Consider the following 72,089-nt stretch of genomic DNA (forward strand, 5'->3'; position numbering starts at 1 on the left):
GAGACCAAGGGTACTGCAGTGCCACCCGCCCCAAAGCTGGGGGGAAGGCAGGAATGAATGTCTATATGCATCCAGGTTCGGTTCACAAAAGCCTGGCCCTGCGAAAAAATGAACCACTCACCTCAAGCATGGTCCTAGCGCGAGGATATGCATCGAAATGAGGTGATGCACAGCGGGGTATAGACCTCTACATTCTCTCATGCCGTGGCCTACAAAGTAGGCCCACTCCCAGGTATCTAACAACATCATACCTTGGAGGGACCCTTAGATCCACCGCCTTTAATAAAGAAAAAAGGGAGAGATGTCGGGAGCCGAGCCAGAGGACCTGCCTAAGCAGATGAGGCCTGTAGGAAAGAGCGAAGCCTTCAGTAGATTACCCCTCCCATCGAATGATGCCAAGATGGCGCCCGTTTCCTACTTCCGTATTCTTACCCTCAGCTTCTGCCTAGTTACAGCTGATGTCCCCCAATCAGACTTTGCCACGCCTTGTTACCCTATAGGACAGGACTATAGATATAAGGACAGAGCAGGAGGTAGAGAGGAAGAGAAGACACGCAGACCATAGAGAGTGGAGGACTACGCGGGGTTACTCAACAGAGAGAGCCCCACTGGAGAGTCCGATCAGGGAGGAACGTTCCGGGGACGACCTGTGTGGAGAGTCAATAAACGCGACCTCTGTCTCTGCATTCTGGTGTGTCGTGTGAGTCAGTTCCCCTGCCGGTCGGGGGTTCAGAGGCCGCGCGGCGCAGATTAGTGTGACTTACTGGGAAAATGGACAATGATACAAATGTTACTTTTCATACTCTGGTAGATTTAAAAAGATGTATGTACGACTTGAGGGTATGCTGTCGTGTTCCATAAGCAGAGATTCACGGTTAGCTGAGGACAATGAGCACTCCCCTCTCTTCCTCCTGTCATATTTACAGACCATAAACCCACAAGTGAGGAAAGTAAGCACACAGAAGCTAGTCTCCCCCAGAGCCTCATCAGGATGCAAACACTGGCACCAAGTCCATCTGGATCCTGACTACCACCTGGAGTGCTGGCAGAGTATATGCATTGCTTCAGGTTTTTCCCAATAATAATTCCTCAGAATGATGGAGCAGTAACTGAGCACTCATTCCTGAATTACTCTAGCTGAACTCTTCTTGCCTCCTGGCCTCCACCTTCTTGATCGCTGTCGTCTTGTTCCTGCAGACACTCCGACTCCTGAAATGGAAGATGTTTCAGTGCCAAGATTATTCATGTGGTAGCAGCCTTTGGTCTTGGGAAATGGACCATAGAACTGCGCCTTCTGTATTGTTTCAGTTCACTAACCAAGCGCATGTCTCATTACTTTCAAATATAAAAAGAGTTCCTGTCCTGAGAAAGAAATCCTGTACAGCTGTTCTGAAAAAATCACCCCTCAGAGATGGCCCCACGCAGGATGATGTTTTACTTTGTCTTCACTTTGTTCTTCATTTTGGCTCAACTGCCATCTGGTAAGCAACATTAAATGGATTTATATGGGATGAAACAGAAAGCTTCATGATTTTTCCCATGTGACACCTGAAGGTTCAGATTAAAAGTTAGATAGTCACAGCATTTCTCAGAAATTACTTGGATCTCTCATGACATATTTGCAGAGGCAAATGTGTGTATTGCCACTGGTTCTCCTTTTCCTCCCGCTTCTGTTTTTCTCATGTGTCTTGGTCTTGAGGGTTACTATGATGTTGTCCTGAAGAAACACAGTAAAACTGCTTCTCTGTCACCAGTAGTTCTGATGTCACATGTCACATGTGAGAACCATTTTACAAGGTCATTTCCTCCATTGACATTTGTTTTTTTTTTTTTTGACATTCATTTCTAAAGAGTAATTTTTTTATATTTAGGGTGCCAGGGAGGACTTGATTATGCTCCATTATTTCCAGCAGGTAAGTTAAACATCTCCTTGGTCACTTTTTCTTTTCTCTTTGGGACTCTGGCCTTGTTAGTTATCCCTGATTTGGTCCAATATGGGACACAGCAAGGAAAGAAGAATTGCTTGAATTTCACTCTAACTCCATCTCGTGGTGTAAGGAGGCCCAGCTCCTAGAGTGAGGATGGCTGTGTGCAAACTCTTGGTCACTTCAAAGGAGCTCTTCAGGAAGTACACTGCAGAGATGTTCTTGTAGGGTCACATCATACAGGCCTGCGCATTTTTAACACATGTGGCTGAGGCTGATCCGTAAGTTTTTATAGCATTTAAGCTGAGCACACTGTAAAGAGAATTTGAACCAATATTTCTGGATAACTGTGGACAAAATTGAATGGATCCAGATGCTTTTCATGGTAATAAGTACTAAGGCTGTGCCTAATTGACTGCTGACTCTATCAGGCACCTAACAGCTGCCCACGGGCTGGACTATGTGGTCTTCAGGACATCCCTGTGAGATGGGTAGCATTATAAGTCAAATCTTCTTATATGTAATCATTCAAAAGACATCTAAGTCTACTTAAAACATAATCATTGTTTCTAGAATGTCCACAGGGCACAGGAACATCCTGTGATAAGTAGGTTATTAAACATGCATGACCATCCTAGCTCAAGACAGGACTGAAGCCTAAAATTCTTCACCCAGTCTTCAAGAATCTATCCAGCAATACAAATACCCCTTTTACTTACATTTAGGAAAGTAAGTAGTTAGGGCAGCCGTCTTTGCAGTTCTAGGACACACTCAGTGTTTCACCTGCTTGGGTTTGCTTTTATCCAGTCTGAGACTGGATGTTTGGGGAGCAGGCACTGTGGGGACCCCTGGCTAATATCTTCCCCCGACTGCATACTACACAGGGTGTGATTTCCTTGCAAAGCTGGGTTATCCTTGAAACTCCTGTTTCTGATCATGCGTGCAAATCTTCTTTTCTTTGGTGGCCTTTGACCTGCTCCCCGTTTCTGCAGAGCACCAGGGAGGCTGCCTCAGTGGCTGTTTCTCCCACAGGTGAGGGCAGCGTCTGTGATACCTGCAGGTTGGGTCGAGGCAAGTGCAGGAAGATTTGCCTGGAGAATGAGAAGGTGGAAGGAAACTGCATGATGGACCTTTTCTGTTGCCGGGAGAGGCACTGAGACACCAGCATGGTTTCTCTCCTGGGCCTGTGGAGCAGAGGAGGACATTCAAGGATAGTCAAGAGAGGCCATGTGGCTGGCCTACATCACTTGATAAGAGATGTTTGCATGTACTTTCTTTCTCCTTTCTAGGTTGTTTATTGTTAGTTTTTAGGGTCTTTGAAAATCATCAGCACATGAGCAAAGAGGAAATGACTGCTTAATCAAAACTACTAGTCATACGGGACATTATGAATTATGAATTATGTTTTCATATCTTCTTGGATTACTCGAGATGCATTTATGGTTAATAATGAAGTATGTTTTGTTACATGTATTTGGAAAAAAATGAAGCCCAGCCAGGTGGTCCTTTCCTCAGAGCTTAGGCTATGATCCAGTGTGCACCCAACTGTCATGTACCATGTATCTACCTGAATCTGTTTATGTTCCTAGATTTAACTGAGAAACACAAAAAGTGTCACACACATCTATGCTAACCAGTTATAATTCTACACAATAAACCTATTTGCTCATTTGATTTTCATACATACTATATTAATGTTTGTTGATTCTAGATCTTATGATGGATTTTTAAAATAACTTCTATATACTTAAAGCCTATCCTATAAATTTTGCATTTCTCTTCTTGCCTGTGAAAGAAATGATTAGAGTATAACTTAAAATGTTGAGCACAGAATTTACTGTAAAGCTGTTTCTGTGTTCAATGCAGTCTGTAGATTCACAAATATATGTCAAACTTGTCACACAACCAAACCAGACTTTGCATTTTTAACGTGTGACACTGGACAATATTTTCCGTAAAATTAGGGCCCAATGTAATTTCTTTTATAGAAGGATTCATTCTCACATCTCATGCTCCTTCAGAGCAGGCCAGTGGCTGTGTCCTGATGACACTTTTCCAGGATCTGTGGGTATGCTGGGTCAGAAGTGCCTCTCCTGGTGTCCCCCTGGTCGCCACTTCTCTCCTCTCTCCCTTCTTATGCACTTGGGCCATGCACTGGTGTTTTCCATGGAATGTCCCTCCTTTCCTGTGATGCCCAGTCCTTCCTACAGGAGAAAGCCTTGAACTAATTGGAGTTCACATTGAAATTCAGCTCTTTGTTACCTCAGCTACGTGGACAGCAGCTGATTCCTCAGGTGAACTTTGGTTGATTCCTTGAGAACTCAGGGTGCTTCCAGGCTCAGTTCCTGCAAGCCTTGTGAAAGGAAGACTCTGCTGAATGCTGGGTGTGTAAGAAGGCAGAAGGCTAGGAAGTAGAGTCCTGCAGCATTGGGACGCAAATGCTCCAGGACAACTCTGGTACCCAGGAAAGTCAGTACTCAACTGGAAATCACAGCGATAGTTTCCAGGTCACCCAGAAAAACTTGAAATTTCTCATGTCCTGTATGGATTTCTTGTTCATTTTTATGATCCTTGTTTGTATGTGAATCATTTTGACCTCTGAGACGAAAAAAAATTATTACGGAGAACTAACTTTTCGATGTGCAACTGAACTCAATGTGCTACTATTTTCTTGCTATGACAGAAAATTGTGATCTTGTGGTCCTAAAGGTAAGCTGTTGCTCTGTGTTCAGGAACAGAGCTCACAACAAGGTCTTAGGGGTCTCTTAGGACATGGAGGGTCACAGGTGAAATTAAATGATGCTTTAATAAGATCCTGTCATTTCTGTCTCCTTTTATCATTTTCCCAGGCTTTGTCAGATTAATAGACTGGAAATTTGTAAGAGATTAACTTGGACTTGTTTTGGTTGGTTAATACTTGATACCAAGAGAGAAAGCATTTTGGAGTCTCATATATTGCCATATAATGACCAGATTTCACCTTACTTTAGTGTTGTGTGTTTCCAACGCAAAGGTGATGTGATGACATCACTGATATTCTTGTGTATATAGAGATATTTGCTATGTATAGTCTCCTTCAAAAATCCACACACCTCTTAAATGTGCTTGATTATTCGTAGAGATTGGAAAAAAAGTTTGAAGTATTTTTAGCATTTTCTATTCATTAGCATACTTGTAAAATTACTTGCTATTATTTCTCACTCTGTATGATAAGCTTTTATAATAGACATGAAGTCTTAAATAATATAAGCATGTTACTGTGGACAACAGTGTTTAACTTCTCACATGGAGCAGCCACATTTAACAGATTTCTTTGCATTAAAATGTGTAAAAATCTGTCCCAAGAACTTGCATTTATTCGATTGTAAGTTATGCTTCTTTAAATACTTGTGGTCAGTGAAATATGTTTTATTATGATTTGTATATATTTTGTACATTTTTTCTAAGTATGTTACCTTTAAATGCTTTTCATTTGCATGTGTTTTGCCCTTGTTAAATCTGGTTCGATATACATTGATTTAACTTCCATATTTCTAAAATTATTTTACAAAGATTTAAAAATATTCGAGGTGCCCATTTTTTCCAAATATGTGTATATACTCTTTGTACAATATTTGAAATCATATCCTATCTGAATATAAAGATTGCATCTTACATACATTTAGACCATTGAAAAGTGTGTGCTTTGCACAGAAGGGGAGGCTCCCAACCCAGATGCATCTTCTCACTTTCATATTTCTGGCTAGGTGTCCTTTCATGTGGAAGAAAGTTTTTGAGTTAATAATATTCTACATTAGATTATACTTAATATTACTTTCATTTTGATTATTTCAGACATGATTGTTATGGCATACGACAGTATTTTTCACAAAAAGCTTCATTATAACCTGATAACTTATGATGTTACTTCTCATATGATAAAAATGTAATATATTTTTCTTTTTCTAACTTCAAGAATGTTTTCAGTTGAATTTTACTTTCAAATTTAAGAAATCATTTTAACTTTGATATACATCTCAAAGATAATTTTAAGCATAAAATCTCTAATTGGCTAGCTACACAAGAAGTCAACCTAAGTTTACAGATACTCTGTGCTTGGCCTTTAAAACTTTAATAAAATCTATTGTGTATTTTCCCTCAGAAATGGGGACATATAAACTATATTAATACAGTATCAATGTTTTTTTATTAATTATACCCTGCAATGCATCTTCTAAACACTATCAATTTCATTTTTGTAAATTCTGGGAATCAAACTCAGAACCTCAAGTGTGATTGGCAAGTTCTCTTCCAGTGAACCACTCTCTGCAGCGGTTAAACAGGATTATTAATATAATGAGCTTGAGGCCAACTAGAAGATTAGTAGAGGGCACTTGTACATATGCCTTGGAGAGTGACAGGTCTGTGACCTTACATAGTTTCACTGGTCTCTTGTCCACTCTTTTCCAGTTCTGTTCAGAGTTCCCTTCCAAGCTGGCATGAATTGGGTAGCTTTGGGACTGTGTGCCCTTTCACAATGATGTTTAAGCCTTAAAGCAGAGATCCCTGTACTAAACTATATGAAACCATTAACCAAGGTTCACCACTCCTCTTTTAAAATGTGAATGCTGATTGTTTTATCACAGTGACAAGAAAGCATCCCTGTACACTAAATTGTCATGAGAAAAGTAAGGTTGCTTCTTAGACTGTACAAGACAATGTGATTCAGAAGCCTCTGGGACTGGGTAGTTGAAGGTTTGGAAGATTTGGAAAAGTTGTGTAGAGAAAAATCATAATGGGGTCATCAGAGCCTTATGGGCTATTCTTGGGCAAGCTAAGAAAATCAAAATGTTTCCAGGAATTTTAGGAGTAAGGCAAACCCCCCTGTTAAGTCTCCCCATCTGAGAGACAGCACAATCATCATGGCAATAGTTCAAAGCTGTGCCCTGCCAATGCATGCATCCTTTTCCCCAGAAGCTCCTATGGGTTCTCCCTCCATAAAGTCTGCCAAAGCTCAGGCATGTAAGGGTTTACCCAATCCCCTGCACTCTCACAAAATAAATCAGCTCACGTCAGTCCCCAAAGGCCTTCCCCCATCATAGCCTATATCAGACAGAGCCTGTCTTTTGTCTGCAGGAGAGCTGCCACAGCCTTCTCTGTGGTGACTCCCTCCATGGCCTCTCCCATTAAACTCTTTAATTATCTACCTGCCTCCTCTCTTTTAATATTATGTGCTGCCCTAGATCAAGTAAAAATCATTCATAAGTTGGTGCCAGTGACTCCAGCAGTTGGAGGCTGTGTGGCTCCTGGGGGGGTCTATCCCCCATTCTGAGCCCCCCTCCCCCTGGCCTATGGACCTCTTTCCTCTCTGCTTCTCCTTCTTTCTCTCTCTCTCTCTGGAACTAAAGACTCCCCCCATCCCTTGCTGTGTCTAGCCCACATCCAACACTGGCCTTCATCCTGTCAGGGCCAAGATGAGCCTCCTCTCTACTCTACTTTGGTGCCTGTTCTAAATCATGTAAATCAGGGCCATGTCAGGACATCCTCCCGTACTACTCTACATCCTTCTGGGACTTCTGTGTCCTTCAGGACTCCCCCTTGTCTTTTATGGTGACGACTGGAGAATTCATGTTGGGACTACTCTACTCCCTTAAGGGACTCCTGGCTGTCCCTCACTGGAGGGTGATGACTCTCTGCTGACTCACAACCCTTCTAACCCCTGCCTCACTTCTCTAATTCAAACACATGGGTAATAATCAATCATTACCCTACAAAACCACTCCTCTGGGCTACACTTAGATACACTTGGGCTAAAACAAACTCTCAGCCCAAAGAGGCTCAAATTAAGAAATTACATAACTTTTACTACTGAACAGGCAAGTGGGGGTAAATACTTTATGTCCAGCTGTGGGCACTCCCTGAACTGTTCCCAACCTGCAAGGCCTCCCACATCATTTTGACTCACTACACAGGTCCTCCTCCTTTATCAGCTCGCCACTATGACTCTCTCTTTTCTTGTTTCTCAGACCCAATAGATTAAATACCTCCACCACCCATCACCATAACTCAAGTAGAGGCCCCCACCTTTCTCTCTCCCCACCTTCTTCTTCCTCCTCCTCATCTCAAAGTTACTCTCAGAGGACTACACCACTGTGAGCTCCTCCTGTTTACTCAGCTATGCCCCCTTTTGTCTCTCCCCCTGTCCATCATCCTTGATCTTGTGGTCCTCCTAAATAAATTCCCATTTTATTTCCCAAGCAGCCCTAAACATTCAGACTAAATTCAAAACATCAGACCTTGGTCCTCAATCCCTTTAAGGAGGCCTCTTACATATGACTTTCCATGTTTTCAACAATAGACAAAAACAACAAAAATAGGATGACCTTAGAAAGGTTACATTCCAAGAGGGTCATAAAAAAGGGTGCATTCCAAGCTAAACCTCTAAGGCCAATTTATGACCACAGCAGCTACAGTTACAGTGAGTGGCACCCAGGGCTCGAGATAAAACACAGGCTGAAGAAAAAAACATCTAAAAACCCAAGCCCCGCTATCATGTCTCAAGTACAGCAGAAGAACAACACTGGACTTAAGCCTGCCCTGACCTGCGGCCATGACTGGGAACTGGTCCCACTTGCAACCAAGAGGGCCAATGGAAATATGAGTGCCCTGTCCACCAGACAGTGGGTAAGTCATCACCTTCCCTGCCCTCTCAGGATAAGACACTGCAGCCTGGACTGGCTGATATGCTGGGCATTGCTGCTGAAGAGGATTGATGGGGCTGGGGGCCCATGGCCTCACCAAGGTATCTCTCTCAGAGCCCTGAGTCTCACTGGATATCTCAGGTAAAACTTTCTCTTTCCTTGTTGACATGTAAGTCACCAATAATGTTCTTCCTGAGTTTTAAGGCTGATATTCCTGGTCTTCAGTCTCCGTTGTGGGAGTTGACCGCCAAGGTACACGAACTCCACAGACAAAACCTACTCCCTGCAGATTCCAAATGCTTTCTTTACACATCTGCCTTGTTATCCCAACCTGTCTTGTACCTCTTTGTGATAAAAATTCTACTCCAAAAACTCAGTTTCTCTTATATGCTCTCACTCTCCCCATGCCTCTCATATTCCAGTCCCAACCACAATATGCCATGACTCAGCCTCTCTCCTTCCTTCATCGACCTTTGTGTCTGAGACACCTCTAGTTCCACTCATGCCATCCACATTACTCCACTGGTAATTTAGTTCAAACACCCTTCAGTCTTCTCTTCTGTTCCTTAGTACCCAATGGCCCCAAACACCAACAGAGACCCAAACCTATTATCTGCTACTTGTTAACTAATGGGTTTTTAAAAGTCATTCACTTGCCTATAACACCCCTATTCTCCCTGTCTTCAAATCCAACAGCTCCTAATAGCTAATCCAAGATCCCATAGCTGTCATCAGTACAATAATGCCAATCCACCAGTGGTGCCAAACCCTCACACTATGCTGTCTCATATTCTTTCATGTACCTCTCATTTTCCTGTATTAGACTTAATTTCTCTATTCCCTTAAACCCACAATGCCAAGACCTTTTTATTACATGAATGGATTCAAATACTTTTCAGTCCACCCAACTAACATAGACAGTATGACCCCAGGAATTCAGAGGCAGCCCTCACTTCTTTAGCCAAACCCTAGCCAATAATCTTGCAACTATAAATCTATAACCTAGTATACTCATTCAATACACAGATGACCTTTACTCTGCTCCCCCTCCTATACCACAACAACACAATACACAGCTGCCTTACTCAACTTTCTCTGTTGAGAAGATACAAAGTTTTGCTCCAAAGCTCAAATCACCTCACCAAAGGTCAAATACTTAGGCCTCAAGCTTACACTCACCACAGTCCATAACCTCTGACCATAAGACTCCTTTGTGACTTACAGACACAAATCATAAAACAACGAATATTATCCTTCTTAGACCTATCAAAATTTTTTAACCACTAGACCCCCAACTTTGCTTCCTTAGCTCTGCCACTATACCAAGCCTCTAAAGGACCTTTCTCAAAACTCCTACACTCCACTATGCCAATTGACACTCCCTTCATGAAGCTTAAAGAGGCCCTCCTGAGAGCCCCTGCACTTACACTTCCTAATCATTCTATACCCTTTATTCTATACACTACAATAGATAAAGATAATGTTGTGAGAGTATTGGAACACAGTAAATGTAGGCCATAGCCTACCTCTCAAAACAGCTAGACACTACAGTTAGAGGATGGCCTCCCTGTCTTCAGATGATAGCAGTGACAGCCCATCCTGACACAAAAAGCTAAAAAGTTCACATTAGGACAGACAATCAAACTCTACTCACCATATCATCTAGTCAATCTAATTTATCACAAGACACTCTCAGGTCTAATGACCCTGTTACAGCTACAAGTCTATTTAACACTAATACAAGACCCCATTTTCACAGTGTCAACCTGTAACACTCTCAATCCAGCCACTCTATTGCCCATTCCCACAACAGGCCAGAGATAAGTACTCTACGTGACTGCACAGATGTTCTCCAATTAACACATACTTTCTTCCCACATATACATGATTCTCCTCTCTCCTACCTGTAGCCCCTAGAAAACTCTGAGCTCTTCCCAGGTCACCTATTCAGTAAAGCCCTTTTGAGCTTATGTACAGTAGACCATTTGTCTTATAAAACTTGCCTTCACCTTCTAATCTTCCTCCCTTAGCTGACTACATCCTGGTTCTCTCGTTTGTCTGACACCTTCTTCAACAATACGCAGACCGTTGCCTCCCTCAACCCTCTGAAGGACACACACCAGATCCCATATATCTCCAGAAGACTTAATCTATATTAAAATTCTTAAGTCCACAGGTTCAACTTCAACTCCTCACCTAAGAAAAATGGACTTCACCTGGTATACCTTGTGACTCCAACTTCAGTAAAGGTAAAGACCCTCGTCTAGATGCACCATGTACATAATTGGTTCTCCATAAGAACAAGAACAAGAATCAAAACCTTAAAAAGGGATGAAGCATGACACATAAGCCAATATCTGCCCAATAGCATTTCTTCCACTATGTGTGATCATCAAGGCAGGGATAGGTTTCACCTCAGAGATCCAAAGCATCTGGCTCCTACTTGAATTGGGAACAGAGCAAGGGATTTTCCATAGGATTCTGGCTTTACCATTCCCCAAAAATGCCAAAGTTGTTGAATGATTTTTTCAAAACCTTTCTGAGACAAGCCAAAGTGCTTATTAGAACTGGTTTAGAATGCATTTGAAGGTGATGTGGAAATCAAAGATGCAAGGAGGGTGGAATGATCCATAAGCATGGTGGAAGCAGGTATGAGATTCAGCCCTCAGCCAATGAGAGCTGCATCTGGCAAAGCCATAGTGAGGAGGCCAACAAAGACTATTGTACTAATTTAGTATGATATGACCCAGATGCTGGATACAGAGATATAATAATGATTTAAAGCAGGATGAGCAACTCCCACTGGTCAATAGTTTACCATGTTTTCTGGAAATGTTAATGATCACCAGGTGATATTAAAAAATATGAACTTACTATTATAATTTGTATTAGTGTGTATATGTATTCAAAATAATTACCATCATGGTGGGAAGTTAGTCCACGTACACAACTTATTGTTGAATTTTCAGTTGTTTAGAAAGAAGATTTGCCTCGAGTCTCAGAGAAGACATTGGACTTGTTTAATTCACTAAATGAACATTTGATACTGTGAAGGAGGAATGGTTCTATATCATTTTAGAAGAAGGAATGAATGAGTGATTTTTTGTAGTCTAAGTGTGGTTTAGAATTTAGGCAGGTGAGGTTGGATGTCAGTTGACAAGAGTTGAAATGTGACAGCTAAGTAGAAAGGTGAAATTGGGTGGCCAGATATCTGCTGAGAGACTCAGGAAAGCACACTTCTCATGGTAGCTGAGTAGGTGATAGAGGAACGGCCTTGTATACTGCATGTGTACAGGGTTATGCCTCACTCATGTGATTCCTTTCTTTTGTTTCCCTACTGAAGGAAATGAAAAGATTGGTTCACCTTGCACATGCAGTACGAAATTTCTTCCTTAAAGCCAGCTAATCTTTTTATTTCAGATGACCTTGCAATGAATTGCCTGAAAAAGAAAACAAATTAAATTTCTCTTTTATGTTGTTGGTGTATTGTATTTGTTGCACCAACAGGAAAGTTGACTGATTTATTCTCATACATGCTTGAAATGCTTTTGTTTTTGATATATTTTGCTAACTGATTGTCCCTCCAAAGTTGTAAATTGTGTCCATTCACAGATGGCTTGAAAACCATCTTTCATACTCAAGTGTGCATTTCTACTAAAAATGCAAGAAAACAAGTATTCTTAGCATCTAGGAGGCTTCCACTGCATTTGATGAAATCTTCCACTGTAACTGCCAGTGCTTGCTGTCAGAATGCATACAGAAACCCAATAAAAATGAAGCTTCATAAAACTGAAGTGTCATTTATTGAGGGGCTCATTTCCAGTCCTGCTTAAGACTTTATGCTAGATATTAGTCTCAAAATGACTTGATCATAAAGATCCCCATCCAGAAGTGAAACTATGCCTTGCGTGAAGTAAGCACCACCATGGTGATTGGAAAGAGCCTCAGACATAAGAGAAACTATGCCTTCCCATAAGCCAGCAGATGCATGGGCTGAAAAAGCAGTAAGCACCCCATTTTTCTCCCCATTGATTCAGAGGACTTAGGGTGAGGTGATAGCAACTGAGAGGAAGGGAATAGCTCAATACTTATACTGTTTGGTTGACTCTGCAGACCTTGGGCTGGTGGTCTGGGCATCTACCTGAAGGATAGCAGTGTGCACTGTGTCAACTATGGATAATTTCCTCCAGGCTTGTTTTTGAAATCCAATGTTTTGTTTCATTTTACTGTTTTGTTTTATTCCTGTGTCTGGCAACCTGACAACTATTTTGAAGATAACAATGTACAGTATTGTTCTCAGTGTTTTGTTTTGTTCTGTTCTGATTTGATTCAATGTTATGTTTTGATTAGTTTTGTTTTGTTATGTATGATGGTAAGGACAAGTATTGTGAAGATAGCAAGATATATTATGATAGTGAATGCTGGCCTATTGTCTTGTTTTAAAGTTCTGTATGATTTGCACTGGTGTGTGTTTGATTGGCTTTATTCTATTTCATTGGGTTTTGTTCTCTTTTTCCCATTTATTTTTTATACTTTTATTTTAAAGAGAGTAAAATTAAACATAACAAAACAGATCATAAGAAAACAATGTAAGAGACACATTTCAAAGCAAGAAAACAGGAGATCTTCACTGTGTATCATATTGTCTCTTGTTTTCTTTCAAGTAGTTGTCCATATCTTCCCATACAATGAATTGATACAAAATAAAATAGCATTAAACTGATCATAATTGGATGATGAAGGCATTTTAGGTCTTCAAAACCAGACAATAGGGAAGTGAATAATGGCTGCTATAATGTATCTTGTTCTCTTCAAACTAGCTGTCCATACCTTTACATATATTGAAATTAAACAATATAAAATAGACTAAAATCACTATGAACAAAAATAATAGTATTTCTGGATTTCACATCATGATGCTATGGAATCAGCACTGGGTAGCTTAGTGTCTCTTTTCTTCAAAGTAGCTGTTCATTTCATCATGCATTATATGATCAATTCTCATAAACTGTTTAGGAGAAGTGCTACGCGTGCATGAATCTCTACATGTATACCTATCCTTTCTGTATTAGAGGGAAAAACAAAACAAGACAAAACAAACAAATTCCTAGAAAAACACAAAATGAAAAAAAAAAACAAATAAACAATAGCAAAGAGCCCAGAACACAGACAATAAAGGCCTTCAATACAACGTGGTATGAGCATAACTAGGATTGTTATTTTACATAATTTCAAGATTTTCTCATAACATCATATAATAATATACACAATTGTTCCAATCCTATAAATGTTAACTATTTTGTTCCAAGAATTTATAGAATTTGTAGCATAATCATCTTAGCTGTGCTAAATGTGTTTATACAATTTCAGGTACTTTTTTCTTTTCCCTCCCTTTTTCTTTTTCCTCTTTTCACTGAGACATAATTTTTCCCCTTTAAGTAATTCTTGTCCTTTAACTGTATTTATTGAGTCTTTTGTATGTTAGGTACTCTTACCATTTCTTACACTAGGGAGACAATATGATATTTACACATGTGAGTTTGATTTATTTCACTTTTGATTATGGTCTCAAGTTGCATCCATTTACTTATAAATATCTCAATATGATCATTGTTTATAGCTGAGTAGTACTCCATTGTATAAAAATACCACATTTTTAAATCCATTCCTCAATTGATTGGCACTTTAGATTGTTTCCAAGATCTGGCAAATTGTGCTGCTTATAAACATGGGTGCACATATATCACTGTGGTATGATTTTTTCAGTTCTTCTGGGAATATACACAGAAGTAGAATAGTTGGGTCAAATGGGACTTCCAATCTCAGCTTTTTGTGGAATCTCCAGACTAACCTCCACAGTGGTTACACCAGTCTATACTCGCACCAACAGTGCAGGAGAGTTTGTTTTTCCCCTGCAGCCTCTCCAGCATTTGTTGTTGGTAGTGTTCTTGATCCTGGCCATTCTTTATGGAGTGAGATCGAACCTTAGTGTTGCTTTAATTTGCATTTTTCTAAAGACAATGGTGAACATTTTTTCATGTATTTGCCATTTGTATTTCTTCATCTGAGAACTGTGTATTCATCTCAGATGCCCATTTTTAGAATGGATCTGTGAATTTGGGGGATCTGACTTTTTAAAATTCTGTATATGTTCTAGACATAAGTCCTTTGTCTGAGGGACAAGATTTTTTCCCAATTTGTGGGTTTTCTTTTCGCTATGTTGGAGATTTCTTTCAACATGCAAAAACTCTTTAATAGCACATAGTCCCTATTACTGATTCTGCAAAGCATTTTGCGTGTGGTTTGATTCTTGTTTATGAATTCTCTACCTACCCCTATGTCTTCAAGATTTCTACCTACTTTGTCTTCCAACTGATTTAGTGCTTCTGTTTTGATATTTAGACCTTTGATCCATTAGAATTTAGTTTAGTACATGGTAATAGTCATGGGTCTAGTTTTAGTTTTTGGCATAGAGAGAGCCAATTTTTCCAGCACCATTTAATGAAGAGACTAGCTTTTTTCTCACGGATGTGTTTGACCCCTTTACCAAAGATAAGGTGGCTGAGTGTTTGTATTTGAAGTTTTATCTTCTAATCTATTCCACTGATCTTCAGGCCTGTTTTTATTCTATTACCATGCTGATTTTATTACAATAGTTTTGTAGTATAACTTCAAGTCAGGGATTGCTATGCCTCCTCCCTTGCCTTTGTTGCTCAGAATTACCCTTGCTATTCTAGGCCCCTTCTGGTTCCAGATGAATTTTAGGAGTGATTTCTCTACATCTGTGAGGTATGCTAGTGGATTGCATTAAATATGTATAACAATTTTGGGAGAATAGCCATTTTCAAAATGTTTTTTCTTCCTATCCATGAAAAAGGAGGTCTTTCCATTTTCTGAGGTCCTCTTTGATTTTTTCAGGGTATTATAATTTTCTCTGAATAGATCTTTTACCTCTTTTGTTACATTAATTCCTAAGTATTTCATTTTTTGGGTGCTATTGTGAAGGGTGTGCTTCTCTTATTTCTGTCTCAGTAGTATTGCTGTTTAGTGTATAGGAATGCTATTGATTTTTGAGTGTTGACTTTGTATTCAGCTACATTACTAAATTTATTATACCTCTGAGCCTTTCAATGGAGTTTTTGGGGGTCTTCTATGTAGAGTATCATGTCATCTGCAAATAATGACAATTTAACTTCTTCTTTTCTGATCCTTAGTCCTTTTATTTCTCTCTCTTATCTAGTTGCCCTGGCTAGCATTTCCAACACTATATTGAATTGGAGTGGTGATAATGGACATCCTTGTCTTGTTCCTGATTTTAGGGTAAAAGTTTTCAGTTTTAGGTCATTTAATATGATGCTGGCTATAGTTTGTCATAGATGGCTCTAATCATATTGAGGTAAAGACCACCTAATCCAATTTTCTGTAAGGTTTTTATCATGAATAAGTGTTGGGCCTTATCAAGAGCTTTTTCTGCATCTATAGAATTGATCACATGATTCCTATTTTTGGTTCTATTGATATGGTGGATTACATTTATTGATTTGCATATGTTGAACCATTCCTGCATTCCCGAGCTGAATCCCACTTGGTGATGGTTTATAATCTTGTTCATGTGCTGCATTCTGTTTGCCAAAATTTTATTGAGATTTTTTGCATCTATGCTCATTAGGGAGATTGGCCAATAGTTCTCCTTTATGGTTATGTCTTTCTCAGGTTTTGTTATTAGAGTAATGTTTGCTTCCAGTAATGAGTTAGGGAGAATGCTTCCCTTTTGATTTCACTGAAGAGGTTGAGGAGTGTTGCCATTAAGTCCTTTTTGAATTTCTTGTAGAATTTCACAGTGAATCCATCTGAACCTGGGCTTTTCTTTGTTGGTAGAGATTTAATTACATTTTCAATTTCATTGATTGACATCAGGTTATTCAGCAGTTTTACATATTCTTTACCCAGTTTTGGTAGTTCCTATGTTTATTCCTAGAAACAGGTGCTATGAGAGTTTAAGTTTCTGAAATAGGTATTGATGATCTTCTGTATTTCTACAGGGTCTATAGTTATTTCACCCTTTTTATTCCTTATTGCATGAATTTGATTTTTTTCTTTCCTTTTTAAAATAAAGTTGGCTAAAGGCCTGTCAACTTTATTTTATTCTTTCAAAGAACAAACTTTTTGATTCATGGATTCTCTGGTATTGTTTTCTTAGTCTCTATTGCATTGATTGCTGCTCTGACCTTTGTAATTTCCTCCCTTCTTTTGGCTTTGGGCTTGACTTGCTCTTCTTTTTCTAGATGTTTGAGATATAGCATCAGGTTTTTTATTTGTGTTGATTCTGCTTTCCTGATGTGGGAGTTCACTGCAATAAATTTTCCTCTGCTGACTGCTTTCATTGCATCCCAGAGGTTTCAGAAGGATGTATTTGTATTTTTGTTTGCCTGAACATATTGCGTAATTTCTCTTTAATTTGCTCTGTGACCCACTGATTGCTCAGGAGTGTATTTTTCAGTTTCCACATGTGGGAACTGTGGGGTTTTTGCAGATTCTTTTATCATTAATTTCTTGCTTCATTGTGCTATGATCTGACAACATGCATGGGATAATTTCAATTCTTTTGCATTGACTTAAATATGTTTGGTGGTCTAGTATATGGTCTATTTTAGAGAATGTCCCATGTACTGCAGAGAAGAATGTATATTCTGATGTTGGATGGAACACTCTGTATACATCTATCAAATCCATTTGTTCACAGGTGTGATTCAGTTCTGTTATTTCTTTGCTGATCTTCTGTCTGACTGATCTGTCCCGTTGTGTCAATGGCATGTTAAGGTCTCCTGTTGTGTTATTGTTTATTTGATTTTTCATTTCTGTTCATATTTGTTTTGTATAGCTCTGTGCTCTGGAATTCAGTGCATAGATATTTAAGATTGTTACCTCTTCCTTGTGAATTTTCCCCCTAACTAGTATGTAATGACCTTCTTTATCCCTTTGTATCATTCTTGGTTTGAAGTTCACATTGTCTGCAAACAGAATATCTACCCTGTTTTTTGGGATACCATGTTGCAGAAAGTATTGTTTTCCATCCTTTGACTTTCAGTATATGAGTTTTTTTGGGTTAGATGTGTTTCCTGTATACAGCATATGGTTGGCTGTTGTTTCTTGATTCATTCTGTTTATTTCTTTTAATTGGTGAATTGAGGCCATTTACATTAATGGTTATTATATATATGTATATATATATATATATATATATATATATATATATATATATATGTTTACTTTTGACATATTATATTTCCGATGTTGATTCTTTACTTTTCCATTCTGTTTAATTGTTTGCCTTGCATAGTGTTTTTTTTCCTATGTATATATAAACTGTCTTTCAGTGTTCTTTGCAGGCTTGGTTTGGTGATCATGAAGTTTTTCAGCTGTTCTTTGTCATGAAAGTATCATTTCTTCATTCATTTTGAAGGAAAGTTTTTCGGGATAAATCAGTCTGGGTTGGAATTTGTTTCCCTTTAGGGTCTGAAATTCTTCACTCCATGCTCTTCTTGACTTCATTGCTTGTATTGATAAATCTGCTGTGATTCTGATAGGCTTTCCTTTATTGGTGATCTGTCTCTTCTCTATAGCAGCTTTTAATTTTTTTGTTTTTTGGTACTAGGGATAGAACTCATGATTGCACACTTTCAAAGCAGGTGCTTATGCCACTGAGCTAAATCCTCAGTCCCTCTAGCAGCTTTTAGTATTCTGATCTTATGTTGGATTTTTGGGATGTTCTGGAATGTATGTAGTTTTATTTTGGTTATGGTTATTTGGAGTTCTATTTGCCTCACTGATGTATGTGTCAGTTTCCGTTCTCATATTTGAGAAATTTTCAGCTGGTACTTCTGTAAATGGCCTCTGGGTATTATTTTGTTACCTTCTTTTTCACTGACACCTATCAATCTTATGTTGTTTTTCTTTATGCCATCTTGCAGTTGTTGAATTGTTATTACCTGATTCCTTGTCATTTTTAAAAGACCTTTCCTCTTCCTACGTGAAATCTTGTCCTTGAGGTGTGAAATTCTATCTTTATGTTCATTGAGGTGGTTTTGCCAACTTTTGATGGAATTTTTGATTTCTGTATATCTCTTTGAATCTACTTCATGCATTCTGTTTGTTTCTTATATTGTTCTTTCAGGGTTTCTCCATCTTTTTGCATTGTTACTCTAATTTAAATTTACTAACTATTGTGAGTTTTGGGGAGACAATACAATTTAGGAGGCTTCCTCACATATATGGAGAGTTGTGCAAGTAAATGTAAACTGGGGTGAATTACAGAACTGATAATTAAAACAGAAGATGATTGCAAGGACTATAGCTACCACTCAGGTAAAATATTACATCAAGAAATGAGTTTAATGCATAGTCCCCAGTAATTTACATGTGTCCTTTTTCAGATCAACACTATCTTAAATTGTTGTGGCAATATACGACACAGGTAGTTCTGTCACTTTCTGAAGCAGTGATTTTAAGGATGAAATTGGCAGGATGGGTATCACTGACTGACCTCTTCAAATGAATGAATTATTTGTGTTGATTCATCTTCTTATCAAACATCTTACCATGACTGATAGCCATTCCTGGACCAACTGTCTTGGTTTCAAACAGCAGTGAGGCATGGTGGAAGGTGATGGGGGATGCCGAACTTTACTAGCAAATGATGCAAATCTAATGAAAGTTGAAAATTATACCATGCGTATCTAAAGAAGAAAATTAAATCCTACATATTGGGTGGCTCATTGGTCATAGGAGCCTGCTTTTGTACTAGTGTACCTGAATTTTTCCTGATACTTCCTGGAAACTGAGCTAGGAGGTACAATTATGAATAAAAGAGAAAAATTCTAAGCAAAGGGGACCAGAGACCTCCCATCTCAAGGGGACAAGAACATTAGGAGTCTAGAAATCCCCTTTTCATTAGTAAAATAAGATAATGTAGAAACTGTGCAACCTAAGGTTCAAGAATGTAAATGATTCACCAGGAACATAACAACATTATATCCAGGTATGTAATTTTTTTTGTTTAGCCCTGGGTTGATGTCTTACCCTGGGAGTTGCCAGGTCAGCTTTCCTGCACGTGAACAATGGAAAGCCAGCTTTATGCCCACTCTCTGATCCCCAAGAAAGATCAACAGCCTTGAGTACCTATGGCTGATCACTAGCCCAGTCTCCTACAATTGGTATCTTTAGTTTTTTTAATGAACTAAGGAATATAGATCTGAACTGAAAGGCTAACGTAGCTAATGAACTCATGATTGAGTGATTTCTATGCTCCTATCTATAAAATGATGGCATTGCCAATATAGTTATTAATAACCATAATCATACACTTGTAGTTTTACCTTAGAAAATTTGAAAGCCTTGTGCCTGCTTTTGTACTAGTGTACCTGAATTTTTCCTGATACTTAGAGGTAGGTTCACACTTCCATGAATGTCTAGAACATTCAGAAGATGAGTTTATAACTTGGGCACAGACTGAAGTCATATGAGTCCTTCTCCATCCACAGATTTAATGCTTAGTTCTTAGCCTAGGAGTTAATCCATACTGAAAGATAACTGAAAACTGTGTGATGGGTCATCCACATGTGAGTTGGAACGGATTTTTCTAATGTAATTACAATAGTCCTAGTGCAAGTGGGAGGTATCAAGAAATCTAAATTTAGGCAAGCTTTTCTTGATATTGAAGTAATTATCATAAGACATAAGTTTATTCATATCTAGTTACTATTTATATATATGTGGATAAATCTGTATACATGTGTCAGTATATTTGTATGTGTGTGAGTCTTTGACTTTGTATTTACAGAAGACATAGAAGATATGTTCTTCCTCATTCAGTCTCCAGCCTTTTGGAGAAATGCCACACAACCTGTTGCATTTGCTGTAGTAATGTCCACGCTGTGCTGAATGCTAAACATAGATCTCTGTGAGAAGTAGAATATGGCAGCCAAAGGCAATGCTGGGTGTCATTCACTAAGAAACTGCAGTCAACCATGAGATGAAGATTATGCAGTTCAGTCTGTGTGCTGCTGAAGAATAATGAAAGGATAGGAAGCGTTAGATTCACAAATCTCTTTGACCAATTTAAAACTTCATAAATTAGAAACAAGATATTGAGTCTTTTAAAATAACGCTTCAGAAAATGTCCCTAAAGTAACCATTGTTGACCAAGGTCATACTGCTTCCTTAGTAGCAATGGACAAATTTTCATATTTGATGCTGTGTGCTGTTCTTACATACTATTACTAGGGCAACTGAGGCTCTGTATTTAAGAGTAGGGTAGGAGATTCACTAGAAGGAAAACTGAAGACCTTGGACCGTCTTTGAAGAACTGTGTGTGCAACACCTTGTAGAGAGCTTTTTTTACATAAGAACACGGGGGTAGCAGCCACAGATGAGACCTTCAAGAATGATGTTCACAGTTTTCAGAGTACAGGGAGAATACTCACAGCTCAGTAATGTTCAGAGTGGACAAACTATACTTCACCAGCCAGAGAGGCTATTTCCTGTGCTGCTGAGCTTCTGTCCTGAGCCTCACTCTGCAAGGTCAAGTCTTTTCTCATGCAGACAGACTTCAGTCACAGATTACAGCAGTCATGGTGCTTATTCCTTCTAGGTTCTGTGGACTTTTTATGAATAATATAAAACATACATATTACATGTTTGAGATAGGAAGAAAATCTTTGGGTAATTCCCCATTCACATCAGAATAGTAAATGACCTAATACTTGAAGAATATGAAGTACAGGTACATGGGAAAAATTAACCATGCTCATTTTAAACAATGACAAAGCAAAATGATGATCATAGTTTACCTTGTGATGTGTATGTAAAGTTCCTTAAAATAATGGGAAAGATATTTTTGCTCAAAATTGTGGTATACAATTTAGTAACCTGTTTCAGAAATCATAACTACTACTTATGAGAAATTTTGTAAGTTTTTCTATACCATGCATTATGTAATGTTCTTAATTATAATTTATGAATTCAGTGGGTGTTTCTAAAGCAGTTGCTGAAATTGACATCCCAGTATTGTGCTAAAAGTGAAAAGGTGTTGCTGTAAATACTTTAATCTCTCTACATGTCTTGTTCTCCTCTGCCTCAGTGCTACAATGAATTTTTCAAAAAATGAACTTTGTCATTATTTTTCTGTCTAAGCTACAATGTCCATAATCTTCTAGAAATTGATGACCATTGAAGATGTAATCATAGAATTCACCCAGATGAATGGGCTCTACTGGACACATCCCAGAGAAAGCTGTATATAGATGCAATGTCAGAAAATATTCATCATCTCATTCCCTTGGTGAGTCTCCCTATCAATGTATCTGCCATCAATCATTTGAATAGTCAAGCACCAATTTCATAAAATATCTGCCATATATCCTTCCCAGTCTCAGTTTTTATTTGTAGACCTTAAATCTATGCAAAAGAGAAATTTTAGTTACTTTTATTTACAGGTTTTTTAAAATCTCAAACATAGTCTCGATTACTAGCTCATACCATTATTGTAAGCAAATCATTATAAGCCAGAGCAATTTTAGAAATTTAATTAATATTTTTGCTTTGTAAATGCAAAATATGTTATAAAAACAATGATTTTATGTTCAGTGTGATGAGGCTAGAGCCAAATGTGGAAATTAAAAAGAACTGATTATTTGTGAAGAATTTATATTGAATTTTATTCAAATTGTATTCACTGAACAATATCAGGATATTATTATTCTTATTTTTTGAAATATTAATAATTCTATATTTTCTTTATAAAGTAAGAATACCTAAAGCATCCTGACAGACCATACTCTTTGTCATCATTCTACATTTCCTCTGCATATTCAAATGCAGGCTGTCATGGAAGAAAGGCCTGGCGACGGTAAACTACTCACATGATTGGAGGTGGAACCCAAAGACAGGAAGAAAGTTTCAGCTAGGAGAAGATGGGTTTCCAAGTCCTGTCTGCATGATTACACACTTCCTACCAGAATCTATGTTTAGCTGTGAACTTGTCAGTGGGTTAATCCCACAATGAATACTGTGATACAGTTATTCCTTCCACTTTTCAAAATCACCCCTTTTTCCACGTAAGAATTTTATGTGATAGTTTTTATCTAATTCATAATAGAGTTCTTTCCATCTTCTAGTGTATTTTTCAGCATTCTGTAAGTTTAACTGCAGAAATATTTCACCATTTCTATCAAATGTAATTTGGTATTTTGGAAGGTACTACAAATAAAATTATTTTCTGAATTATTCTCAGTCAATTTTTGTGTTTAGAAAATCTGATTACTGTATTTTGAGTTTTATATCCTGTCATTTGGCTAAATTTGTTTGTCTAAAAGTTTTCTGATGTTGATTTTAAAATCTTATATGAAAAGGATCATATTATGTGCAAATATAAATAATTTGATTTATTTTTCTGTTTTCTATTGGATATCTTCCATTATTTCTATTCCTTTCATTTTTGCCATTTCCAATTTTCCTGGATAAAATTCCCAGTAGAAGATGAAACAGCTGTTGGGGAAAACCTATTTGTCTTGTTACATTACAATGTAACATAAATCATGTGTTTTTCCCCCATACAGTATGACTTTGATTGTGAGTTTCTTGCAATTTACTGTTATTAATATTGATATTTCATCTTCTTTATGAAGTTTATGCATGTTTTTATCATTAAAGATTTTATTATTGAATCTGTGTATGTGATGTGCTACATATTTTGACTTGTATTGTTTTGCATCATTCTTGCATTCCAGTAATGAGTCAAAGTGTATGATGTATCTGTGTTCTTAAATTCTGATTCTAAGAATCTTATTGTTAATTTTTGCACCCATTTTTATCCAAATATTGTCCTAAGGTCTTATCTTTTTAAAAATTTTTATCTATTTTCATTGTTAAGTTTTTATTCATTTTTGTTGTTACTGTTTTGTTGATACTGACTCCACATAATGAAGGGCATTCTATTCTATTTTGTGCAACACTTTTAGAAATATTCTCATCAATAATTTCTTTGCAGTCTGATAACATTCAGCAGGAAAACCTTTGGAAGTAAAACTCTTTTGGGGGAAGAAGATTTCAGTATGTTTCAGTTTCATTGCTTTTAATTAATCTGTTTATGTTTTCCATATACCACATATCCAGTTTGAGTAAATTATGTACATTAAGATGCATATCCCCTTTGTTTTTCTTTTTAGAGCTTCCAATACATTGGAATGTCAGTTTTTAAATTTGTCATTATGAGCCTATATATTTGACAGATATCTGTTCTCATAACTACTCTCTGATCTAAATTTGAACTAACCAAAATGGCCTAACCATTTTGTCTTAGTTTGAGTATTTCACAGTCTTTGTCTTTTCTAAGAAAATACTTGTCATCAAACAATCTCAATTCTACATTTGAAGGCATAAATATACCATCAGATCAGCAACAATGAATTGTCTTACTCATATGAACTCTAGTTGTGGTGTCTTCCATAAGGCTATGGGGATTATGGGGGACTCTGACTAATGAACAAGAGCTGGTTAAAGTTACCAGGTGGCCACTTTCTTATTCATCAACTGAAATCCTGTCCAATGTCTCTGTCCAAGGGATTTTGTCTAACCAATTCTAGCATCATTTTGACCAGCTAGCAACCTAGATGGAAGCATTTTTTTATCTATAACCCAAATAAACCTTGATTAAATGATCTGAAAATGTAAAAGAGGAGGATAAAAGATTGTTGAGCTTAAAAAGGAACAGATGTTTACAGAGCAGGCGAATGGACAAACATGGACAGATGATCTGTATAGTATGAACAGACAACAGATATATAGACTGACAAACATGTTATAAATTCACAGTGCTTTCAAATATATTTGGCCAATTCGAGCTATAATAAATAAACTAGTGTGAACCTTTTTGTAGATTAAATAATAGAGATCTCTTGAAATAAGAATAGCACAAAAGGAACCTAATTTGAGTTTCAACTGTCTTCCACACAAGTTGCAGCAGGCTGCTGAGAACCCTGTGGCTTGCTGGAATGCTGGATCACATGAGACTACATATGGTGGGCCAATGGAGAAAATGGAGATGCAGGGAAAGAGGAGAGATATATCATCTAAGGGGTCTGGTGGAACAGAGTGAGCCCCAAGTATTTGGGCCATCATATAAGACACAGTGAGAGAAGGACACATCCTTAAAGTGAAAAAGGCCTAAAAATGAAGGATTTCTGCCAACTTGCCACCATTATGACAAAAGCATAAATAAAAGATCAGAATTTTTGTTTTCATAGCCTGCTAGAGGCCAAAAACATCAAGGGTATGAAACAGGCACCCCAGAGGTGTGTTTTTCAGGGGTCAGGAAATAGTATTCCTCATGACCAAATTAAAAGTGAGCCAAAAGAACAATTTTGCCTCAGGGTGTAAGAACTTTAGCTCACCCCTCAAAGAATGTGAAAATTGTCCCAGATCACACTTAACAAAAGAGAGATCATCACCTATTTTGAAAGTGTGACATGGAAAGTCCCAACACCTGTTCTCCTGGGCCATCACCATCACCAAAGAGTGTGGGGTGGGATCCCAGGGAACAAAAATAACAGTTTTGCTTCAGGCTGTATGGCCTAAGGCAAAGTGCTATGTCTATCCAGGGATAGCAAGGGTAGGTTTTCTGATGCAAGCTTGCAAATTTTAAGAACAGAAACACAAAACCCCACTGGCAGCTCACCTGTTATGAGTGAGGAAGGTCACTGTTGTGTGAAGATTAGCAGCAGCAAGTAAACAGTTCTGGAGGAAAAAACAGGTGGGTCATAGGCGGGGTAGCTCAAACTGGGAGGGATTCCCAGGAGCTAATGCACCCTGCCATCTGAGTCATAGCATCATTATGAAAGAGTTTTTGGCACAATAAAAGAGCAAAATATAAAGTAAAAAATAGCCTTTATTTCAAAGATGTGGAGAGGAATCTGTGACTATAGGCAGTCTAGGTTTCTCTGACCAGAATGTGGGGTATGGGATACACATATAACTGGGGATGGTGCTTAGGGCGGGCATTGATGATGCACAAGGAGCTGATTGGGACTTTTTTCATGTGCACTGGAAAGGGAAAATGGAAGTTGTAATAGAGGAAGGAGGAAGTGACCTCAAGGTAAACATCCCTTGATTCCACTTCCCACTGCCAATCCTGTAACTTATTCTAGGGCAAAACTCTTTCTCTTATCATCTAAATTAAAGGATTTTTAAAATTGCAATATATTTATACTTGAACTCAATCACCTGACTATAAATAGGATAAGATTGCTATAAGAGAATGAAACTCCCAACTTACTATATCCAGTATGAGTTCATGTTATCTAAAATCCAAGAGTGAATTTTAGGTACAATGGAGGTTAAGGGTAGAATGTATTTATTGAGAGAAAGAAAGCTTCTGTCTGAAGAGAGACAGAAAAAGTCCCGAGCGGGTGCCAAGGACTCTGTCTTTTCCAAGGACTTTTATAGAGTAAAATCAAGGGGTGAGATAGGTTCAACGTGGGGAAAACTGGGAACTTACAAGGCAGATGGGCATAAGGTGGGACAAAACTATGGTTAGCCAATAAGATTAATAGTTCTGGTAAAACTGATTACAACAGGGATGAATTGGGAAGCCAGTCACATAGAAAAAGGACATTCTTAGAGATCAGTGAGTCTTACCTAGGAGGTTGGGATGGTGACTCCTGGCTTCCTCAGGGTGAGCTATTTAGAATATCAGTCCTTAGGATATGGCTGTATTTGTTTGATCTTTTGTCTTGAGGCTTGGTCCACAGCAGGAGATGTCTGTCTCCCCCACAGTTTCAAGATATCTAGGCTTATGCACTGAATCCATCAAGGGCCTAGCCCTGTCTCACTGTCTATATTTCTAACTAACTCAGCTGCCTACAACAAGGTAAAGTATTCTGTGTAGTAAAGTTCTGAGTTTTGTATTTTGCCTTTACTTGAAATTTACATGACGTTAGAATTGTGAAGCATGAACTAAGTTAAAAATACAAATATTTTTCCTAGACATCTATGATATTTTCTTCTTCATTCAGTCTCCAGTATTTTAGGGAAACACTTTTTTCACAGCCTGTTGTATTCTCTGTAGTGTTGTCAATGCCATGCTGAATGCTAAACATAGATCCCGGTGAGAAGTAGAACACGACAGCCAAAGGCAATGCTGGGGCTCATTCACTAAGAAATTGGAATCAACCGTGAGATGAAGATTATGCAGTTCAGTCTGTGGCTGAAGAATAATAGAAGAAGGTTAGGAAGAGTTAGATTCACAAATCACTTTGACCAATTTAAAACTTCATAAATTAGAAAAAAAATAGTTTCAGAAACTGTACCATAGTAACGCCTTCTGAATTCACAAATTACAGTTTAAGTGTTGTACACTAGCAAAAAGAGCTTCATTATGTTTATATGACCAAGGTACATGTAAGGCTGCCATACTGTTCTGTATGTGTTCCCCCACCCTTGGGTGACCTAATTGATATGTTAACCAATGCTCCCCTCTATAAAGAATTACAAATCCCTAAAAACCTAACCTAATTGATATGTTAACCATTGTTGCCCTCTACAAATAACAGATGTGGTACTAAAATAAGTTGACAAAAGATTGTTAATTACTGCTAGACTTCTGTCCTCTGCCCTAATCCATACCCATAACCCCATACTTTGTAAACTGGGATATGTACATAAAGGCTGCAAGCTTTGAGAAAGACACACGGCTTTTGCAAACTCCAACTGTACTGTGTCCCTGGGCCCAGGATAAAATAAATCAGCACTGCTTTTTTAAAATATGTTTTTGCCTCATTTTTTGAACTCGAGTTTGGGGGCTCATTTTTGGATTACAAGATTAAAAAGAACATTACATAACAATAAATCTTAAAAAATATTTCAGCCTTAAAAAAAACTTTAAAAAATTGAATCTTAAAAAAAAATTTCAGAAAATATCCCTAACATAACCATTACTGAACAAAGTCATACTTCTTTCCTGGTAAGAATTCACAATTTTTCATATTTGATGCTGTGTGCTGTTCCTACATACTATTACTAGGGTAACTGAGACTCTGTATTTAAGAGTAGGGTAAGAGATTCACTAGAAGGAAAACTGAAGACCTTGGACCGTCTTTGAAGAACTGTGTGTGCAACACCTGGTAAAGAACTTCTTTTACATAAGAACACGGGGGTAGCAGCCACAGATGAGACCTTCAAGAATGATGTTCACAGTTTTCAGAGTACAGGGAGAATATTCATAGCTCAGTAAAGGTCAGAGTGGACAAACTATAGTTCACCAGCCAGAGAGGCTATTTCCTGTGCTGCTGAGCTTCTGTCCTGAGCCTCTCTCTGCAAGGTCAAGTCATTTCTCATACAGACAGACTTCAGTCACAGATTACAGCAGTCATGGTGCTTATTCCTTCTAGGTTCTGTGGACTTTTTATGAATAATATAAAACATACATATTACATGTTTGAGATAGGAAGAAAATCTTTGGGTAATTCCCCATTCACATTCAGAAGAGTAAATGATCTAATATATGAGGAATATGAAGTACATGTAAGTGGAAAAAAATAACCATAGTCATTTTAAACAATGACAAAGCAAAATGATGATCATAGTTTACCTTGTGTTTTGTATGCAAACTTCCTTAAAATAATGGGAAAGATATTTTTACTCAAAATTGTAAATGCACATTTTAATAACCTGTTTCAGAAACCATAACTACTACTTACTGGAAATTTTGTAAGTTTTTCTACACCATGAACTATGTAATGTTCTTCTTAACTATAAATTTATGAATTCAGAGGGTGTTTCTAGGGCACAATTTCTGAAATTGACATCTCAGTATAGTGCTAAGAGTGAAAAGGTATTGCTATAAATACTTTAATTTCTTTACATGTCTAGATTCTCCTCTGCCTCAGTGCTACAATGAATATTTCATAAATATGAACTTTGTCATTACTTCTCTGTCTAAACTACAATGTCCATCTTCTTCTAGGGGTTAGTGATCATTGAAGATGTGATCATAGAGTTCACCCTACACGCCTGGGCTTTACTAGAAATATTCCCAGACAAGCTGTATAAGGATGTGATGCAGGAAAATATTAATCATCTAGTATCCCTTGGTGAGTCTCCCTATCAATTTATCTGCCATGAATGATTTGAATATTCAAGCACCAATTTCATAAAATATCTGGCATATATCCTGCCCAGTTTCACTTGATTTATATGTATTCTTCATTTATAAATAATAGTATTTCATGAATAAAAGAATTTTTTGTATTATTTTATGTATTTGAATAAAATATAAATTTATGTTAAATGAGACAATGTTAACAAATATATAGACATATGCTTTTATCAATTTAATCTTTAAAATAACTCTAATCTTTCTGGAGACTTACCCAATTCATCTAGTGACAAACACAACTGGATCATATGTTAATCTTATAAAGTTTCACAACTTAAAAATAACATCATTACATGTTCTGCATGGATCTTTGTTCAAGTTTTATAAAACTGATAAATGACAAATAACTTGTGTCTTCTGGTTTTTACTTTATCAAGAAACTACTAACCACACTAAGTTCTCTACAGTTTGATAATTAGCAGGATATTCTTCTCACTTTCCAAACCTGAAACCCCAATTTTACTTCCAATTTTAATACCTATCAGACAATGCTCACTAGAGAAATAGACTTAATGCAAGATGTACAAATACAAAAGGATTTAAAGATTGGCTTACAATGGCATTCCACAGAGTCAGGTGGAAGAGCAAAAGGGCTTCTGAGCACTGGAGATCCCTAGAAATACCCAAACATATTCTCCAAAATCTCCATATAGTCCAGTCTAATACTCCTTAGCTGTACCAGATCCTATTATCTCACAACACTCACATGAATTCACCTTCAAATGATCTTATGGCTTTTAAAAGAACTCAACTAAATGAAAACAAAGAAAAATAAGTATTAAGAGATAAAATTCAAAAGATAGGATTGAAAAACTGATAGAAGACTAATGAAAATGTCACTTCTCTGAATCATATTTTTAAAATCCCATATACATATTTTTGAATGAATTACTAAATTATTAAATAGAATATAAAATGCTTGTAAAATGTAAATCAGTTTAAAACTGATTTTCAATTTTCAAATCAATTTCAGTTTCAATTTCAATTTTCAAAAGAAAATTGAAAACAGTTTGGCAGATCTAAATCTATTTGTTCAGAAGTTCTAAAACATCTATAAAACAAAGAGAAAAATGATGCCATTTTACCAGATAAAAGACAGTAAAATAGATAATGGAAAAAATTCCTTAAAATATGTGAGTGACAAACTTGAAAATGGGCAAAAGTAAAAATGCTTAAGTGAAATTTTAATCTCAAAGGATTAGTGATGTATTGAAAGCTATAGTAGAAACTACAAAATCAGTATAAAAATGCATAATGTGGAATCATTTGAGAACATCTCAGAAAAGGAAATAAAGTGTTTCGCACAACAAAATATCTGTACAAGGAGGCTTTTTATGAAACAAGGATTCACCAATTATAATTTACTTATGAGGCAGATACTGCACTGATCAGCTTGTCACTGGAGCAAGAGTTGTTACATATTTTCTAGTGACTTCAAGGTAGGAGACTGAACAGAATGACGGTTCTCATAGTAGAGAATGCTTATGGAGACATCATGCAGGGACCATCTTGCATCTTGATGTATTTTATGATCATTCCTCATTACTAAGGGGCCATTTCTTATTTTCCTGTCCTCTCTAGGGTATTTAGACAAGAATACTTTAAGTTTTTAATATAGTGATGGGACTTTTGGTTCCCAACACCTCAATCATGTTTTCCACTGGACAGGTTGTAAAAATATCTGATCAATATATTCACTACTCTGCTCTTTCTCATATTTTAAACCTAGAAATAGAGTCTAAGAAATATATTTTGTCAAATTGTCTGTCTAGATGTTTGAGATTGGAGTTTGCTTTTTTGTTTGGTCATTTTCTTCTTTCAGGCTTATATTTTGTCTTTCAATTCCACTAGTCTTACTTATTGGTAGTGTGTATCTTAGAGTCCTACTGTGTGGTTGATGTTTGTCCAACTTCTGGATGTCACAATGAAGAGGTGAACCAGACACCTGAATTCCTCCTGCCAGGCCTGTTGGGTAAGTCCTATATTTTTCCTAGGATGGCAAACCTAGTCCATCTGGAGCAAGTAAGGGAGACATTGAAATTGAGGACTTTAAAAGTCACACAGCAGAAATCTCTGAAAAGATAGCAAGTGAAATAAAAAGACAAATCCATGAGCCCATAGAGGAAATCAAACTAGAAGTAACCCTTCATGTAAAGACAGAAACAATAACCTTAGTAATGGAGTTGCTAAGCACAGCTAGAGAAGAAATAGATTTTTAAAAGTACAAGAGCATGGAAATCTGATTGAAAGCTTGAATTAACAATATAGGAAACAAGCAGAATCCATGAAACAAACTCAAAGAGATATCCAAGAAACAAAAAATTCTATTCAAAGCTTGAAAAACCATTTAAATGAAACTGAGGATCAAATTTCAGACCTTGAGGACCAGATCACAATTAGCAATCATGAAATGATGGAACGTTTAAAAATAACAAAAGCAGCACCTCTCCCACCTGGGGCCCATACTACCACCACTGGGGACCAGAAGGTGCGCATCCAGCTGAGCGGAGGCCTGCCCTACTGCCCCTTCTCCCGCCCAGGGCTGAACTACCACCTCTGGGGACCGGAAGGTGCGCATCCAGCTGAGTGGAGGCGAGTCTGGTCTGGCCCTGAAACTGTGCAAATTGAGGAAGCTTTAGGTCTACCTGAGAGGAGCCTGGCAAGCCTCTTGTAATCCAGAGGCTCTGCTGCCCAATGAGGGAGCTACTACAAGAGGAGTCCCCAGAGCCCAGGACATAAGAGTCAATTTACAACACAACCAGGGGAAACTCTGAAACAACACTTGAAACACAGTAATATAGGAAAATGACAAAACGAAAGACCAAAATGCAATCTCAAACACCCAACCCATCCCCCCAAGAAAGCCTAGGAGCCATGTACATAGAAGAAAATACATGCCATATACCTGAAATACCTGAAACAATAGTAACAGAAATAAAGAAGCAGCTACGGGAAGCTTTGAATGAATTCAAACTAGAAATAATATACCAGGTAAAAGAAGAAATAATAAAAGAAATGAAGGAGATGCTGAACATATCTAAAGAAGACACAGCTAAAAAATTGGAGGAACTAAACAAAAGGATAGAATCTCTGGATGAACAATATAAGAAACAAACAGAATATATAAAACAGATGCAAAGAGATATACAGGAAATCAAAAGCAACATTGAAAGTTGTAAAAACCGCCTGAATGAATGTGAAGATAGAATTTCAGACCTCAAAGACAGGATTGCAGCCAGTGAACTGGAAAGGAAAGATCTTTTAAAAATAAGAAATCGAGAAATAACAATACAACACCTGCAAGATGACGCAAAGAAAAACAACATCAGGTTGATAGGGATAAATGAAAAAGAAGGAGACAATACAAAGGATGTCAAGAGGATATTTAGAGAAGTAACTGCTGAAAACTTCCGAAACATGAAATTGGAAACTGATATCAGGATCAAAGAGGCATATAGAACTTCAAATAGCCATAACCAAAATAAAACTACACTCATACATATAATAATCACCATTCCAGAAATCAAACAAAAGAATAGAATATTAAAATCTGTCAGAGAGAAAAGACAGATCACCTATAAAGGAAAACCTATCAGAATCACAGCAGACTTCTCAACACACAAACAATAAAGGCAAGAAGAGCATGGAGTGAAGTATTTCAGACCCTAAAGGAAAATGATTTCCAACCTAGACTGATGTGCCCTGAAAAACTGTCCTTCAAAATTGATGGAGAAATAAGATACTTCCATGACAAAGAACAGCTGAAGAAATTCATGATCACCAAGCCAATCCTGCAAAGAATACTGAAAGACAGTCTAGATACTCTTAAGAAAAAAACCACTTAACAAAGCAGACAATTAAATAGAACAGAAAGATAAAGATGCAACAGCAGAAATATAACATGTCACTAATAAACCAATTTATAACACTTATAACCATTAACATAAATGGTCACAATGCACTAATTAAAAGAAATAGAATGGCAGAATGGATCAAGAAACAAAATCCAACCATATGCTGCCTACAAGAAACCCATCTAACCCAAAAGGATACTCACAGACTGAAAGTCAAAAGATGGAAAAAAAATACTTCATGCAACAGGACCCCCCCCAAAAAAGCAGGGGCAGCTATTCTGTTTTCAGACTATGTGAACTGCAAACCAATAATGATCAGAAGAGAAAAAGTAGGTCACTACATACTAGTTACGGGAAAACTTCAAGAGGAAGGGATAACCATCTTAAATATATATGCACCAAATTCCAAAGCACCCAGTTATATAAAACAAGTAATATCAGAAATGAAAAACCAAATTAACAGTAACACAATTATAACAGGAGACTTTAACACACTATGGACACCAATGGACAGGTCAACAGGACAGAAAATCAGCAAAGAGATAAAAGAACTGCATCACACCTGTGAACAAATGGAATTGATAGACATATACAGAGTATTCTGCCCAACAACTGAATACACATTTTTCTCAGCAGTACATGGGTCATTCTCTAAAATAGACCATATATTAACTCATAGAACATATTTAAAGAAATGCAAAAGAGTTGAAATCATCCTTTGCATGTTATCAGATCATAGTGCTATGAAATTAGTAATTATATGATACAAGATACTGCAAAAATCCCACAAACACATGGAAACTGAATAACACACTCTTGAGTAATCAGTGGGTCACAGAGGAAATAAAAGAGGAAATTAAACAATACCTACAAACAAATGAAAACACAAATACAACTTACTGGAATCTGTGGGATGCAATGAAAGCTGTCCTTAGAGGGAAATTTATTGCACTGAGTTCCCACATAAGGAAAACAGAACAAATACAAATAAATAACTTGATGCTACACCTCAAACAGCTAGAAAAAGAAGAGTTAGTCAAGCCCAAAGCCAAAAGAAGAAACGAAATTATAAAAATCAGAGCAGAAATCAATGCAATAGAGACTAAGAAAACAATACAAAGAATCAATGAATCAAAGAGTTGGTTCTTTGAAAGAATAAATAAAATTGATAAGCCACTAGCCAACCTTATTTTTAAAAAGGGAAGAAAAAGCTCAAATTCATGCAATAAGGAATGAAAAAGGTGAAATCACTACAGAACCAATAGAAAGACAGGAGATCATCAACACCTATATCAAAAACCTCTACTCTCCAAGGTTAGATAACACAGAAGAAATAGACAGATTTCTAGAAGCATATGAAGTACCAAAGCTAGGTCAAGAAGAAGTAAAACTGCTGAATAACCGAAATTCTATTCATGAAATCGAAAATGTAATTAAGTCATTACCTACAAAGAAGAGCCCAGGCCCAGATGGATTCACTGCAGAATTCTACAAGAAATACAAAGAGGACCTAATGCCGACACTCCTCAAACTCTTCAATGAAATTGAAAGGGAAGCAATCTTTCCTAAGTCATTCCTGGAAGCAAATATTACTCTAGTACCAAAACCTGAGAAAGACCCAACTGAAAAAGAGAACTATAGACCAATCTCCCTAATGAACACAGATGCAAAGATCCTCAATAAAATATTGGGAAATAGGATGCAACAAGTCATCAAGAAGATTATACACCATGACCAAGTGGGATTCGTTCCAGGTATGCAGGGATGGTTCAATATACGTACATCAATAAATGTAATCCACCATATCAATAGAGTCAAAAGTAAGAATCACATGATCATTTCTATAGATGCAGAAAAAGCTTTTGATAAGGTACAACATTCATAAGAACTTTACAGAAAATTGGAATAGATGGTCTTTACCTCAACATAATAAAGGCCATCTATGACAAAACAACAGCCAGTATCATACTAAATGGCCAAAAATTGAAGGCCTTTACTTTAAAATCAGGCACAAGACAAGGATGTCCCCTGTCACCGCTCCTATTTAATATAGTACTGGAAATACTAGCCAGAGCAATTAGACATGAAAGAAAAATAAAAGGCGTAAAGATAGGAAAAGAAAAAGTTAAATTATCACTATTTCCAGATGATATGATACTTTAGATAGAAGACCCCCAAAACTCCATTGAAAGACTCCTAGATATAATATAATAAATAAATTCAGCAATGTGGCTGGATACAAAATCAATACTCAAAAATCAATAGCATTCTTATATACTAACAACAAAATCACATAGAGAGAAATAAGAGAAGTCACACCCTTCACACTAGCAACCAAGAAAATGAAATATTTAGGAATTACTCTCATGAAAGAAGTGAAAGACCTATACAGGGATAATTATAATACATTGAAAAATGAAATTGAAGATGATCTCAGGAAATGGAAAGACATCCCTTGCTCATGGGGAGGAAGAATAAATATTGTGAAAATGGCCATTCTCCCAAAACTGTGATACAGATTCAATGTAATCCCAATAAAAATACCATCAACATACCTCATAGATCTCGAGAAATCAATCCTAAAATTCATCTGGAACCAGAAGAGACATAGAATAGCAAGGACAGTTCTAAGCAGCAAAGGCAAGGCAGGAGGCATCACAATCCCTGACTTGAAGTTATACTACAAAGCAACTGTAGTAAAATCAACATGGTACTGGAATCAAAACAGAGCCGAAGACCAATGGAATAGAGTAGAAGATACAACCACAAGCACAAACACACTCAACCACCTCATCTCTGATAAAGGGGCCAAACAGGTTCACTGGAAGAATGACAGTCTCTTTAATAAATGGTGTGGGAAAAACTGGCTCTCCATATGCTGAAAACTAAAACTAGACCCATGCCTGTCACCATATAATAAAATAAAATCTAAGTGGATCAAAGATCTAAATATTAAAACAGAAACACTAAATCTATTGGAAGACAAATTGGGTAAAAACCTTGAAGACATAGGGGTAGGTAGAGAATTCATGAACAAGACTCACACCACATGGGAAATACTTCCCAGAGTCAATAACTGGGATCACATCTTATTACAAAGTTTCTGTACATCAAAAGAAATCTCTAACATAGTGAAAAGAAAACCCACAAACTGGGAAAAAATTCTAGTGAACTGTCCCTCAGACAAAGGACTTCTGTCTAAAACATACAAAGAATTAAAAAAAAATCAGACCCCCAAAATTTAAAGACCCCATCCAAAAATGGGCATCGGAGATGAATAAACAATTTTCAGATGAAGAAATACAAACGGCAAATAAATACATGAAAAAATGTTCAGCATCACTAGTAATTAGAGAAATGCAAATTAAAACCACACTGAGATTTCATCTCACTCCTGAAACAATGGCCAAGATCAAGAAAAGCACCAATAACAAATGCTGGAGAGGCTGTGGGGAAAAAGAACTCTCCTGCACTGTTGGTGGGAGTGTAGACTGATGCAACCATTGTGGAGGTCAGTCTGGAGGTTTCTTAGAAAGCTGGGACTGGAAGCACCATTTGACCCATCCATTCCACTCTTAGGCATATTCCCAGAAGAACTGAAAGCATCATACCACAGTGATATATGTGCACCCATGTTTATAGCAGCACAATTTGTAATAGCCAGATCTTGGAAACATCCTAAGTGTCCATCAACTGAGGAATGGATAAAAAAGTTGCAGTATTTTTATACAATGGAGTACTACTCAGCTATAAAGAATGATCACATTGAGACATTTATAAATAAATGGACGCAGCTCGAGACCATACTTATAAGTGAAATATATCAAACTCACCTGTATAAATACCGAGTAGTTTCCCTAGTGTAAGAAACGATAAGAATACATGAAAGTATGTGGTAATCATGATTCCTAGTCACACTGGTTTGAAGCCATATGTTTTCACTCATTACTTGGAATGGTTTTAATTTGGGGGTTTTTATTTTATTGCCTGTGATATTACAAATGACTATTTTGAAGAGAATAAGAGCATAATAGCTAGCGCTGATTTAATATCATCCTGTTTTGAAGCCCCATCAAGTTTTTGTTCATTTGTTTCCATTGGTTCTAACATGTGGTACCTTATTATATCTTAATGTATGCGATAGTATAAGCAAGTTTTTTTATAGACAAAGAGATAATATAGAAATTGATGTTTGGTTTCTGTTAGCTGGTTCTAAATTCCCTGCAACAATTTCATTCTCTTGAATGGTCTCACACTGTCTTGATAAATTTGATGCTATAGTATACGAAGTTAGACTCAAATATTTCAAAGAAAGAGTCACTATGGTAACTACTATTAATGTCAAGCTATCTGGGGGTGAAACACAATGATGGTTAAAGTTTTCGATTCTGACTGGTGTTGTTATATTGATACGTTCTTTTTTTATCTCAGTCTCCCCCCCCCCTTTTCTTTCCTTTTTTTAAAAAAAATTAATTTATTTCTTAATATCTTTTAACTAAGGGAAAATTAAATTAAAAATAGTGCGATAGATTATAGTAATTTTTTTTGTTTCCCTATTAACCTGATTTGAACCCCTGTAGTGTTCTCCATATCTTGTTCTGACTGATTTTATTATATTCTGTTTCGCTTAATAGTATCAAGTTTGAGGGCATAGGCAACCATTTGGAAGGCAACCAGATATTCTATGATGCCTGTTATTATTTGACAATTATCTTCTTTGGAATCCTGTAAGCTCTCCAATGTGGTTTTATTGGTCTTATGTACAGTTTTGTTCAATTCTTTTATACTAGCTGATATAGGCTACTCTTTTTAGGATAACAAGAGGCATAATGGTAACCATTGTTAATCACCTAGTAATCGCCCCCTTTATTATTTTTTATTTTTATTTTATTTTTTTTTCATTTTATGCTATGTCCATCCTCCTGATCTAAATGACTCTGTTTTGCTTTGTCACATTGGGTTTTTCTTTGGTCCGTCTTGCTTTGTTTTTTGTTTTTTGGCCTTTTTTTCAATCTTTTTTCTTTTCCTCTTCAAAGAAAAAGTTAAAAAAAAACTGTGGAAGTAATGGAAACTAAAATGTGCAATTGTTAGTGTAAAAAAGAGAGGGAGGGAAGTGATCTCAAGGCTATAACTGCAAGTTTATTTAAATGTGTAGGAAAGAGAATCATATTGCTGAGTTTTTCTTGGATCATTGAACAGAACTGACTGCAATCTCACTGTATTAATCTCCACTTTGTATGCTTTAATTTTGTAATCTGGACAGCTGTTTGTAAGTTGACAATGTGTGATCTATTAACTGGTGAACTCTTACTGTATGTTTTTTCTCTTGAAATTCTGTGTTGCTTCTAGCCTTTTACTGTCTTGCTTCGTTTAGTTTTGTTTTTCTCTTTAAATAAAAAAAAGAAAAAAAAATAACAAAAACAGCAGGAAATGACAATCCAGAACCTTCAAGATGAGACCAAGAGAAACAATATAAGATTAATAAGCATCACTGAAGATGCAGGAGTCAATGCAAATGACATAACTAAAATGTTCACAGAAGTAATGGCAGAAAATTTCCCAAACATGAGGAAAAAATCTGCTATGCAGATAAGTGAGTCATATAGAGTGCCAAACAGTCACAATCAACACAAATCTACACCCAGACATATAATAATTAAGATCCCAGACATACAACATAAAAACAGAATACTAAATGCGGTTAGAGAAAAGACAACTCACCTACCAAGGAAAACCAATTAGAATCATGGAAGACTTCTCAGCACAAACCCTCAAATCAAGATGAGCTCGGCTTGAGGTGTTTCAAGCCCTGAAACAAAACATCTTTAAACCCAGACTGATGTACCCAAAAAAACTTTCTTTCAAATTTAATGGAGAAAAAAAGATACTTCCATGGCAAAGAACACCTTTATGTCCACCAGACCCACCCTAGAAAGAGTATTGAAAGACATACTAGATAGAGATAAAAATGACCACAACCCCAGAACAACAGAAAGAAACCACCACATAGGACAAGCAATTAAACAAGGGGGAAAAGCAGAAAGCAAATAACTGGAACATAACATGGCAAAGTTGAGCCAGTACATATCAGTTATATCCATAAATGTAATTGGCCTCAATTCATCTATCAAAGGAAACAGGTTGATAGAATGGATCAAGAAACATGATCCTTGCATATGCTGTATACAAGAAACAAATCTGACCCAAAAGGAAACTCATAGATTAAAAGTTAAAGGATGGAAAACAGTATTGGAAGCAACAGGAACCCAGAAAAAAAAGCAGGCATAACTATATTATTTGCAGACAACATAAACTTCAAACCTAAAATGATTAAAAGAGATAGAGAAGGTCACTACATACTTATTAATGGAAAATTCAAGAATAAGAACAATTATAAATATATATGCACCAAATATAGGAACATCCAACTGTGTAAGACAAATACTAATGGATATGAAAAACCAAATATGCAAGACTATAACAGCTGAACTTAATACCCATTGTCACAAAGAAATAGATCAACTAGACAAAAAGTCAGCAAAGAAATAATAGAATTGAATCAAACCTTTGAGCAAATGGACTTAATAGATATTTACAGAATGTACCACCTAACAACATCAGAATATACATTCTTCTCAGCTGTGCATGGGAAATTCTCCAAAATAGACCATATAATAACCCATAAAACATTCTTAAGTAAATGCAAAGGGATTGGAATTATCCCATACATATTATCTGACTATAGTGCACTAAAATTGGAAATTAGTGGCAAAAGAAACTGCAAAATCAGCATAAATACATGCAAATTAAATAACAACCTTCTGAACGCCAGTGAGTTACAGATGAAATTAAAAAAGAAGTAAAACAATACTTACAACTCAGTGAAAATATGGAAACAACATACCATAAACTGTGGGATGCAATGAAAGTGGTCTTAAGAATGAAATACATAGAAATAAATTGTCATATCAAGAAAACAAAAGTAGCACAAATAAACAATCTGATGTTACATCTCAAGCTTCTAGAAAAGAAGAGCAAAATGAACACAAAGCTCATAGAAGACAGAAAAATGTAAAGATCAAATGATTGAAATTTTAAAAATACAAAGAATTAATTAATTGAAGAATTGTTTTTTTGACAGACTAACAAAATTGAAAAACCTTTGGCTAACTTTACCAAGAAAAAGAAAGAAAAAAAACCCAAATTCACACAATAAGGACTGAAAAAAGGAAATCATCACAGATCTCATGGAAATTCAAAAGATCGTGAATACCTACTTTGTAAACCTCTAATCAAATAGAATAGAAATCACACAGAGGAAATGGACAGATTTCTAGAAACATATGAACTATCAAAGCTCAATCAAGAAGATATAACAATTTTGAGTAACTCAGTATCAGTATTAAAATTGAAAATGTGATTAAAAAAAAAACTTAGCAACAAAGAAAAGCTCAGGTCCTGATGGATTCATGGCTGGATTCGACAAGAAACATAGAGAAGATCTGATGCCAGCCAATACTCCTTAAACACTCCACTGAAATTTAAAAGGAAGCAATCTTCCTTAAATCATTCCTGGAAGCAAGTATTACTCTGATACCAAAGCCAGAAAAAGATCCAACCAAAAAGGAGAACTATAGGCCAATCTCACTAAAGAACACTGGTGCAAAGATTGTCAATAAAATAATGACAAATAGAATGCAGCAAATCATCAAGAAGATTATTCATCTCGACCAAGTGAGATTCATTCCAGGAATGCAGGGATGACTTAACATATGCAAATCAATAAATGTAACACACCACATCAACAGAATCCAAAACAAAAACCACATGGTAATCTCAATTGATGCAGGAAAAGCTTTCAATAATGTCCAACAGTTGTTCATGATAAAAAAAAAACCCTTCAGAAACTCGGAATACATGTTATCTACTTCAATCTCATAAAGGCCATCTATGACATACCAACAGTCAACATTATACTAAATGGATGAAAACTCAAAGCTTTCACTCTAAAATCAGGAACAAGACAAAGATGTCCACTATCACCACTCCTATTTAGTATAGTTCTGGAAATATTAGCCAGATAAGAGAGAAATATAAAAGGAATAAATTAAGAAAGGAAGAAGTTAAATTATCACTATTTGCAGATGACATGATATGCTATTCAGAAGACCCCCAAAACTCCATTAAAAGATTACCAGAGGTAATATCATCATCAGCGTAGCTGAATAAAAAGTCAGTGCTCAAAAATCAATAGTAGTCCTGTATACTAATGAAAAACTCACTGAGAGAGAAATTATGTAAATATCACCTTTTACAATAACCTCTAAAAAAATGAGATATTTAGGAATCAACCTAACCAAGAATGTAAAGGACCTATATGCTGGAAATTATACTACCCAAAAAAGGAGGTTGAAGAAGATATTAGAAAATGCAAGGATATTCTTTGCTTTTGGCTAGGAAGAACCAACATTGTGAAAATAGTCATACTCCCCAAACTATCATACAGATTTCAAGCAAGCCCAATCAAAATACATTCAAAGTACAATTCATTATCATAACTTACAGATCTAGAGAAAACACTCCTAAAATTCATTTGGAAAATGAAGAAAACTAGAATAGTTCTGGGGCAACAATGTCAAGACTGGAGGCATCTCAGTTACTGACTTGCAACTATACTACAAAGCCACAGTGATAAAATCAGCATGGTATTGGCAAAGAAATAGACCTGAGATTCAAAGGAATAGATTAGAAGATGCAAACATAACTACAAAGACACTCAGCCCCTGATATTTGACAAAGGGGCTAAACATGTTCACGGGAAGAAGAATAGCCTCTTTAATAAATGGTGTTGGAAAAATGGGCTCTCCACATGTTGAAGACTAAAACTAGACCCATGCCTATCACTGTGCTCTAAACTAAAATCAAAATGGATCAAATATCTAAATATTAAAACAGAAAAACTTAATTTATACAAGAAGACAAAGTAGGTAGAAGCCTTGGAGTCATAGGGGTAGGCAGAGAATTCATGAACAAAACAAAAATCACATGTGAAGCATTTCAAAGAACCAACAACTGAGGTCTCATATTACTGAAAAGTTTTTGCACTTCAAAAGAAATCGCCAATAGAGTAAGAAAAAAACCCACAGAATGGGAAAAAAATTTTAACTCGCATCCCCTCAGACAAGGGAATAACATCCAAAATATATAAGAAATTGAAGGTTTCTGGGAGAACATGGCAGACAGATAGCAGCAGCTACAGAGGCTTTCTGAGAGACCCAGCTTAGAATCCAGGAATGGTGCGGAGTGAGGAATCCTAAGCAAGAGGAGATATACCCTGCTGACCCAAGAATGAACTGGGCTGAGAGAAACCAACTGGGAATGCAATCCTGGTCCTATAACAGGAACAGATAAAGCCTCAGTGTGGAAGCTGGAACCCACACCATTGGAAGCCACGATTTGGGTTTCCTGCCGCTGCTGTTCTGTCTGAATCAGCTCGGCAGGGAGAGAGATGCGCAAAAGCTCTGAGAATAGGAATCTGTGAACAGAGTTGAGAGTGGGACAGGTGGGGAGCCATGCATCAACCTGCGGTGAGTGAGGGAAATGGGGACTCTTCTACAGTCTAGGAGGCTCCAACAGTGGACATTCTGGGACCGGGAAGACTTGCCAGAACAGGGCGCTGTAGTGACTTCAGTCACATATCCCCCTCTCAAGTGGGATTGGTGAGCAGTGCCTAGCTCATGTGATGCTGCTGGCTGAGACCCAGTAGGCTAGCAAAACCCAGGTCCCAGCACCTGGAAGTGCACCCTAGCGGTGAAGCCTTTGGTAGGTTGACCTGGAGGGGCAGGCTCACATAGGCTGCCCGGTCTGTATCTCCCTGGTGTGCTGCGGTGGGTGGGAACACCTAGCCAGTACAATTCAAACAGACTGTGGCTGACAGGCAAGGAAGTTTGGCCTCCTATATACACTTGTATATAAGGAACAAAGAATATGGGAAGAGGGAGCAACAAGAAAGGCTCCTCGGCCCCCATTTCTGAGAAACAGGCAATAGCAGACATGCACAAACAGACATAAAGTGCTATCTCCAGAGCCTCATAGACGAGTTCAGGAATGAAGTTATTAATGACCTGAAACAAGACATAAGCAGAATAGTTAGAGAAATACTAAGCACTGCACAAGAAAAAACAGATGGTGGAATGGAAGAACAGAAAAAAAGGGGAGAATTGTTTGATGGAGAAAACAGAGAAAACATAGAATACATGAAGCAGGTTCAAAGAGATTATCAGGAAACTAAAAACTCTATTGAAAACTGGCATAACAGCTTGAAAGAAACTAAGGATACATTATCTGAACTGGAGGGTATTTGTAATATGGGAGCATGAAATGAAAAACTTTAAAATAACAAAGAAACAAACAGTAATAATACAAAGGCTAGAAGATGATAAGAGGATCTATAACTTAAGAATTAAGAACATAAAAGAAGAGGTAGGGGCACAAATAAATGAACTACAAAAGCTACTTGCAGTAATAATCCAGGAGAATTTTCCTAATTTAGCAAAAGGTAAAGATACTCAGATGTATGAAGCATACAGGACCCCAGCCACCTACAACCCAAACAGAGCTACACCCAGGCATATAATAATCAAAATACCAGAAATCCAATATAAGAATAAAATATTAAAAGACATCAGAGATAAGGAACAGATCACTTACAAGGGAACACCCATCAGAATTACAGCAGACTTCTTGGCACAAACCATCAAATCACGAAGAGTGTGGGGAGAAATAATTCAAGCTTTGAAAGATAATAACCTCCAGCCAAGATTGATATATCCTGCACAACTATCCCTGGAAACTGATGGAAAAACAAGATGCTTCCAGGATAAAGAGGAACTAGGGGAATATGCAACCACCAATTCAACTCTACAGAGAATACTGCAGGATAGTCTAAAAAAGGAAAATACCAAGAATCCAAAAATAGTGGCAGAGAGGCCACAATGAATGGAGCAGAAAACAAAATGAAGAAGACAAACTGACAACTAGTGCTAGAAAAAGATCTCAACAGAAATGAGGCAGAGAAGATTGGATGATAGGAACAGCTATTTTGGAGAAAACGATGTCATAATAGGTAATGCTGATTTAATATCATCTTGTTTTGAAGTCCCATCAAGCTTTTCTTCTTCTGTCTCCATAGGTCTTAAAATGCTGTATCTTATTGCATTTTATTATATGTGATAGAATAAACAAAAACTTTTATAGACAAGGAGATTATTTAGAAACCATTGTTCATTTTCTGTTAGTTGATTCTAAATACCCTGTAATACTGTCATTCTCTTGAATGGTTTTACATTGTTTTGATATATTTGATGCTACAGTATACAAAGTTATACTCAAAGATTTCAAGGAAAGAGACAATATGGTAACTACTTTTATGTCAGGATTATCTTGTGGTGAAACACTATTTTGCTTAAATGGTTGTGTTTTGATCTGCGCTGTTTTGTTGTTATGCCCTCTTTTGTCTCAATCTCCATTGTATTATTTACTTTTTGTTTTTATCTTTTTAATTAAGGGAAAAATAAATAAAAAACTAGCAGGATATATTATAGTAACCCACTTTGATTTTCTACTAACTTGATTTGAAGCCCTGTATTGCTCTCACCATCTTGTTTTGACTGATGTTAGTCTATTCTGTTTTGCTTGATGGTACCAGGTTCGAAAGTTTAGGCAATAGCTGTAAAGATAGAGGGATTCATTATGACGCCCATTCTGGTTGACTATTATCTACCTTTGAAGACCTGTAATGTCTCCAATGTTTTGGTTTTGTTGGTTTCGTTCTTTACTGTTTTGTTCAATTTTATTATAGCTGATGATATAGGCAATTCTATTTGAGATAGCGGGAGGCATTATGGTAAACATTGTTGATCACCTTGTATTATATTTTTACATTATCTATTATATCCACCTTTTTGATTTGACTGACTCTGTTCTGTTATGTCACATTTGGTTTTACTCTCTTCCAAAAAAGCAATAAGAACTGTGGGAGCAACAAAACCCAAAATGTGTAATAGTCATTGTACAAAAGAGAGGAAAAGAAAGTGCTCTAAATGATATAACTGCATGTATATTTAAGTGTATAAGATAGACAATGATATTACTGAGTTTTTTTGGATCATTGAACAGAACTGTTTGCAGTCTCACTGTTTGAATGTCCACTTTATATGCTTTAATTTTGTAACTTGAACAAATATTTCTAAGATGACAATATATAATCCATTAACTAGTGATTTTCTACTGTTTTTTTCTGAAATTCTGTATAATTTGTACCCTTTTTCTGCTTTTTTTTCTTTTTCTCCTTAGATAGAATTAATATATATATATGTAAGTAATTAAAAAACATCAGGCCCCCTAATTCAAAGGCCCTCACCAGATATAGGCACCTGAGATGAACACACATTTCTCAGATGAAAACATACAAATGGCAAATAAATATATGAAGACCATTACAGGTCATTCAAGAAATGCAAATTAAGATAGCACTGAGATTTCGTCTCCAGAAAGAATGGCCACCACCAAGAAATCAACTGATAACAAATGTTGGCAAGGCTGCAGGGAAAAAGGAACACTGGTCCCCCGTTGATGGGAGGGTAGACTGGTACAGCCACTATGGAAATCAGTAAAAAAATTCCTCAGAAGAGTAGGATTGGAAGTTCCATTCAATCCAGCTATTCCCCTCCTGAGTATTTTCCCAGAAAAACTGAAAAGATCATGTCACAGTGATATAGGTTCACCCATGTTTATAGCAGCCCAATTTGTAATAGCCAAATCTTGGAAACAAACAAAATGCCCATAAACCACAGAGTGGATGAAAAAGATGTGCTATTTTATACAATGGAATATTACTCAGCTATATAAAGGATTATCTTGAGGCCTTTACAGGTAATGGAAGCAAATGGAGACTGTCATCATAAATGATATAAGAATCCTATTTATAAATATCACATTGTCTCTCTTGTGTAAAAAATAAAAAAAATTTAGGAGTAATAAGGTCCTAAATGTGTAATAGTTATTGTAGAAAAGAAAGGGAAGGAAATTGTGCCAAAGGATACAACTGCATGAATGTTTAAATATGTAAGATAGACAACCACATTACTAAGTTTTGGTTGAATCATTGAACAGAACAGTTTGCACTATCACTGTCCACTTTTTTTTTTCCATTGGTACCGGGGATCGAACTCATAACCGCCTGCTTGCAAGACAAGGTACTTATGCTGCTGAGCTAAATCCCCAGCCCCAATTGTCCACTTTCTATGCTTCAGTTTTGGGACTTGAACAATTATTTCTAAGATGACAATGTGTAATTTATCAACTAGTGATGTCTTAGTATTAATTTATTTTGAAATTCTGTACTATTTCTCCCCTTTTTTCTTTAAATAGAAAAAGCATGGCAATATATGTAAAAATAATTAAATTTAGAGAAGCAAAAAATTATTCCAAGCCCAAATTAGAATAAGAACAGAAGATATAAATCTTGGTACCCAACAGGACATTTTATGGTAAAGAAAATATATGTAGTTGATTAGAGCTGCTTGATGATATCTAGGTAAAGGAATAATTGAAATGGACTATTGCTACTGAGTATTTGAAATTAGTTATAAAACTTTAAATTTTATGAAAACATAAGATTAGTAATTACTGTATTGGGAAAAATATATCTAGGATCTTGGTAAAAGAAATTCTTTGATATAGATTTAAGATAGTGATGAAAATGAAGCAAATTATCCAATTATATGAGTAATTTTTAAGACAATGGATGTACCTTGAGACCATGATGTTGAATGAAATAAATCTAAAATTTAAATATCACATGGTTTCTTTTATTTGAGAAAGACAAAGTATAAGTAAACACAAAATAAAAGCTAGCTAGTAGGAAGAGGAGTTTTTCTTGAAAGAAAATGGGATCAAGAGGTTGAAGAAAGCATAGCAAGAGGAAGGGGTGAGGGGAGGGAAGAGGAACCCGGAAGTGCTATGTGTTTGCACCGGCTCCGCATGGGGAATGGAAACAGAATGCATTGCAGACATACACTATAACACCGCTGTTAAATGCTTAAACAGTTATGTAATGGGAATGGTAATAAATGCTGGTAAAATAAATTGAAAATAAAATTTACGCATCATAAGATAGTGTTTTTTTAAATATAACAAATTTCTAGCAATTGGCAGGACTTGCTTCAAATCTAATTCTTTGAAGACTTTACCAGAAGCCAAGTTTGGGGACAGGGAGGCCATCTAGTTTCTGAGGTGGTTCCACAGGAGGCAACAAAGTACTCTTCTCCCAAAGTGGCGAGTGCTGCAGTCTCTGCTGCTCTGGGAAAATGCATGCTCTGCTTGGCTCCCCTTTACGGAGACGCAGCCACGGAGCAAACATGATCAGGGCCATATGGCAGGCCAGACTCCCTAATTGCACACACCTGACCCTAATCAGTGTTCCTTTGCTGAATACCCAGGGTTTTCTTTGATTCTCCAGATTGGTATAAAGTTATAACCCTCACTCAAAATGAGTACAAAGAGAAAAAGCCGAGTTACATTAGAAAGACTCAATGAACCTGTTATTCATTTAAAGAATCTGTTGTTTTCCATGTCTGAGGAAATAATGTAGGTTTTAAAGATATAGTCGAGAACCCTACACACTGGGAACTCATGGACAGTTAAATAAAATTTGAGGGAAGACACTTATATGGAACCTGTGAGCTGAGTCCCACAGACCACACTGATGCATAGCTGTACGCAGTAGCTCTCGTGATTACTAGCAAGAGACCCAAAGCTAATGAGCAAGTGGAAGTAAAAACTATTAATTTTCTTTATCTATACCTGACTGATAGGTTGGCTTACTAAGATTTGTCCAATTCAATTGTTTTCTATGACTCTATTTGCTAAATGTTGGAGGATCATTTTCCTGGTTCAGTCTCTCAGGATCTACTTTGGCTGTGAGGGATGCCTTAGGCTAGTTCCTAGTAACTCTACTAAGTTGAATTGTTCTGAGGAAACTTCCTCCTAACAGAAGTTAGAGCTGGGATACTAGGTAGCAAACGTGTTAATATTGAAATAAAAGTTTTATAAGTGTGAAAGTGACAGTTCAAATGACAGTTTCCTAGGAATAAAGGTAATTAAGTAAGTAGTAATGAAAGTAATAAAATACAATATTGCTATATGACAGACAGATGACAGAATATATGTGGGCCTGAGTCCAGAATGGAATGTGAATTAAGAAAGAAAGAGTTACAGTCTGTTGCAATGTAGGACTGGACAAAATCTAGGTAGATGCTGCAGGTCAAACTGAGCCACCTGAGCTGGGTATTTCGGGTCCATTGGAGTGACACTTCTGATACAAGTTGTATTACTCAGAGTTTTAGTAGAGAAAATAGAATAACACAAGATATGAAAATGTAAAAGGAATGACAAGATTGGCTTACAAAGGTCATCCACAGAGTCCAATGAGGAAGTGTCTGCATGCTGGAGGCCAAAGGATTCAGTCTAAGGGCTGGAGTTCACTGCAGCATCCCACGCAATTCCACACCCGCTGGCTGATGGGTCTGTGACAGAAGGCTAAAGAGTCTATTCCAGAACTTCAGGGATCCAAGGCAGAGGCTGAAGGGTCTGTGCTGGAAGCCAGGAGATGAGGTTCAAGCCGAAGGCAAAGACTGGAACCTCACCTGTTCTCCCTCTTTTCCTTTTATACTCTTTTCCTTTTAGCCACCCTAAAGGTGTAGAATTGCTAAGCCAATTTTGTTAATCTTCTAAAAGTCTCAAGTTGACACAATCATCCACTACACAAGTCCACTCCCCTCGAATGCCTAAGAAGGGGTTTGAGCCTCTTTTTCTTTGCTAATTCTGGAAGTCTGCATGGGAACCAGGGCTCCTGCCTGGTTCCTGGAAGCTGAGTTCAAGGTCCGCCCTTTCCTTTGCATCAAAGGCTTTGGGCAGAGCTGTGAGCCTCTGTTAGCATTCTCAGCTGCTGCTTGTGAAAGAGCACCTGGCAGGAATCATGAGTTTAGACCCAACTCTGAGAGCTTTTAGGGGAAAATTCTCTGACCTTGTTCTGTTGCCATTACAAGCCAGGAAGGGAAGAAAAAACAAAATAAACCCTCTGAAATCCTTTCAATTGGGATTTTAAGAGTTCCATCAAGCAGAAGGGACAGGCAAGTGGGGAAAATCAGGGTTGCCCAGCAAGAAAAAATGCAGGAGTGAATCAGGGAGAAGATTCCCTCAGGATAGCATCAGATTCTGAAATCCTGCAATTTTGCTGTTTCTACCCTGGGCTTCTTAAGATATTCCTGCATTCATGGGACATTCATTTTTGCTGGAAACTGAAAGATTCCCATCACATTCCCTGGGTCACCTCTTGCATGCTCTGAACCACTGTGACCCTTGCTGGCTCTACCCCTTTCTCCATGCAGATCTTTCCACCCCTGCAGCCTTTCTCCTTTTCCCGGAGCACCTCAACATAGACTCCCTCGCTTTCCCTCTTGTCACATGCAAAGTTGCTGGACGTGCACTGGGTCCTCCTCTGCACTGATTCACCATGCATGGGGTGGGCTCCAGGAAGTGACCTGAGAGGGAGGGTAAACTAGAGCCAGTTTTACTTCTGTTTCCCTGTCACTGCCTGAAAAGGGCTGTGGGTACAGGGCACAGGGACAGAGAGCATCTTTTGGATTTCAGAGGTAAATGTTCAGTTTCTTCCCCTTCACTTCCCTTTGTCACTGTTTCTTCTCTCTCACAAGGTTATTAAAGGGCTGCCTGCTCTGGAGAATTAGGGCTGTCCTTAGTCCCTGGTTCTCCTTCTTATTTAGGTACAAGGCTGTGAGGACCAGGCATCATCACAGCAATGAGCCGGCAGCTCTTCTTCTTGCTATCTGATGGAAACAACATAGTCCTTGTACATGAGCTGCACATGGGAACAGACTTAGCAGTGAATCAAAAGAAACTAGAGAGAGCTTTCAAATACCAGTATAGGCATGAGTTTTAATTCTTATTCCATTATCATATTTAGGTTTTCAGCACAGATATTTTATTTGCCAGTTAACAGGTAGGATTTATAAGATGATGTGACTGTTTTTCATATTTCATCTCAGGGCTGCATGTGTATGGCTTTCTCTTTGGACAGCTTGTGCCCCGATAAGACTATCATAAGCTACTAATGGGAGAGTCGGGCAAGTAAATCTGACCGTGCTATGTGCTGGATGTAGCAGTCACATGTATAGAGCCAGTGTGAATGTGTAAAAATGGCAGAAGAAGGCAAATCAAGGCATGAATATATTCATTAAAATGTCAGTAGAAGGAAGATCTCTTGAATTAGCTTAAAATGATTAAAATATTTGGCTTGTTTTAAAAACAAACATGTTAAACCTCAGTACAAATTTCCAGAGGCAGACTCAAGAGTCTAGGGCAAATCTGATTCACTCACTATGCAACCCTAATTTATTTATAGTGCCAAAAATTCTCTTTGTGAGGTAAAACCCCAATTATTCAAAGAGTAGTGGGCTGATAATGCTAAGAAGATGCACACAGATGAGAGAAGAGGCTATCCACTGTATACATGATTCCCACTTTCCTCCAGAAAAGAGAAAAAATTTTAGTGTAAGACCCAGATTCCTTTTCCCATTTCTTGGAGGACAAATTTTTCTGGTTTTTTAAACAAATTTATGTACTCAGCTGACTGTGGTAGGTAAGGCCATGCTACCTCATGGGGTTCAGATCTGAGTGAGAAGATGCTGCACCTAGAGTTAGGAAGACAGATGGCAGAGACTCTGGGCCTGAGAGTGGGAACTCAGAATGAAGTCAGAGACCTGAGAGGTCCTAAAGGATCCAAAGTGACACAGCAAGAAAGGAAGGACAGAAAGAGGGATTCCTAAGTGCTGGGCCTCATGACAGATGGAAAGTATCCAGGGTAAATGAAAAGATCCAAGGACTTTGTAGAAAGGATGTGGAAGACACAGAAAAGTGCAAAGGACTTGGAGGGGCAATACGAGATATGGAGAGGACTGAACCTGGTGTGTGGGATATCCCAAGTGTGTAAGGTGCCCAGATAGGGACTTGGACCCTGGAGCAAGAGGCCAATGAGCTAGGGAGGGACCCAAGGCCCCCCAGAAGGATAGGAAGAGGTGCTGAGTAACCCAACGAGGGGTATAGGGAACCATGCCTGAAATGGGGCACTTTCAAATGGACTGAGAAATAGGAGGAGAACCAAAGAGAAAGAGGCTTGGCACAGCATATGGAAGAGACATGGAAAGATCAGAAAAGGCAGAGGGACATGGAGAGGCATGGAGTGATCTTACCAGGGTAGGAGAAAACTGAGCCTGGACTGGGAGAACCACAGGTAGTCAGAGGGAGCTGAGGGCAAACAAGTTGATAAGAGGCCTCATGTAGACAGGCAGCAAGAGACCCTCGCTGGACTGTGGTATCTAAGGAGGTACTCAAAGAGAAAAGAAGGAGCCATGGAAGGACCAGAGGACATGGGTTGGGTCTCACTGATAGGTGTGCGAGCACTTGGAAAAGACTTAAAATCTGGGGACCCTTGCACTGTCTGGGTGCAGAGTAAGGGCTGGGCAGATCTGGGGCACCTGCATCCAGCTCCTTGTGTGTCTGGAGGACTGTGGATTTCTCAGCAAACAGATGAGCATCACCAGTTCCAGAGGCCCCACGGCCTGCATTAAGTGCCCAGTGCAGTCTGCCCCAAGCCCAGACTATTCGGCACCCTCCAGGCTTCTGGGTGCAGTGAAGTGGCTAAGTGGGCCCCAGGTGCCTACATCTGCCTCCCCATTCCGCCTGCGCTCGGAGAACTGTGGAGTTTCCAGCAAGCAGGCGGACACACAGTGTCCCTGGAGCCCAGCTTATCTGGAACTACGGAGTTCTAAACAGGCAGAAGATGGCCACTGGGTCCAGAGGTCCAGCGGCCTGGAGGAACTGGGTGCCAGAGTCCCAGGAGCTGCAAACATAGAAGTGGATTTCTTTTTTTTTTTTTTTTTTTTTTTTCTTTTTATCTTTTTCCTTTTTACCGGTACCGGGGATGGAACTCACGACTGCCAACTTGCAAGGCAGGCACTTATACCGCTGAGCTAAATCCCCAGCCCATTGAAGTGGATTTCCAACAGACCCTGAGGAAGCTTTCCAGTAACACTTGAAACACAGAAATATAGGAAAATGAAAAAACAAAAGACAAAATTACAACCTCAAACCTCCAGCCCATCTCAAGAAACCCTAGGAGTGATGTAAATAGAAGAAAATATATGCCATACACCTCAAATATCAGACATAATGGCTACTGAAATAAACAAGCAACTCCAGGAAGCTTTAAAGGAATTCAAACTCGAAATAATCTCCCAGGTAAAATAAGAAATGATAAAAGAAATGAAAGAGATTCTGACTGTATCTAAAGAAAGCACAGTTAAAAAAATTGGAAGAACTAAACAAAAAGATAGAATCCCTAGATGAGCACTGTAAGAAGCAAACAGAATACATAAAGCAGATGCACAGAGATATACAGGAAATAAAAAATTCCACTGAAAGGTATAAAAACCACCTCAATGAAAGTGAAGATAGAATTTCAGACCTTAAAGATAGGATTGCAACTAGTGAACAGGAAAGAAAAGATATTTTAAAAATAACAAGGAATCAGGAAATAACAATTCAACAACTGCAAGATGATGCAAAGAAAAATAACCTAAGATTGATAGGGATTAATGAAAAAGAAGGGGACAACATAAAGGATGTCAAGAGGATATTTAGAGAAGTAATAGCTAAAAATTTCCCAAGCATGAGATCAGAAACCAACATCAGGTTCAGTAAAGCCTATAGAACTCCAAATAGTCATAACCAAAATAAAACTACACCCAGACATATAATAATCACCATCCCAGAAATCCAACACAAGAATAGATTATTAAAAGCTGTCAGAGAGAAAAGACAGATCACTTATAAAGGAAAGCCTATCAGAATCACAGCAGACTTCTCAGCACAAACAATAAAGTCAAGAAGAACATGGAGTGAAGTATTCCAGATCCTAAAGCAAAATGATTTCCAACCTAGACTGATGTACCCTGAAAAACTATCATTCAAAATTGATGGTGAAATACGATACTTCCATGACAAAGAACAGCTGAAGAACTTCATGAACACCAAGCCAACCCTGCAAAAAATATTGAGAGACAATTTAGATACACAAAGGAAAAAACCATTAAGCAAAGCAGATAATTAAACAGAACAGAAAGATAAAGATGCAACAGCAGAGAGATAACATGTCATCAATAAACAAGCATATAACAGTTATAACCATTAATGTAAATGGTCTCAATGCACCAATTAAAAGAAACAGACTAGCAGAATGGATCAAGAAACAAAATCTAACCATATGCTGTTTACAGGAAACCCATCTAACCCAGGATACTCACAGACTGAAAGTCAAAGGATGGAAAACAATACTTCATGCAACAGGAATCCTAAAAAAAGTAAGAGTAGCCATTCTGTTTTCAGACAACATGAGCTTTAAACCAACAATGATCATAAAGGACAAAGAAGGTCACTACATACTCGTTAGGGGAAAACTCCAAGAGGAATAGATAACTATCTTAAATACATATGCACCAAACTCCAGAGCACCCAGTTATATAAAACGATTATTAACAGAAATGAAAACTCAAGTTATCAGTAACATAATTGTAACAGGAGACCTTAACACACCATTGACATCAAGGGACAGATCAACCAGACAGAAAATGAGCAAAGAAATAACAGAACTGAATCACACCTGTAAACAAATGGACTTGATAGACATATACAGAATGTCCCACCCCACAACATCAGAATACACATTCTTCTCAACAGTACATGGGTCATTCTCTAAAATAGACCATATATTAGCTCACAGAACATATTTAAACAAATGCAAAAGAGTTGAAATCATCCTTTGCATGTTATCCGATCATAGCGATTTGAAATTAGAAATTAATGATAAAAGATACTGCAAAAACTCCACAAACACATGGAAACTGAAAAACACACTATTGAGTAATCAGTGGGTCACAGAGGAAATTAAAGAAGAAATTAAATAATACCTAAAAGAAAATGAAAATGCAGATACAACTTACCGGAATCTGTGGGATGCAATGAAAGCAGTCCTCAGAGGAATATTTATTGCACTGAGTTCCCACATCAGGAAAACAGAACAAATTCAAATAAAAAACCTGATGCTATACCTCAAACAGCTAGAAAAAAAAGAGCAAGTCAAGCCCAAAGTCAAAAGAAGGGAAGAAATTATAAAAATCAGAGCAGAAATCAACGCAATAGAGACTAAGAAAACAATCCAAAGAATCAATGAATCAAAGAGTTAGTTCTTTGAAGGAATAAATAAAATCAATACACCCCTAGCCAACCTTATTTTAAAAAGGGAAGAAAAAGCTCCAATTCATGCAATAAGAAATGAAACAGGTGAAATCACGACAGACTCTATAGAAATACAGAAGATCATCAACACTTATTTTGAAAACCTCGGCTCTCAAAGGTTTCATAACACAGCAGAAATAGATTCCTAGAAACATACGAAGTATGAAAGGTAGGTCAAGATGTAAAATGGCTGAATAATCAATCTCTATTAATGGAATTGAAAATGTAATTAAGTCCTTACCTACAAAGAATAGCCCAGACCCAGATGGATTCACTGCAGAATGCTACAAGAAATACAAGGAAGACCTAATACCGACACTTCTCAAAGTCTTCAATGAAATTGAAAGGGAAGCAATCCTTCCTAAGTCATTCCTGGAAGCAAATATTACTCTAGTACCAAAACCTGAGAAAGACCCAACTAAAAAAGAGAACTATAGACCAATTTCCCTAATGAACACAGATGCAAAAATCCTCAATCAAATATTGGCAAATAGGATGCAGCAAATCATCAAGAAGATTATACACCATGACCAAGTAGGATTCATCCCAGGAATTCAGGGATGTTTCAACATACGTAAATCAATAAATTTAATCCACCATATCAGTAAAGCCAAAAGTAAGAACCACATGATCATTTCTATAGCTGCACAAAAAGCCTTTGATAAGGTCCAACATTCATTCATGATAAGAACTTTACAGAAAATTGGAATAAATGGTCTTTACCTCAATATAATAAAGGCCATTTATGACAAACCAACAGCCAGCATCATACTAAATGGCCAAGAATTGAAAGCCTTTACTTTAAAATCAGGCACAAGACAAGGATGTCCTTTATCACCACTCCTATTTAATATAGTACTGGAAGTACTAGCCAGAGCAATTGGACAAGAGAGCAATAAAAGGGGTAAAGACAGGAAAAGAAGAAGTTAAATTGTCATTGTTTGCAGATGACATGATACTCTACATAGAAGACCCCCTAAACTCCATGGAAAGACTCTTAGATATAATAAATAAATTCAGTAATGTAGTTGGATACAAAATAAATACTCAGAAATCAATAGCATTCCTGTACACTAACAACAAAATCAGAGAGGGAAATAAGAGAAACTACACTCTTCACACTAGTAAGCAAAAAAATGAAATATTTAGGAATTACTCCTACAAAAGAAGTGAAAGACCTATACAGGGAAAATTACAATACCCTGAAAAAGAAAATTGAAGATGATCTCAGAAAATGGAAAGACATCCCTTGCTCATGGATAGGAACAACAAACATTGTGAAAATGGCCATTCTCCCAAAACTGTTATACAGATTCAATGCAATCCCAATAAAAATACCATCAACATATCTTATAAATCTAGAGAAATCACTCCTAAAACTCATCTGGAACCAGAAGAGACCTAGAATCGCAAAAGAAATTCTAAGCAGCAAAACAAAGCAGGAGGCATCACAATCCCTGACTTGAAGTTATATTACACAGCAACAGTAGAAAAATCATCATGGTACTGGAATCAAAACAGAGCCGAAGATCAATGGAATAGAGTAGAAGATACAACCACAACTACAAACACACTCAACCACCTTATCTTTGATAAAGGACCAAAGCAGGTTCACTGGAAGAATGACAGTCTCTTTAATAAATGGTGCTGGAAAAACTGGCTCTCCATTTGCCAAAATCTAAAGCTAGACCCATGCCTATCACTATGTACTCAATTAAAATCTAAATGGATCAAAGATCTGAATATTGAAAGAGAAACACTAAATCTATTGGAAGACAAATTGAGTAGAAACCTAAGACATAGGGGTAGTAGAGAATTCCTGAACAGGACTCAAACCGCACAGGAAATATTTACCAGAATCAGTAACTGGGACCACTTCTTATTAAAAAGTTTCTGCCTGTCAAAAGAAATCTCCAGCACAGTGAAAAGAAAACCCACAAACTGGGAAAAGAACTTAGCGAACTCCCCCTCAGACAAGGGAATTTGTCTAAAACATATAAAGAATTAAAAAAACTCAGACCCCCAAAATTCAAAGATCTAATCCAAAAATGGGCATCTGAGATGAATACACACTTCTCAGATGAAGAAATACAAATGGCAAAGAAATACATGAAAAAATGTTCATCATCATTGGTCATTAGAGAAATGCAAATAAAAACCGCACTGATATTCCATCTCAGTCCTGAAACAATGGCCAGGATCAAGAAAACCACCAACAACAAATGCTGGAGGAGCTGTGGGGAAAAAGGAATTCTCCTACACTGTTGGTGGGAGTGTAGACTGGTACAACCTTTGTGGAGGTCAGTCTGGAGATTTCTCAAAATCTGGGATTGGAAGTCCTATTTGTTCCAGCTATTCCACGTCTAGGCATATTCCCAGAAGAACTGAAAGCATCATACCACAGTGATATATGTGCACCCATGTTTATAGCAGCACAATTTGTAATCTCCAGATCTTGGAAACCACCTAAGTGTCCATCAACTGAGGAATGGATAAAAAAGTTGTGGTATTTCTACACAATGGAGTATTACTCAGCTATAAAGAAGGATCACATTGAGATATTTATCAATAAATGGGCACAGCTTGAGACCATACTCATAAGTGAAATAAATCAATCTCGCATGTGTGAATACCAAATAGTTTCCCTAATGTAAGTAATGATTCAAATATATAAAAGTATGTGGTAATCATGATTCCCTATTATGTGGCCTTGAAGCTTTATAAAGTTTTCACTTATTAATTGGAATGGCTTTATTCTGGGCTGCTTGATATTATTGCCTGTGATGAAATGAACAGCTATTTTGAAGAAAATAAGTCATCATAATAGCTAGTGCTGATTTACTATCATCTTGTTTTGAAGCCCCACCAAGTTATGACTCTTCTGTCTCCATTGGTTTTATCATGATGTATCTTGCTGGATTTTATTATATGTGATAGTATAAACAAAAATTGTTATAGGCAAAGAGATAATATACAAACCATTGTTCATTTTCTGTTAGCTGGTTCTAAATACCCTACAATGCTTTCATCCACTTGAATGGTTTTACACTGACTTGATATATTTGAAGCTATAGTATATGAAGTTATATTCAAATATTTCAAGGAAAAAGACACTATGGTACCTACTATTAAGTCGGGTTATCTGGTGGTGAAGCACTAGGTTGCTGAAACTGTCATGCTGTGACCTGTATTGTTATGTTGTTATGTCCTCTTTTATCTCAATCTCTCCCTTATTCATTAAAAAATTATTTAGTTATTTTTTTATGATTTTTTAATTAAGGGGATAAATAAAAAAATCAGCAGGATATATTATAGTAACTTTTTTGATTTCCTATTAACTTGATTTGAAGTCCTGTAATACTCCCACAATCTTGTTTTGACTGATTAGACTCTGTTCCATTCTGTATGATAGTATCAAGTTTGAGGGTATAGGCTACTACTTTGAAGGCAATAAAATTCACTATGATGCCCATTCTGGTTTGACTATTATCTTCTTTGGAAGTCCTGTAATGTTTAAAAGGTTTAGGTTTTATTGGTCTTGTTCTCTATTGTTTTGTTCAACTTTATAATACCTAATGAGATAGAAAATTCTTTTTAAGGAAGCAAGAGGTATTATGGTAACCATTTTTGATAACCTTGTACTCTGTTTTTACATCATGTGCTATGTCTATACTTAGTTTTGACTGACAGCTTTGTTTTGCCATATTTGACTTTATTCTCTTCAAAAAAAAAGGTAATAAGAACTATGGAGCAATAAAACCCAAAATGTGTAAATTTTGTTGTAAAAAAGAGAGGGAAAAAAAGTGCTCTAAAGGATACAACTGCAAGTGTGTTTAGGGGTGTTAAATGGATGACCATATTAATGTTTTTGGTTGGATTATTGAACACAACTGTTTGCAGTCTCACTGTTTGAATGTCCACTTTGTATGCTTTGATACTGTGACTTGAGCAACTATCTCTAAGATGATAATGTGTAATCTATTAACTGGTGGTTTCTTACTGGTTTTTTTTTTTTTTTGTAGTTCTGTATTACTTGTAACCTTACACCACTTTGTTTTGTTTTGTTTTGTTTTGTTTTTTCTCTTTTTCCTTTTAAATAAAATTTTTAAAAAAGACTTGAAATCTGAAGAAGAATTTTGAGGATGAGGTGGTGCAAGGAAGTCTACTGGGACATGAGCTAATGCAGAATGACCCAAAGTCAGCATTGTGAACCCAAAAGGGGCGAAGTAACATAAGGCAGGACAGAGGAAGGAGTGGACATTTGGAGAAATGCAAGAGGACCAGTGGAGATTCCTGAGCTCTGGCTGCTGGACCTCATGTGCCCGTGGGTGAGACCAGGCAGCCTATAAATGATGATTCTGAATGAAAGGATCTGAGTCTTGGTGAAAACAGCCTAGTGGGATGTGGACCAAATTGTGAGTAGTGGGGAAGAACCTACAGATGCGGAAGAAGTGGAGCTTACTGAGAGGCAGGCAGTTTAGATCAGAGTGTTGTTTGGGGCCAAAAGAGGCCAGACAGGACTCCATGAAAGGAAAGGTGGGTGAGGATACAAAGTGTGATGGGCCTGGGCATGGGATTTGGATGCTGGTCAGGCTGTCAGTTATGAAAGAAGAGTAGAAGAGACAGCCCAACCAAACCACCTAAGCCCAAGGAGCAGGAGAGAGAGGCAGTGGAAGCTGATGTGTAGGCCAACTGTGGTGCCAAGCTCAGCCAAGACTAGAGGCTCAGAAGGCAACTAAGCCATGGCTTGTGCCCAGAGACTGAGGTCACGGGATATAGAGAGTAAGTCTGGTGGTTGGGCAGCTGATGTGAACAGTTCTACAGAAGATGCAGAGGCAGGTGCCAAAGCAGGAAGTGAAGGGATCAGGTTTCTCAATGTGAGCTGAGCCTTTCTGTCTGGTGTTTCATCCACAGTATGCCCCACCTCCAATGGCCTAAAAGTAGCCTAGCACTATCACCCTGGAACAAATCCCAATAGAGCATTCTGATGTGTAGTCCATACATGCAACCAGAAATGGAGTGAGACACCCCATTACCAACTGATATTTCAATATTCCACTTTAAAACATTGAGGTTTCAAAGCTTCATGCATGGGCACATGTTTAGATGTGGGGTGCCAGAAATATGAAGATCAAAGTGTTAACCAAGAGATCAGTTGTATCCCTAAAAGTTTAGTGGGGATTCACAACCCAGAATGCAATTCCAGTTGCCTTGCAAACTCCAAAATGAAACAGTCCTGCAAGGACATTTTCAGCAAATGCAAATTTGTGTCCTTGGTTATCCAGAGTGGTGTAATCCCAGGCATATTTCTCACCAAAAAATGACAGCTAGAAATTGACCATATCTTTATCCAAACAAAATATCAAACTAAGCCCTGATGAGCAACTCATGAACCTCCCATGTGATACTGAATTCTCAGTCCCCAAGATTCAGATTACATTTTTCATCACTTTCTGAGGTCAAGTGACAGGCTCAGGTGACAAGGACTGCATGGATTGTTAAAAGAACAGTTGGTTTGATTGAGGATTTGGTCTTCTATTTAAATGTCAGAATTCATGCCATTAGAAAAGCTACAAGAACCCAATGGGCAGATATTTTCATTAAAATGTCAGAAAAAAGGGAGGTCTCTTGAATCAAAATGTTTGGCTTACTTTAAAAAAGTATAAACTCCAACAGAAATGCTAGAAGTCAAGGACTCAGCAGACACTGAGGAAAATGTGGGTCACTCATCACAAAAGCTACTGACTGTATTCATTGTTCAAAGACTTCTCTCTTGCAAAGGAAAAGCCTCAGTGTCAAAAGATTAAGAGGCAATTCTTAGAACAGATACAAACAGAAAAGAGAAAGAGCTATACACTATATAATTGTTTCAAACTTCACCATTTTACATTTCTCAGAGGTTCAATATTGTTTTTTCAGTTCAGAAAACTTATTCATGGGACACAATGTGGGGGAAAGGACACTTGTACATCCTGGTTTTATGGGCTGAATGAGAACAAGGTGCATCAAATTTCTGGAAACACAGGTGGGGGAGGGAGATGATGTGTGTGAGGACACAGCAGTGCCACCTGGACCTGAGGTTGGAGCACTAGAATGGTGACCAGGGGGAACCACAAGGTGCTCTGGACATGAGGGGCCTCAGAGGGATCTAAAACGGCTCAGAGGAATGCAAAGAGGGGAAGAGAGGACTGATGTACTGTGTAGACACCTCAATTGAAGGATGGTCTGTAGCAAACTTGGAGGGGTGCAAGGCAGTGCAACAAGGACAGAGGAGATATTGAGGAATCTGGGGTTGTCCCAAGGGACACAAATAGGAGCTGAGGATGTGAAGAGGGGAGTAGAGCCATGCCTGGATTGCGGGATCCTGAGACTGGTGGAGGTTACCTCAGGAAAAACGAAATTACCCAAGGTAACAAAACCAGGAATTGTAGGGGTGCAGGTGGATGGGAAGAGAGCTCTGAGCTCGGTGTGCAGGATGCCACAAGGAATGGAAAGAATTATGGAGAAACTGAGTGCCACGTGGAGGCACAGAGGAACACAGAGAGCCAGGGAAGTGTCCAGACTTAGAGGGAATCAAGCTTAGAGTGTGAGATGCCCAGGTGAAGGGAGTGAACTGAGAAGAAGCAAATGATCCTGAGACCAGGCAGGCAGAGCCACCGAGACACTGAGGAAACTGGCCTGGGACTGAGGTGCTACAGAGAGCTAAGTTAGACAGAACTTAATGCACACCCAGAGGAGGAGACCCTCATGCAAGTCAGCACAAGTGAGCTCAGCAAAATTCTGGCTGGAGGCAAATCTGGGAAAGGGCAGGCCTGGAGACACAGAAGCATGGCCAGGCTTGCCTGCCTCCCTGAGGGATACACAGTAACCTGAGATTTTACTGTAAGTAGCACATGATTCCCAATAGCCATCAGACACACAGGGATGTGACCAGAAAAATCTGGAAGCATCCCTTCCCTAAATGCCTAAATGCCTTTTTCTATATACCCATCCTGCATGGCTCATTTTCATACTGGATCAATATTAGCTAAGCCTCTGTATTTGTAATCCTATAGTTTGTTGGAGTTTGACATTCATGGTGCACATGGTGCAACTTTGCCCTGATGGGCCAGGACATGATGGCCAGCCAACGAATCCAGGAGCAGTTCTTCTTCCTTTATCTCCAGTCAAACTCTCCCAACTACCTCCTTTGACTTATGCCTTCAGTCCTTGATGTTGTAAGACTATAGATTCAGCATATTTGACATATAATAGGTTGGGAGTGTATTTTTCCTGGATCAGCAATACCCAGGAAGGTGAGCAGAGATTCGAGGCTCTTGGGGCAGAACAAGAGCCAGAGAAACACCAGAGGATGCATGACTTGGTACCATGGATGGTCAGAGGGACCATGGGTGAGAGAAATGGACATGAAGACTGGGGGAGAGAAAAATGAGGACAGAAAGACTGAAGAAGAGAAACAATATGTGTGTCATCTGTGTGGGAAAGTCATCACTCACTCATGTATTCTTAGAAATCAAGAGAGAGCACACACAGGAGAGGAACTATATAAATGTCATCTGTGTAGGAAAGCCTTCACTCATTTTCTAGCCATAATAACCATAAGAGCAACCATACTGGAAAGAAACCAGATTTATAAAATCTGTGGGAAAGCAATCACTCAATTATCTTGCCTTAGTAATCTTAAGAGAACACACACAGCAGTCATATGAATATCACCTGTGTGGGAAAAACCTTCACTCACTCATCTAGTCTGGAAATATGAGAGAAGTTACATAATGGAAAAACTAATGAATGTCACCTGCATTTGAAAGCCTTCACCGTCTTATCTAACTTTTGTGTGCAGGCTTTGCTCTGTCTGCTATAGGGTTTTACTTCATTGACCATGACCACTGGCTTTGATCACATTCTGCTTCTATCAAATCACTTAGTCTTTCTCCTATCACAAGGATCAGCATGAGACTTCTCAACAGGTAGACTGACCCATTCAAAGACTCAGAAGTGATGCTGGCACAATTTTGAAGTAGCTTCCTGGGGAGAAAAAAGAAGGCAGACCATTGCAAATTTGGAGATAAGAAAGAAACAATAATCAGGCTGTTTCTGCAAGCCAAGCTCCTGAGAACACTCAGGCATCCCGGAAGACACTAGAGCAATCAAATTTGCTCGTGATTTTACTATTATCTGACCCCCCACATTCATGGTAGTGGGATCTTATTAGTAGTAAAATAACTCATGACACTCCTCTGAGATACTCAGTGCCCAGTCTACGCTCAAAACCGAGATACTTTATTTTAATGCCATCTCCAACTTCTCCTTTTATTTCAATGATTTTGCTATTGGTTGGAGTGAAAACATTCCATGATGATAAGTATTCCAACCGCCAAACACTGTTTTGGGAGGTTGTACTTTTAGTTGTTTTCAGTTGGCTACACAACTTGTACGATAAATCTATTTTGTTTTCATCTAATTGCACGATGTTAGTGTGAATATGTCTTTTAGCTTTTGTAATTATTATAACAACAATTTATTTTAGTCATACTTCAACAAGGAACTTTATTTTTTTCAAAGACTACACACTCTTTTCTTTTACATTTAGTATCTGATACTAGTTGTCATATGGATGACCAATAATTATGTATATTAATTGTGTATTTTGTTCATTACTGTGTAAGTTTCTTGCTGGAGATTGAATTCAGGGCCTCACTCATGCTTTGCAAGGAAGCACTGTAACCCCGCCTCTTGACTCCTACCTTTGCAAATTACCTGTTTGCTTTGTTCCCTGTGCATCACTGTGGAAGGAACCCAGGCCCTGGGACAGCGGATTTGACACCACCTGTTGTGAGTTTTAACCTTGGAAGGCATCCTTTGCTTGCTTTGCAGGGGACAGGTGGGTGCTAGAAAACCCATCCACCCTCTGGCAGGTGCCAGGCAGCAGCTCTATCACTGACCTGAAAGCATCTCCTCCCTCCTGCCTTGCTTATTGTCTGATTTATATTTGTACATTCGTTCTCTCGCTTATTAGGTTCTTCACCTGTTCACTGATTTACTGACTTAAAGAGGAGATTGCCGGCGCTGCCTCTGATAACTTCACGCTCAGGATCGCCAGGGACCCCACCTCAGTCTCCCGAGGGAGCAGCTGGGACAATAGCCCCCTGTGATCTAGGACCAGTGGGTCCCAAATGTTCTTTTCTGCCCCTTGGGAATCGCGATGGCACCCCCTGCCCCTGTGACAACAGTGACGCCCATAGTGACTCAGGGATAACGCTGTCACACCGCAGGGTGGAGGTGGAGGTGGGAGAATGTGAGCTCCTGTCCTAGAGGACAGCAGGGCGGGCAGGGCGGGTGGGCGTCCACCCTGGCGTGCAGCCCAGTGAGTCTGCACGGAAAGAAAGCAGAGGAGGAGACCGGTGTTGTCCTACCTTACCTCCTCTCCGAAATACGAAAGAAGTAACCAACAAGAGGAGAATCTCAAAAAAGAAACCCCAGAGTCTCTGCGTGACTCGTCTGTAGACCCCCGCTAGGCGTGCCCAGGCAATTCTGTAAATTCTCCGTGATCAGAGAGAAACCAGAGCCTCCCTGTGTGTGCCTTCCCCCAGGAAACCATGTCCCCGCTGAGGCGTCCTGGTTCACCCCTGGAGGGAGGGCAGGGCTGTGGGCGCCCAGTGGCCGGGGCCCTGGGAGGAAAACGCTCCAGTCCCCTGTTGCCACCTCTCACCCAGTCCCTGTCCTTTCTGTCACCTCCAGAGGAACTGAGGTGAACCAGCAGAACAGCTTTATTATCCTAGTTGTGTTTTATGTGTTGAAATGAGTCATGGTTGGTACTTTTGGTAGATTTATCTTGGATCCCATATTCTGTTAAATGCAGTTGTTAACCCTAAGGATTTCCAACCATTTCATTTACATTTACTATGCAAATAAAATGCAATTAATAGCAGCAGGTATTCAGAGTTCACTTCCAACAGTTGCGTCATTTTTCGGGCCTCAGTGCAGGAAAGCTGTGTGTCCCACTGTCCAAAAGAAGCGGATGAACTGGGCCTCCTCATCCATTCCTGGGGCTTTGAGTCTCTACAATTTTCTCTGAAAGCGTCTTGTTTGCTGAAAGGACACACAGTGGTGTTGTCATCTGCACTCTATGAACATTTCATTTAAATCATTATTATTTTTACTCCTATTTCATCAGTTTCAGCTGAGCATTTTATTATGTATTTTTTCTTGAGTTTCTGTTTGCTTTCTTCTTGTTATTTCAAGGAATATAACATATTCAGTTTTACTATTTGTTGAGATCTCTAAAATTTTTATACAGTCAGTGTGGTCTGTGGCCTTGTGTTTTACAACTTCATTCAGGTTATTCCAGACTTTTTTCCCCCCTGTACTGGAGATTGAACTCACAACCTTGTACTTGCCAAGCAGGTGCTTATGATAGACTATTATTTTGAGTTTTAGTTTTCACTTGATTTCAGGAATATTTAAATTTCATCACTGAAAAAGCAATAACATCATTCACATTTAATATGTTTTTGAAAAAAAATGTGTTTTTGAAAGATTTAAGATTTTTCTATTTAGATGACTTCTAATTTAGTTCCTAGAAATAACTACCATTTCTAGAGCAGCAGAAAGTTATTCTTAGTGCAGTTCATCGTTTGTGTTGTGCCAATACACTATTAATCTTTGTTTATGCAATTATTACAGAAAGAGTGTTTGCAAAGCAACAGAAAGGATTAGGACTTAGCTTATTCAAGGAAATGACACATCTACTATCAAGGTAACTGTGTATTTGTATAGAAAGCTATTTGTCATATAAATTAAAGAAGTTTTGTTGGAATAACGTAGTGATTGAACTCAATTGCTTCAATGGAACATAGATAAAATGAACCACTCTGAGACAGAGGTTCAGAGAATTTTTCATTTAGTTATAATTATCATGAGTTTAGAAACATGTGTGAACTCAGGAAAAATAAAAATATTGCCAATAGACTTTAAAGTTGTCCAAGACTCCAAATTATATTACTACTTCCTGTGTTGTGATAGTACAAATAGCAAATAAATCAAAGAACTAGTAGAAAGTATGAAAGGAAAACTAAAAACCTTTACCTCTAGATTTCAATGTTTATTTAGGAATTCTCATATAGAGAAAATAGCATAAGAATATATTATATATAATGAACAACAATTAATTTTCTTCAAGGAAGATAAGCCTCACTCAAAAAGGTCCATTCAATTACTGTAAATCAAGAGATATTAATAGCTGCTTGGACATGACATTACTTAATTGTCACTCTGAAAAATACTGTGGAAACCTATAGTAAACAATCTTATAATATGAATAACCTCATAATACTCATACATAAATATAGAAAACAAAAATCTATCATGCTATATTCATATAAAAAATAGCTATATTAAAAGTATAGTAATACTTCATATAATGTGGTATGACTAAACATGGAGAGGATGTATATGATTTTTAGTTTTTGACAATGTATTTACTCAAGATTCTGGTCGTATAATCATAAGATAGACACATGACATAACAAATGTTTTCATGTGATTTATCCTTTGCAGAGAACTCCACTCCAGGCTCTGTTCCGTTCATGGCTCTTTGGTGTCCTCAGTGCCTCTCCATGTTCCCCAGGGTAGATTTGTGTTCCTCTTTGTCCCTTTGATCATGTTCCTCAGGGCTGTGGTCCTACTTGTGCACCTCTGATTCTCTGGGGGTGTTCCACACACCGGGTTCCATCGTGTCCAGCCCTCTTACTGTCCCTCCATGCCTCTCTGTCTTGGTCATTTCCTCTATGCTTCCAGTCCCTGTTTCTCCTGGCAGGTCTGGCATCCTTCTGTGTGCCCCACAGACACACTAGGTCTCTCTGCCCTGTTCATGTCCTTTCTTCCGGCTTGGCTTCCCTCTGCACTTCTCTGAAGCCTATGACATCTCCTGTGTCTGTCCAGGCCATCTTCGGTATTAATTCCCTCTCCTTCTGAGACTCCTGCCATCCTTCCTCTCATCACCGAGGGGAGCCTCTTCTCATTCGACTCTCAACCCTGGTACATGGAAGAACTCTTTCTAGCATATCTGCTAAAATGATTGCAGAAAAGAAAGGTTTTTCCCTCTGTAAAATGGGAAATGGATTCTGGGTTTTATACTTCATGCATTGCTTTTCATGGAGGCTGTTAGTAACCATCCGTGCAGTGGATAGCTTTTCATTTGCTTTGGATACTCTGCCCTCAGCACTTGCACGTTACTCTTTCGATGATAATTGAACATTGTTTTCTGTGGGAATAGTCTTCGGAGTATGAATAAATAAGCACCATGTGGTGAGTGACCCATCTTTCTCAATGATTCTTTGATCTTTGCCTCTGGGCATTTCGGCTGCTCTTTTACATTTTTAACAAAATAAGCCATGTGTTTTAATTATTCTGGGCAATCCAGGAGACTTTCCTTCTTTTGACATTTCATTGGATATACTCACCCTTGGGTTCTTTGATGTCCAACAGACTCCATCCCACTAGTTGAAACCATGGACTTTCCATGTGAAATTCCCCCCTGCAGGTAGTTTCTAACATCGATTTTATATTCCTGTGTATTCCATTGAGGGCATAAGACACTTCTGTCAGGTGACACAAGCTGCTCAGTGAGAAAGTTATACATGTGAAGACCCACTGTGAGCATGTTAATGAAAACTATGTTACCTTAAATCTTACCTGATAATTGGCAGATATATGTGCCAACATCTTAAGCACAATAATGAATAAGAATTAAAAATTTGTGTTTATATAGTATTTGAAGATTCACTGCTGATATACCCACAAATCTGTTCTTCTGCATGGCTCATGTAAAAGTACTGTGGGAACTTGTGTCACAGAACACTCAGCAAGAGTTGTGCAGTATATTGGTGTAAAGGGGTCACAACAGTCTGGCGCATAATAATTATAAGGTGAACCATGGACCATCAAACAACATAAGCCTTCAGAGAAGAGTGCCCTTTTAACATCCTTGAGAGAGTGAAGAAATAACAACACATCAGATTGATGGGAAAGAAATCCAACATTTAACTCTGAAAACCAAGAGATTCTCTTTCTCCACCTGTGCCCTGTAAACATAGTCATTTTCATAGGACAACAGGGATGTGGGAAACTCACTCTGGTTTATCCTCCCTCAGAGGTCACTCCCCAGAGCTCATTCCATGCATGCTGAATCAGTGCAGAGGAAGACTGAAGGCACTACCATCAACTTGGCACATGACAGAAGGAAAGCAGGGGAGTGGATGTCAAGGTATTGAGGGCAAAGGAGAAAGGCTGCAGGGGATGGGAAAGATCTGCTCGGAGTGAATGGACAGACCAGTGAGGGTCACAGTGCTACAGAGCACTCAACAGATGACACAGGAATGGGATGGGAATCATACGTTGCGCTCACAGTTTCAAGAAGAAATCAATGTGTGTCTTCTCAATCTTGTATGTTCTTCAGGCAAGAAGAGCAGCAGAGGAAGCTGTAATCCAGAAAATCCTAGAAAGCTCCCAAGGTGACATCAGGGGCATTGCAGGATTTCACCAATTCTGATGTCTACTGCAGGGTGACATCTCCCTGACTCAAAATAACTTGTATTATGCTATGTTTCATTTTCCATAAATAGTGACTCTCCCATTCCTGTTGCATCTGCAGAAGGTGTTTCTTAAAATCCCAATTCAGCTAAAAGAATCCAGTTTCTGTTTTTTTTCTTTTCATTTTATTTGTTCATTGCTTTCAATACTCTCTTTTCTCTGTGCTTTGATGCAATCACTTGTCTGCTGTCCATAACAGTCTTAGGGGACAGTGTAAATAGATTTCATCTGATGCCCTCCAAAATGCGAACAGTTGCAAAAATGATCATCTTAAAAATGGATAATGAATCCCAAATTGTATATCAGAACTTCCAAAATACCATTCCATTTCCCTGGTTGATTTTTAAAAATCTCTTCACTAGACTGTAATTCTCAATTCAAAAAATGAGAAAAGGCAGAGTAGTTAACATAGCCATGCTTATATTAGGTTTATAATTAATAATCACTTTTTTCTCAAAACACATGCATATCATTGTACCTGGGCTTATAGTCTATAAAGGAGTATTCTACAGTGATGTCATTAATGTTTCCTAGTCCAAAAAAACTGGTATCCCCATGAGAAGAGGTGGTTAGAGCATCACATATGCTCAGGGAAGGCAGATAGAAATACAAGGAGAAAGCCAGCAAGTATGATCCGGTTAGCCAGTGCCAAGTGAAATATTCCTAAAGACATTTTCATTTCAGAATTGTGAGGAAATAATTCTTCTTTTATCACCCTACTCTGAAGCACTCTTATATGGCCATCCAAGAGGTCATTTTAAAGATTGCATACCAAAGTAACTTACATTATACACACTTGTCTTTGGATAGAAAATATTTAAAGGAAGAGTTTTAATGGCATGTATAAAGTGATTAATATTTATAAACAAGGAATGTCTAACTAAAAATGCATAATGGAAATGCCCAAATAGAAAGGATCTGTGAGCAGTGATCATGTAGCTTGACAGGGCTCAGAATCTTTTTCTAGTGCTTCCAGACACAGTCTTGGCAGGGGAGGGTTCCTTGGAGGACTCCTCTGAGGTGGTGTCTATGAGATGGTATAAAAACTGTCCAAGCAATAAGAAAAATAATTGTCCTTAAAAGTTTTTGCTTAAGTCATTTACTCTGTATGCAATAACTAGCTGATTGTACCCATTTGAGTAAGAAATGCGCAACTAAATTGGACCAGGGTAGTTCTGGGTGTGGCTGACCGGATTTACTGAAAGGAGCAGGCCCATCCTGGATGTGCGTGGTAGCAGCCAATAGGCTCGCTGCCTGATGGAAGAAAAGTGCAAAGAAGAAGGAAGGCGCCCTTCTCTTTCTTCGGAGCTGCTTCTGTCTTCACGTTTGCATTGGACACCACTTTCTGGCTTCCAGCAACTCTTCAGCCCCTTGGTGCAACCCTCCAACCTTCCCTTTAAGGCCTTTCGGGATCCTGATATTGAGCGCCCAGGACTCTGCCATTACCTGCAGGTCTTCGACTGGATCCCTCAGATCTCTGCTGCAGAGACAGCTCCTTCACAACTTCCACACCTGACCCTGCAAGGCAGCCATTGTAAGCCAACCTTGTAAATTCTTCTATATTTTTAAACTTCTGCATTCTCTAGTGAGCACAGACTGGTACAGTGTATTAAAATGGGCAGTAAACTGAAGAGTGTTTCAAGTATGGGAAGTGGGGAGAATATATAGCTAGTTATCAAGTGGTGGTTAACTTCATGTGATTTTTAATTTCTGGATAAAGAAAAAAACAGAAAACATTATAGGTACAGCATAGTATTCTATTATTAATGTTAGAAATAACACTCCATGTTAACCAAGTGTAATGTGTCAGTTTAATAAAATTTGAACGAAGATCCAGCAAGACATATAATAAATATATTTTCAATCTGTGGATCTCTGTCAAATTATGATTTTATCTTTCTCTCTTTGTCAATAGATAAATTGGCTCAAACTCTAGAACATGGGAGGTAATGTGAAGATTAAATAGATACAATTTTATGTATGACTATATACTTGTCAACATAGTCTAACTTAACACATGTTCATATTTTATTCAAATATCACATGAAATAAGTCAATCAATTCCATTTTCATAACATAATGTTATTTTTCAATGAAGTACATTTTGAAGCACTTTTAATTATTATTGATAGTTTGAGGAGACGTTACAATTTGTAAAGGCTTTTTCACACATATGCGAGGATGGGCATGTAAATATAATGTAGGTAATTTTCAGAACTGATAATAAACTCAAAACAGGGTTGCAAGGATTTTAATTACCACTTAAGTAAAATTTCAAATGGAGCAAGTGGTTAAATGTGTAATACTCAGTCATTTACATGTGCTCTGTTTCTGAACAGAACTGTCTTCAATTTGTGTGGCAGTGTGTGACAGCAGCCTGCTGTCACATGTAGTCTCCTTCTGAAGCAGGAGATTTTTGGGGTAAAATCGTCAGGATGGTTGGCCTTGACTGACCTGTCAAGGCGGAAAAGTGTTGTGTGTTCATGCATCCCTTTGTACAGCATCCTGGCATGATGGACTCCATTGCTGGGCAGAAAGACCAACGTGTCTTGGTGGAGATAAGCAGTGAGGCATATGGGGATGGCGGGGTTGGAGAATCACTGGTAGCCAATGAATCAAAGCTAATGAAGGTTGAAATATTCTACCATCTTTATCCAAAGAAGGAAACCAAATCCCACAGGTGGGGTGGCTCATAGGTTTCTCTGATCTTTTGTTTTTTTGGAATAAGGGAAGAATTGATTAGGTCTGAACTAAAAGGCAAACAGCTAACAAACACACTAAACAATGAATTTTGTGTGCTTATTTCTAAGATGGCTTTATTTGTAATACAATTATTAATAAATGCAACAGCATACTTGAATTGTACCACAGAAAACTTGAGACATTAGGGCCTTGTTTTGTCCTAGTACACTGCATTTTCCTGCTATGTGGGGGTAGCTTCACAATTCCACGGATGTCTGGGCCTTCCTAATAGGCAAGAACAAAGCTTGTGCACAGATGGAAATCTTAATGACTTCTTTCTCCACTCACAGTTTTAGGGCTTAGTTCTTAGACTGTAAGTGAATCTCTACTGGAAGCACTAGACAACTGTGAATGGCAGTGCATGCAAAGGTGAGATGCAATGTATTTTTTTCCTGAAATCAAATGCTTATTGAATAAACAAGCCTCACATTAATATCACATTGTCTCTGTAGTATAAGAAATAATAAAAACTAAAAGAATAATAAGATCCAAAATGTATAATAGATATTGCAAAAATGAAAGCGAAGGAAAGTGTTCTAAAGGATATAACTGTATGCATAAGTGTGTAAGACAGCTGATCACATCACTAAATTTTTATTGGCGTATTGAACAGAATGGTTTGCACTGTCAATGTTTGAGTGTCTATCTACTTTTTATGCTCTGATTTTGTGACTTGAACAACTGTTTCTAAGATGACGATATGTATTGTATCAACTAGCAATTTCTTAGTGTTAAGTTTTTTGAATTATGTTTTATTCTACCTTTTTTCTATTTTGTGTTTTCTTTCTTTCTTTAAATAAAAAGTTTATTGGAAGTATATAGTAAATCCTAAGTGCAAATATCTTTCAGATAATAAATCCCTAAGTATTAAGGGATTTCCTCTCAAGGAAAGTTTTTCTTCCCTCTGAGGTAATTATCATGGGATATGAACTAGCTAGTATCACATTTGTTATAATATATGTGTGTGTCAGTGTTTGTTTATGAATGTGAGTCTGCATATGTCATCATATTTACTGACAAAGGGAAAATATTTACTTCTTAGTTCAGTTACTGGTCTGTTTTGGAATTTCTTTGCACCCATGCCCTTGCTTTTCCCTGAGGTTCTGTTAGCACTGTGCTAAATGTAGGAATCAGAAGCCTGTGAGAAGGATCCTGCAGCCAATGCCCTGGGGTATGGGGAGAGTCATGCAGTGCGGATATTCAGCCACACTGCAGAGAGTTTGGAATTAAGTCTTTTTATGACAATGAAGAATAATGAAATATTGTTAGAAAGACCTGGAATCTGAGGGGAGGAATTAGAATAACTCAAGGTACAAAGATTTTAAAAATTGACAGAACGCCAGCCAAAGAGCTTTGTGATGAGATCTGCTTTCTTATTGTCCTGAACCTTCCACTGTGAAGTCTCGTCAATCTGTGATGAGAGACTACACTCATAGCTAGCGACAGTCATGCACTGATCCAGTTTTTGTGATTCTGTGGCCATTTTGAAGAATAAACAAGATATTTTTAGTAAACATTTTTGAGATAGGAAAAATTTTTTTGGCTTTTACCATGTTCATATCAGAATATTCCCTGTTTTAATATATGAGAAATGCAAGTTACATGCATGCAAATAAACGAACTAGGGTCGTGATTTACAATGTCAAGTCAAAAT

The 72,089-nt window shown here is 37.8% G+C and overlaps 1 protein-coding gene and 1 long non-coding RNA gene across 3 annotated transcripts; one reads left to right on the forward strand and one right to left on the reverse strand.

Annotated features, from left to right (window-relative positions):
- The first annotated feature begins 1,411 nt into the window (after positions 1 to 1,411).
- Positions 1,412 to 3,082, forward strand: LOC100714540 (beta-defensin 105-like). Its single transcript, XM_003479686.5, has 3 exons — positions 1,412 to 1,481; positions 1,872 to 1,913; positions 2,958 to 3,082. The coding sequence occupies exons 1-3, from the start codon at positions 1,412 to 1,414 to the stop codon at positions 3,080 to 3,082; spliced, it is 237 nt and encodes a 78-aa protein (XP_003479734.1).
- Positions 3,083 to 20,382: 17,300 nt separating this feature from the next.
- LOC134472611 (uncharacterized) lies at positions 20,383 to 48,609 on the reverse strand. Of its 2 annotated transcripts, none has more exons than XR_010042501.1 (5): positions 48,136 to 48,609; positions 26,297 to 26,864; positions 25,338 to 25,396; positions 21,088 to 21,264; positions 20,383 to 20,664 (listed from the first exon to the last, which is right to left on the reverse strand). It is a non-coding gene; the product is annotated as an uncharacterized LOC134472611 (long non-coding RNA). The 2 variants fall into 2 exon arrangements; XR_010042500.1 differs by having other exon boundaries at positions 20,383 to 20,667.
- Between the last annotated feature and the right edge of the window lie 23,480 nt (positions 48,610 to 72,089).

This window comes from Cavia porcellus, unplaced genomic scaffold, assembly GCF_034190915.1.
Source record: "Cavia porcellus strain 051 isolate PalLab524CR breed Dunkin Hartley unplaced genomic scaffold, mCavPor4.1 scaffold_24, whole genome shotgun sequence".
NCBI lineage: Eukaryota > Metazoa > Chordata > Mammalia > Rodentia > Caviidae > Cavia > Cavia porcellus.

Excerpts from the sequence above, each read along its gene's own strand:
- LOC100714540 (XM_003479686.5), top strand. The coding sequence starts at position 1,412 with ATGGCCCCACGCAGGATGATGTTTTACTTTGTCTTCACTTTGTTCTTC. Across the intron at positions 1,482-1,871 it reads TTTGGCTCAACTGCCATCTG|GGTGCCAGGGAGGACTTGAT; the intron begins GTAAGCAACATT and ends TTTTATATTTAG. Across the intron at positions 1,914-2,957 it reads TGCTCCATTATTTCCAGCAG|GTGAGGGCAGCGTCTGTGAT; the intron begins GTAAGTTAAACA and ends TTTCTCCCACAG.